Below are 72,089 nucleotides of genomic sequence, written 5' to 3' on the forward strand. Positions count from 1 at the left end.
AGGTCCATCCAAGACAATTCAAGATTGGAGATTGGGTACTGCGCAAAGTAATGGGAAACACCTCAAACCCAGAAGATGGCAAGTTAGGCCCAAACTGGGAAGGTCCTTATAAGGTGGTTGGGTTAGTAGGCAAAGGGGCATACCATCTAGAAGACAAGGATGGCAAAGTAATCCCTAGGCCATGGAACACGGCCAATCTCAAGTTATTTTACTTTTAGCTTTTCTTTCTTCAAACATATGTAATTTTTTCTTCCTTCAATAAAATGAGAAATTCTTTTTAGCACAAGTTGTTCCTTGTAAAAGTTAGCTTTAGTAAAGATTAGGGGCATTGCAAGCATTTTATTCTAAGTTAGCCGGAAAAACTAACTTAGAGGTTGGCTGGAATAAACCAACACCCTTCCTAAGCCCAGGATAAGGATCCAGACTGCAGGACACTTGGTCGGAATAACCAAATACTATAAGTTAGCTGAAAAAACTAACTTCAATGGTTGGCTGGAATAAACCAACATCCGTTACTCTTCAGCCGAAGTAAGTGCAAGGCTGAAGAATGGTTGGCTGGAATAAACCAACACTTGTTACTCTTCAGCCGAGGTAAGTGCAAGGCTGAAGAGTGGTTGGCTGGAATAAACCAACACCTGTTACTCTTCAGCCGAAGTAAGTGCAAGGCTGAAGAGTGGTTGGCTGGAATAAACTAACACTTGCTACTCTTCAGCCGAAGTAAGTGCAAGGCTGAAGAGTGGTTGGCTGGAATAAACCAACACTTGTTACTCTTCAGCCGAGGTAAGTGCAAGGCTGAAGAGTGGTTGGCTGGAATAAACCAACACTTGTCACTCTTCAGCCGAAGTAAGCGCAAGGCTGAAGAGTGGTTGGCTGGAATAAACCAACTCTTGTTACTCTTCAGCCGAAGTAAGTGCAAGGCTGAAGAGTGGTTGGCTGGAATAAACCAACTCTTGTTACTCTTCAGCCGAAGTAAGTGCAAGGCTAAAGAGTGGTTGGCTGGAACAAACCAACTCTTGTTACTCTTCAGCCGAAGTAAGTGCGAGGCTGAAGAGTGGTTGGCTGGAATAAACCGACACTTGTTACTCTTCAGCCATAATAAGGGTATGGCTGATATTGGATTGACCGGATCAAAAACTTTGTACTCCTCAGCCGAAATAATTATATCGGCTAAGGAGTGGTTGGCTGGTAAGCATAGTTTAACAAGCCAAAACCGAAATAGAAGTTGGAGTAATAAAAGGCATTACACATGCAAGCATATGAATCAGAAACCGGAATAAGAGTCAACAAAATTCCCATTTCGTTAAAGTTCAAAATAAGTACAAAGAAGGGGCCGCAGCCCGGTTACAAAGAAAAGGTAACAAAAAAGGAGAAAAAATCAGGAAAAAAGTTCTTCAATAGCAGCATCAAAAGCTGCATCACCATCAACTTGAAGACCGGTTTCTTGAGGGAGCTCATTCACAATAGGGAGAGTCACTTCGGCTGTAATCACGGTTTCACTGGGAAGACCAACTGTTAGGTCTTCGACAATGGGCTCCGACCGGATTGGCTGGTCCACATTATCGACCGGAGTATCATCAGAAGTGGAGTCATCGGATTCTGACTCTTCCAGAAACTCTTGTTGCAGAGTATTGGCGTAGTCCGCAAGAGAGCTCGGTATAAAATAGGCTGGAGGGTTGAAAACCTCGGTCTGTGGATCAAGACCGAGCTTCTCAACGGCCGCCCTCCAGCCGCACTTGAAGAACAACTCCTTGGCAGCATCGCACTGTTTCACATAAGCTTCCTCCGCCTTCTTGTAACCCTGCTTTTCGGCCGCCCTCACGCTCTTTTTTAGTTGGCTTATTTCGGTATCTTTTCTCTTTTCAAGTTTTACCAGCTCACGCAGGTATTTGTCCTTCATAACAATGGCCGCTTTCTGCCTTTCTGCCTCCGCCGAACTAACCAGATCGGCAAGACGGCCGTTCTCTGCTTGTAGCTCGGCCATTTTCTTTTCGGCTTCTTCTAGCTCGGCTGCTTTTGCTTCGGCTTCAGCCATTACCTGCCTTGTGGCTTTTCTGAGTTCTTGGACTTTCTTGTAAGTAATGTTGTTCTTCTGTAAGGCCTGACAAAACAAAGACTTCTCTTAACCCGAAGTAAAAGTTGGAAATTAGACAAAAGAAACGGACAGAGCTACTTACCAAGATCATGGACTTCGATGTGGACCGGATTGACTTCATTTCGGTGTTTAATTGCTTTAAGTGGTGCTCCATGTCCTTGGGGAGGCACACACTTTTGGCCAGGTTAAAGGCCAATTGGTGATCTTTTTCAGCCACAACCGAGTCAGTAGCTTTGATGTCTCGGTCGTTGAAGGTCAGCGGCGGAGCCCATTTCGGAGATTCAGCTCGGTCAGTTTGCTCCGGTTGGAGGGCAGGTCGAGGACTTTGGGGGATGGATTCAACCTCATCGACAAGTTGCTGTTCGATCGATGTAGATCGGGCACATTTGGAAGGACGAGATGAAGAAGGCTGCTGAGAAGGGAGGGCCACAACGGCAGGCTGCGTTTCCAAGGATGATTGCACTTCGGCCCTGGTTGTTGCGGTCAGAAGGGCCCTCACTCTGCTTTTCTTCGCCATCTCTTCTTCAGCTGTTAATAGGACAAGTCGTATTTCGGGCAAGTTTGGGTCCGGTTCAGGTGCTTCCTCTAGAAGGAAATCGGTCACTCGGGCCTTTCGACGACCGCTATATCGGTAGGTCGGTTCAAAGTTTAGAAGCTTGGCCCAACTCCTTTCTTTACACCGTAGTGCGGCTCGCAAAATCGCAAGGTTGAGATAGCTATATAGGGAACGGAGGTGGGCGAAATATGCAAAAAGAGAAGTGTTAGTTCGGTTAATAGACTAAGAAAATCGAAATAACATACAAGGAAGAAGACCGAAGTTAAATTACCGGGCTCTCCCTTTTTCCAATTTATAGGTCGGCCAGGAATTTGGGCTTGAAAATCCTCAAAGTTCCCAGAGACCCAAAAAAACATCGTCGTTAAGATCTTTGTCCGGTGTGTGTTTAACTATCTTCTCTCGGCGGCGGCGAATCCTAAGGTAATAGACCCACCCAGCATCTTTTGAGCCGATGGAGTATTGATGGAAAATTTCGGCCAGGCCGAGGTTTAGTCCGGTTTGGTGGTTCAGTGCGGCTATTCCCATTATAATGCGATATGTATTGGTGGGCAGTTGGGTGGGGCATAATCTAGTCTGCCTAAGAAATTCACAGATCAACGATTGGACAGGAAACCGTAGTCCGGTTTCTATTATGGATTGAAGGGTAAAAGGGACGTAGCCTTCTTTTTTCCCAAGGAATAACATCTTTTTTGGCCAACGTCAGATGGACATCATCAGGAATATGGTAATCTTTCCTAAATTCGGCCATACCACCAGGGGTCTCGACTAGATGCCTATACTTACCTATCTGATGTATAATTTACTTATAATTTATATCGGTGCAAAAATCGTGCTCAGTAGCTCGGTTGAGCGCACGCAGGAGTGCCTGGGTAACCTAAGTCTGCAAAGTAGAAAACAGAGGGGGTTAAAGCACTGATCATTGGACCGTGCTACAATTTAAAAGCAAGGTATAAGAACCCTATTTCGGTCTAAAAAACTAAGAAAGCTGGTTTAGCCCCAAGGCCTAAATCGGTTGTAGTATGAATAAAGTTACTTCGGTTAAGCCTCTAGGGGCAGCTTTCTGAGTTCGGTTTAGGAATTGAGAAAACTGGCTTGGCCCCAAAAGCTTAGTTCGGTTGAAAACCGAGGTTCCTAATTTAATATGTTCAAAACTGGGTGATCTTATTTCGGCTAAAGTGAGTAAGGCGCTGGTGACTCTTTGAAACTTTCAAGTTCTAGTTCGGTTATGGACTACAGTGATCTACCTATTTGGGGCAAACAGGATCCTAGTTCGGTTGCTACCTAGTTTTGGATCTAAGGCAAGTTTTTTACAGGAGTTCATGCATGTATAAGCTCTGCTATTATTTTTTCGTGAAAGTACAGAAGCGAAGCGTCAAAAATAAAAGAAAATGTTTGCAAAAAACATGCAAAACAAAACTATACAGATTCGAAAGCAAAATAAAGGAAGCAAAGTGAGTCTACTTACCAGGTGGAAGAAGAGGGATCTGATGAAGGGAAAGTGGCAGCAAAATCAGTTATCAAAAGTGAAGGAAGAACACGAACAGCAAGAACACAGAGAGAGAAGATGAAGAATGGAAGGTGAATGATTCAAGAGAAAGAAAGGTTATTTTGTGAAAGAGGAGAGAGGAAAAAGCGGCAAAAATGGGTGGGACTGTTCAAAAAGTTCGAAGTACGAAGGCGGCGTGATAACAGCTCACGGCCTATCAGAGCCCGCCACGTGGCAAGGGAAAGGGAAGCGTTACAGTCGTGATTGAAGAGACGTTTTGACCGGATAAAGCGGAGTTCGGAGTAAACTAGCTCGGCTGGATACACTGAAGGGTTTTTATCTCGGCTGGAAAGGCTTGTAGAACTTCAGCTCGGTTGAAGGATTTGTAATCTCAATCATGCTATGCAGATGAAATTAAAGGGCAATTGAGAGGGTAATTTTTGGGAAAGAATTGGGCCGAGCTGTGAGTTGGGCCCTGCGGCCCAAAGTGTGAAGGAATCGGTAAGAAGCCGTAAGGTTATTTCGGCCCAGTAGAGGTATAGATACTCCGGCCCAGGAGAAGTGAAGTTATTCCGGCACAGGAGAAGTGTGGTTACTCCGGTTCAAGAATGTGTAAAACAACTCCGGTCCGGTGGCAGTTTGAAGTGAGTCCGGCCTTGCATTTAGTCCGGTCGTGTCGTATTATGGTTAGGTCGGTCAGAACTTGCTACTTGGAAGTTTGAACTAAACACACCATGGTTGAACAGGGGAAAGCCGAGATAAGGAGTTGGAGGAGAGGACCGAGCTAAGGACAGTTCGGCCTTCTCTGTGGCTCTGCATAGCCAAGCTTATTTCGGTCATATGGTAGTTCGGCCAAAGTAAAAACCATCCCACTTGGTTTAAGCAGTGGGGAGGGTGTAAAAGGATAAGCATTATCCTTAGGAGTATGAATCCTAGGAGGACTCTGCATGGAGGAATAAAAGTCCTACTAGGATTGTGCCACAGGAAACTTATAAAAGCTCACAAACATCACCTTGGAGGAGGTAATTGAACACAATTCTTTCTGAGAACATAAAACTTTGTCTATTTGTCAAGCTTACTGACTTAGGCATCGGAGAGGTTTCCGGCACACACCCGCCGACTAGCTCACGTTTGTGTTTTCAGGTGGTAAAGCGACGTCGTACGGAGGAGCGTGGACTTGGTCAACAGGATTATACGAGGAGAATTATTTCCTCCCCGTACACTAACCTATTTAAATTAACATCTTTTCAAATCACATGGGATTTGCATCTAAAAGGAGAAAAGAAGAAAAAGAAAAAGGAAGCTCAAAGGAGATAATGGAAAGGTAAGACTGTATTTGGAAGAATCTAAACATATTTTGATTTAACAAATCTAATCGTATTTTAAAAACTGTGAAATGTTAGAGATAGATTTTAGAAGAGAATATAGGTGTTTGAGTTTAGGTTGTGTAACAGTTGGTGCATATCGACGTTTAGTTCACCCCTTGAGCATGTGTTAGGTTAGAGAACCTAGGTTTGGATAATTGTCTTTATTATCACTAGTTTGAAACATGAGTACCTTAAACAATGTATAACTATTTAAAAAATTGATTAATTAATATTTTTAAGATACTCATTAATAAAACTCTTGTTATACCTTAATTTGATTTAAATTTTTTCTATTACCCAAATCGAGTTGTCCGTATCAATTAGGAAATATAAATATTAGACATTTTTGTAGAAATTTTTTTTTTAACATGTTATCACCAATGTGTGGTGCAAGGGTGGACCCAGGATTCGTCGATGGGATGGACTAATATTAAAGTAAAATTATACAATATATTTTAAATATAACCATATAAGAAAAAAGAGAATTTAATAATATAATTTAGATTAATATCTAAATTTATTGATTAGAAACAATCTAACTAAGTTGTGCTCGACAATCTTTAAAGATTTGAATTCATCAATTACAGAATCTAGATCAATTTTCAAAAAGCATGAAAACAATATGCTTTATCCTTTGAAGGAGAATACTCCAGCCAAGAAAATTGTTTAAACCAAGTATTTTGAAATCGGCGATTCTGCTTTCCAAATGAAGACCTAAGATATTCAAGTTTAGATTGATAAGACCCCAAGTTCACATAAGCTCATCTAACCTCATCCCGTTGATTAACGGATATTCACAAATTTGCAAGCGTAAACCAGGATCCCATTCAAAAACAGTTGAATCAAATTTGCTTGGGTTATTTGCTTGAGGCATGGAAGGCGGTAGCATATTAGAAAATGAGGTTTGAACAACATTGGATGTTATACTACCAGACTTCTGTTTGATTGATAAAATGAGAAAATGGTTTTGCCTTTTTTGAGTGTGGAGGTTCCATTATTTATAACCTAAAAAAAATTACCCATATTTAATATTAAATCAGAATATATTCGCAATAATTTTAAATATTAGGGTTTTTATATATATCCTCAATAATTTTTATTTAAGTTTTCATTATTTTTATATATGTCTAAAAAAACCCCTTCAAAGTTCAAAACTAAGAGCAATATGGAACATTAAACAAGGCAGCATCATAAAAAAAATTAAGAGCAATATAATATTGGTTGCATAAAGACAAAATTTCAAAATCATTGTTAATCAAATCCATTCTCAACCAACGAAATAAAATAATTAATTAATTACACTTACCAAAAATGTTAGAAACGTGTAGCTGCTACAAGCTGCTGGAGACGACAGAGAGGGCTGCTGCTTATCTATTAGAAGATGTGAGGATTGTTTTGGAAGATTTGTTCTTTAAATAAATACAAACCTATTGGGTTGCCTATCTTCTTCTTTTTTTGCGTAAGTATTGGGCTGTTATTAGGCTGCCTATCTAAAAAACAAACAAAAAAACTATTGGCCCTTATTTGGGAAGTGGCTGTTTTGGGAGAGATTGGAAGGCTGGGCTGGGTTGGGAAAAATAATTTCGACAAATTTTTTAAATTTTGAGCTGGGCTGCAGCCACCTATGCCCAACCCTAGGTCCACCCTTGATGTGGTGTCACTATAAAAATAACAAATTATCATAAAAATAAAATAAAGTTCACGATCTATATGTGATAGTTACTAAATTATCTTAAAACAGATAATGATAATGAAATTAAATATTAAAATTTTATTATAAATCAGTGATATTAGATGCATACTAAAATTTTACATTGATAAAATTTACAACAATGATAAAAAGCTCTAATAATGTGGTAAGAGGAAAAAAAAATCATAAAAATACACATCACATCACATGTGAACTTCACTCCTTACCAAATCATTAAAACTCTGTTTAAAATTTCAAAATTAGAGTTCTCAATTTTTATTTTAAAATCTAAGTGCTACACAGCAATTCCTACTTTAGTTGGTGTTTGTTGCGTTCAGTGTTTTGTGAGTGCGTGATGCATAAAAATAATATAACTCATTAATTAAGGGAATTGATTAGGGTTTACACATCTCAATGTTGTCTCCTACTAGTGAAACTACCAGCCATTGTCCCAATAAACACCAAACTTTGTGAATAGTGACTTCCTACCTGTAAAAATGGTTTCATGACAAACAAGCTTTAAAAAAAATAACAATAAAATAAAAAATTAAAATAAATAAACGTGGTAGAAAAACTGTCTTATTATCACTAAGTGGTGAGTTTAAATTTCAGTGCTTTTTTTAGATAGTACCTTGTTAGCCACCTTCCATTCTCTTTCTATTCTTCTAAATTCCCACCTATTCCACTCAAACTTCGATGAAAGATTCCACACCCATGATTCCTATCTTATATTATCCCATTTTTATTTTTTCCCAATACTATATACTATATGGTATGCGAATGTTGTGGGACCCCTAATTCAAAAACAAAGAAAGGGAGAACATACTCTTCGTTAAAATGTCAAGAATGCCCTTCTTTTGTTATGTGAATTACTGAAAACTTCAAAAGAGTTGACCACCCTTAATTGTGGAGTTTGATTTTGCAACCTCATGATTAGCCAAAATGAAAATGGGAGAAGACTATCGTTTCAATAATTTAAGCGATTTTATGGGATTAAATTATTCATTGAAAAAAGATTAATTATACTAAGCCTTGTAAATTGTTATCGAGTATCACTTTGTGCCTGTTTGGTGCACCTTAAAAGCTACTTATTTTAACTTTCAGCTTAATTTAAGTTATTTTGATGTGTTTGGTTTAGCTTAACAATGCAGCTTATAGCTTTTTGTAAATCAAAAATCAGGTTATTCTTTGAGTGGGGCAGGAGATGATTAATTTATAAGTTAGAAATCAGGTTATGTTCATAGTTATAAGCTATAAGCTGTTTCAGCATAAGTTATAAACACTTTCCCACAACTCTACCAAACACCTTCTTCAATTATGAATCTATACACATTGATTTCTTAAGGGCGAATTGCACTAACGACCCCTATAGTTTAGGTCTTATGTCACTTTGATCTCTAACTTTTCAATCGTGACACATTTGACACTGAATTTGAAATCTTGTTCCAAATAAGAACAATTGAAGATATTATTACTCAATTTCAAGGACAAATGCATCAATTTGGTAAAATATAAACTAATTTGACAAAAATAAACGTCAAAAAAATATTTTTAAATTTTTAAAAATTATTTCTACATAGAAAAGATAAAATAATGTAAAACTGATAAATTTTTTATACATTTATTTGTTTATTTATTTTACCAAATTAATTTTTATTATGTGTTTGAATGATAATCACATAATCGGTGCTTGTTTTTATTTTCATTAAATTAATTTTTATTTTTTCAAAAGTCAAATATAGTAACAACTTTGATATCATTATTAAATCAATCCATTAAATCAAAAAAATTCTAAACTAAAAACATTTCATATATTAAATATATCGATTACACATTAAAAGCCTAACAACCATCCATTACATGATCATCATCTAAACATATAATAAAAAAAAAAAAAATTGGTAAAATAAATAAATAAATAAATGTCTAAAAGATTTATCAATTTTACATAATTTTATCTTTGGTAGGTAAATTATTTTTAAAAATTTTAAAATATTTTTTTGACATTTATTTTTGTCAAATTAGTTTATATTTTATCAAATTGACGACTTTGCTCTTTAAATTGAGCAATGGTATCTTCAATTGTCTTTATTTGAAATAAAATTCAAAGTCAAATGTGTCAAAATTGAAAAGTCAAGGACCAAACTGATACGAGCCCCAAACTATAGGGACTATTAGTGTAATTCGTTCATTTCTTAACTATGAAAATCGTACAAATACACCTCTTTTAAAGGTGGTTTAGAGGAAGTGAAAGTGATACGTTTTTATAATTGAGGAAGTCAAAATGTATGAGTTCAAATATGAGGGGGTTAAAGTGACACTCGCTAATAATTGGAGTCGTCTTGTTGTAAATTAACCTTACAAAAAAATTTATCTGAGAATCATTATTTTAAATCCAAATACATTTTAAGAAGGCCTATGGAACTTGAGGCATTAACACAGAGATAGTTGGCATCAAATGTGGGAGCAGTAGGATCAACCTCCATGTAAGCATATAACATTAATAATACGTCCAGGCTCCACATGCATAGCCAATCTATCTATAAGTGGCCAAAGGGTTTCTGTTGAATTGAAAACTTCAACATACCAAGAACACTGTAACCAGCAAAGCAAATGGTTGCTTTGTGTGTAAGGAACAACAAAAGCTCTTGGAGCTTAAAGAGTTAGTTGGAAGAACCAAACTTCCATCACCAAATGACTTGTCTTGATATTAAGTGTTTACCAACCCACATTTATAGAAACCTTAATGCAATTAAAGTCCTTTTCTCTGGTTAATTTAGGAGGTGGCAAAAAAAGAAGAAGAAGAAGAAACTGAATTGTATATATATTTAATTTGTTTTTATCTCATAAATTATGAGTAGAAACCGCAACAAACATACAAGTTTAAAAGCAGCCCCGACAAACTATACCAAATAGAAAATTTGTGAATGCTCATGATATTTTTATCAATTTTTTATCTTCCAAGTTGAGCAAGCTCTAACTTAAATTAGAACTTAATTATTTGAAATGTGCATCCAATGAGCTATTTTAGGGCATATGGGTGTTTTCTTTATTATGACACAACAATCTAATATGATATAAAAATTGATTCATGTAGAAGATTGCAATTAATATCTATTACATTTCACTAATTTGTAGTATTATATTACAAAAGAAAACCATTGACAAACTAGGATGGTTGATCCATGTCCATATCATACCCTACAAATTTTAAACACATGTTTAGTTGTACATTAGGCTAGCATAGGCAGCACCACAATCAATGTATTAGAAGGATTAATTTTGGGCTTTAAAATAATTAAGAGCTTAAAACTCATGTTTGACAAAGATCAATAAATCAAGTGGAGCATCTTAAAGTACTTAGATTTTTTTAAATAAAAGGTTTGAAATGCAATCTTTATATCCACCAAACACTTTCGAATGTGAAACTCATAACAAGGGGCACATGGTACAAATAATAATTACTATATAGAGCTTTCTTTCACTTATTTCGTCGTTGGTAAGATTTGAACCTCAAATTTGTCATACTTGAGGTTGAGAAAGTGTCAATAGGTTAAAAACTCTCAGCTATTTACCTACTTAATTACTTAATAATTTTAGAGTATTATGTGATACTCTCAACCAATAACATAATAAAAATATTACAGGTGAAATGATATAGAAATTGAAATACAATGGATAGCCAACTCAATATTTTTTAATTTTTCATTTATTCTAGTACCACATAAATTAATAATACAAGATATTTTGAAGCAACTTTTCTTTTTCTTTTTAATTTTAAGATAGCCCTAAATCTAATGAGCTTGAGTACCATCAACTCTTCGACTTATGATTTGTATTTTAGCTAGTTTCCTCTTAAAAACAAAAACTTTTCTTTTCACTTTTCCAGTTAAAAATGGACATCTCTAGTCAATTTCTGTGAAAGAGCAGTGGGTACCACAACAACGTCTGAAAATAAATAAATAAATAAATAAATTTAGAGAACGAAGTCATATCGTATAAACACATACATATATAAGAGAAGGAAAAAATTATACACATTTTTTTAAAACTAAACTTATGAAGTTATAAAATTTTTGTGTATGAAATGAAACCAGTAAATGTAAGAGATTAGTGATACACCATTTTTAAAATGGTAAATGAAAAATCTAGAAACCTCCTAAATGTTGATTTGTGATTATGTATCAATTTTAAGCAGAATATAACAGTCTCAATCAAACAATCAAGACATAGAAAAACAACGATTTTACGTGGAAAAACCACAATTGCACACATCTAACTGTGATCAAAAAATCACGGACAACAGCCACAAAACAATCTACTAAGAAGATTTAAAGGAATTACACAGGTATACTCTCAATTATCTAGTGAATCCACGCCTAATTGAACCAACTTCTATGTGCCTCTTCCAACCCGTCTTCACCTCGGAATTGTCTTTACGATGAGCCACTCCGGAATCCACTAAAGCTTCAGGCTCGAATTCTTCAGAATCTACCGAAGAACAACTCTCTCTCTTTTTTGTGTAGAATAAACAAACAAACCTTTGATGTATGCTTCTTAAACCATAAGTTGAATACTCAATAAAAAAAAATCAAAGAAAACTAGCAAAATATCCTCAGATATAAACCTTAGAATCCAAAAAGAAGATCTTGAGGATTTGTCCAAGTTTTGGGAGAAACCCAACTACTTATAGAAAACCAAAGTAATCTTAGTTTTGGAAGAAAACCAATTCCTTATAGAAATCCAAAGTAATCCTGAATTTGAAGAAAACCAATTCTTTATAGAAATCCAAGAATCTGTGTTCGCGCGGTCCGCTCGAGCGTGGGAATTCCCGCTCGAGCGGAGGCTTCAAAATTGTGTGATTCATATAGGCTTCACGCTCGAGCGGAAGTTTCCACGCTCGAGCGTCAAATCACACCATCCAGTACTTTTTCAGGCGAAGCAGAGATGCTGTGAGCTTGCAATCTCCGCTCGAGCGTCACTTGTCCCGCTCGAGCGGGACGACCAAAATTGGAAAATCTGGAAAACTAGATCCTGTTACAACCTCGGTTTTGATCCATGGAAATTGACAAAGGCACGATTCGGGTTGGATTCGCATCTAAACACTCATAGCCTCACTGAAATAAAAGGTGCGAAAACAAATACAACTGAAAGGTGTTTTGTCAAACGGGGTTGCCAAGAATAAAACCTAACAATCTCCCCCTTTAGTAATGCCGTGACAAAACACACCTAACAAATAAAATCCTAAACACCTCAACCCATAACAGCCAACAAAAGCCAACTTCTTTCTCAAGATCATGATCTGCAAAACAGTTATTAGTGCCACAATCTCCAAAACAACTATTAGTCTCACAAGAGTATATGAAAAAGCAATAGACATATGACACGATTATCTTGAAACATGAGACGGAAAACATGAATAGATGAAAACTAAGACTCATGAAAAACAACTCTCAAACAACAAAAACAAGATCATAAACCAACCCGAGTCAAGATAAACCAAACTCCCCCTCACTAAAAGCAACCACAAACACAGAAAATAGTAAACAAGAAGAAAACGACAAAAATAATATGGTGGATCAAGCAAGAAATTTCAGATTATTACCTTAAAACACACAAGATTATCCAAGAAGTACAATTACTAGTAAACACAATGTGCACAGTCTGTAGAAAATTCCTCATGAAAGAAAGTGATGCATTATGTGAAAAGTATAGATCCTATGATAAAAGTGTGTGTGTGACTCTTGGAGTTCGACAAACACTAGATTCAATCCTAGTGGTAATCTGAAAGTTGAACCTCCGACAAGAGAATCTAAGCACAACAAAGGAGAGTCAAACCACTAAGAATCAAGGGGTATTTGGTGAATAAAGGCGGAGGCTCCCCTTCAATCAATGAATCTTTTCTTTTCTTTTTTTTTTCTTTCTTTTGCACATTTTTTCTTTCTTTTGCATATTTTTTCTTTTTCTTTTTCTTTTTCTTTTTCTTTTGCACAATCATTGGCGGCTGACACGCTCAAGAGTATAGAAACCGAACCAGAGAAGCATGGATATAATAAGAATGGCCTGGTTGGTGACTCTGAGGTAGCCTTTTCCTCATGGCTGGACTACAAAGAATAGAGGGGAAAGCCGTAGAGATGCAAAAAGATGGAGGATGGTTAAGAGACTCAACATCACCCAAGATATGCTAGTATAGGTCAATTCCTCTAGAAAAGCAAAAGATACAATGCCAGAAGTCCATAAAAAAATAATCACTAAGGCGGAAGACTCCAAAATTTGCTAATCCAAGAATGTGTACAGAATGAGACATACTAATCAAAAAACACACTCCAAAATGAGTAATGACCACATAAAGCACACATATATTAACATGTAATGGATATTCTCATCAATTCCAATATGCACCAAGGACCACTCAAAAATTTCAAGCTTGCAAAATCATACTAAGAAAATCTTTTTGGGATTTTTTTTTTTTAATTTTTTTTCTAACTAAAGCAAGACAAAAAAAAAAAAGATGAACAAGCACACATGTAATGAAAAAAAAAAAACGCAGAAACCCAAAAACTAAAATGACAAAAAAAATTAACACAAGTCAAGTTTTCTCACCTAAACTACTTTAGTACGAACAAAATTGTGAGAATTGCGATTCTTGGGTAGTTTCTTGACGTTGTGGTTCATTTCCCCTGCAATGGGAACCCATCTCGACTTGGCTTCCAACTTCCAATTTTTAGGTCTAGGCAAATACACTCTCCCATGCAACTTATAATAATAAGGGCGAATATGACCATGCATACCACAATGATGACAAATAAAAATAGGGTGTCCAGGGTGTACCTTCTTTTCTTTTACCTTACCAACTCTAGGAAGTTTGAGAAGTCCATCCTTATGTTGAAATTTTTGTTCCCCCTTTCCTTGAGTTCTTGTATCATGAGATGTGGAAGCACTCTGTTTTTGCTCTTTCTTACCACCAAACCCAATGCCACTCTTGTCAGAACAAATCTGTTGAGACTCAATGATATTTTCCAAAGTCTTTGATCTTCTGTTCCAAAGACCAATGGTAGCCATAGCACACTTGAGTTCTTCCTCTTTCTTGATCATTAGTTCTTCCAAAGCAACTTGAGATAGGGGTGAGCATGGTCCGGATTGGACCGGATTGAAGTAAAACCAAGACCAATCCGTTATCTATGGATCCTGAAAAATTGGAACCAATCCAATCCGTTTAAATCGTGGAACCAATCCGAACCAATCCATTTAAACACGGATTGGATCGGTTTAGGACCACGGATTTACATAATTAAATAACAAAAAAATATATATAACACTTTAATTTCATAAAAATATAAATATAGCACCATACTAGTTTCACAATAGCAACATGTCTTTTCATAATAGTGACAAATTATTCTAGAATTTAAAGAACCATAAGAAAATTAGTTCCACCATAAGTATTTAGACCATTATAAATTAACACTAAAAACTAGCAAACAAAAGTAATAAAAGAAGATACTGTGTAAGTTTAGGTTTGGATTTAAATTTTATATGAAATCAAAGAAGTTACTATGCAAAAGGGTGTATAATAAAAATATAGACTATTTGTATACGGTTCGGATCGGTTCCAATCCGGAACCGTGGGGTTTAATCCGGAACCAATCTGTGAATTACGGATTTTTAATTTTTCAATCCGGAACCGAACCACGGATTCAAAAAATCAATCCAAACCTACTGGATTGGACTGGACTGGATCTGATTACGGATTTTACGGATTCCTTGCTCAGCCCTAACTTGAGACATCTTGAGAGTTTCAATTTTTTCTTCATATGTTGCATAGATTTGCTGAAGCTCATTCCTCTCTGTCTCACAAGTCAAGAGTTTTGTACAAAGAGCTTGTCGATCATTAGCTATCTTGATGGCATCAATCCTAGCCTCGTAAATCTCCTTCTTTAGTTTGACATTCTCACTTTCATATGCTGTGAGTTTCATAGTGAGTTTGTCATTCAATTTGGATAACTTAAGAGACTTCTTATACAACTTTTCATAAGCTTGCTTAAGCTCTTCATCATCACTTCCAGAGGATTCATCATCAGTGGCATTCTCAACTGGGCTCTTCGGATACTCTGTTCGTCCTTTAGTTTCAGAAGCCACCATGAAAGCAAGAAATTGTTTATGTCCCTCTTCACTTTGATCTTCATTGTCACTTTCATCTTCATCAAATTCTGATTCATCATCCCAAGTGATAGCGAGGGCTTTCTTCTTTCTCAAACGAGTAGGGCATTCTGAAGCAAAGTGGCCAAATCCTTGGCATTCATAGCATTGGAGTCTTTCAGAGTTCCCTTGTATCTTTCATTTCTCCTTCTTAGCTATAGAATTAATTTTGAGTTTATCTTTGCCTTTAGATTTATGAGTATGAGTAGATTCCAAAAGATTAGGATTCTTTTTCAAAAAAGATTTTTTAAATTGTTTAACAAAAGCAGCCGTAATCTTAGAATCTATCTCATAATCCTCATCAGAATCCTCTCCAACTTTATCAGCACTACTAAAAGTAATATCTTTTTGTTTCTTTTTGAAATTCTTATGTGCCTCATAAGTTTGGAGATTTTCAACCAACTGATCCAACTTGAGGTTATCAACATCTTGAGCCTTCTCAATAGCCGTAACTTTTGGTTGGAACCGATCGGGTAAGGATCTCAAAATTTTTTCCACAACTTTGGATTCTGATATTTTTTCACCTAAATTGAAGCTGGAATTTACAATGTCACTCAACTTCGCATAAAATTCATCAAATGTCTCACTATCTTTCATTGAAAGGTTTTCAAAACTAGACGTGAGCCTTTGAAGTTTTGAGCGTTTCACAGAAGGAGTGCCCTCATGAATAGTTTGTAAGATATCCCAAGCCTCTTTTGCGACTTCACAATTGCAAATTCGACTAAACTCTTTAGGTGTGACAGCGCAAAAGAGAGAATTGATAGCTTTACTATTCCAGCTACTATTTTGGTAATCAATTATGTCCCACTTTTTAATTAGTTTGGGGAAAGTTACTCCATCAACGGTAATTGTTGGTTCGATCCACCCATTCATGACAGATTGCCAAACTTTTTCATCTATAGATTTCAAAAACGATCTCATCCGAGCTTTCCAAAATGAATAATTGGATCCGTCAAGTAAGGGTGGTCGAACCATAGAATTTCCCTCACGAATTGAATCCATTATCACAAATCAAACAAGATCTCGTTCTAAAAGATATATTTTTTTAAAAAAATAGAACGACCTGCTCTAATACCAATTGAAAAATCTAGAAACCTCCTAGATGTTGATTTGTGATTATGTATCAATTTTAAGCAGAATATAACAGTCCCAATCAAACAATCAAGACACAGAGACACAACGATTTTACATGGAAAAATCACAATTGGACACCTCCAACTGTGATAAAAAAATCACGAGCAACAGCCACAAAACAATCCACTAAGAAGATTTAAAGGAATTACACAGGTATACTCTCAATTACCTAGCGAATTCACGCCTAATTGAACCAACCTCTATGTGCCTCTTCCAACCCGTCTTCACCTCAGAATTGTCTTTACGATGAGCCACTCTGGAATCCACCAAAGCTTCAGGCTCGAATTCTTCAGAATCTACCGAAGAACAACTCTCTCTCTTTTATGTAGAATAAACAAACAAACCTTTGATGTATGCTTCTTAAACCATGAGTTGAATACTCAATAAAAAAAAAATCAAAGAAAACTAGCAAAATATCCCCAGATATAAACCTTAGAATCCAAAAAGAAGATCTGGAGGACTTGTCCAAGTTTTGGGAGAAACCCAACTACTTATAGAAAACCAAAGTAATCCTAGTTTTGGAAGAAAACCAATTCCTTATAGAAATCCAAAGTAATCCTGAATTTGAAGAAAACCAATTCTTTATAGAAATCCAAGAATTTGTGTTCGTGCGGTCTGCTCGAGCGTGGGAATTCCCACTCGAGCGGAGGCTTCAAAATTGTGTGATTCATATAGGCTTCACGCTCGAGCGGAAGTTTCCACGCTCGAGCGTCGAATCACACCATCCAATACTTTTTCAGGCGAAGCAAAAATGCTGTGAGCTTGCAATCCCCACTCGAGCGTCACTTGTCCCGCTCGAGCGGGACGACCAAAATTGGAAAATCTGGAAAACTAAATCCTGTTACAACCTCAATTTTGATCCATGAAAATTGACAAAAGCACGATTCGGGTTGGATTCGCATCTAAACACTCATAGCCTCACTGAAATAAAAGGTGGGAAAACAAATACAACTGAAAGAAATTTTGTCAAACGGGGTTGCCAAGAATAAAACCTAACAGTAAATTATACTAAACTCTTTTGAAATTTAGAAAAAATATAATACATCTTCATAATTTTGACATAATTAATTATACCAATCTCCTTTTTAGTAAGATTAAATAGACCAAAATAAATGCAAATTTTGTAAGAACACAAAAATAAACATCGTAAAGTATTTATTTTTTTGTAAAAAAAATGACAAAATCATTTTATATCCATATAACTAACAAATTATTAATGAAAAATTATTAATACAAATTAAAAGTACAAGAAAACTAAACATAATTATGTCAAAATTATAAGACTTATTGTATTTTTTTTTTTTTTCAAATCTCAAAAGATGTTAGTGTAATTTGTCTTTTTGAAAAACAATCACAAGTATAATTCAAAATTTCATAATATTCTTCAAACCAATTTTTATAAAATATGTAAAGAGACACATCAAAATTCTCATATTATATTTCAAATATTACAAAAAATCACCAACTTCAAATAATATAAAATTTTTGTAAAAATATTACTAAAGAAAAACAATTTGGTTTCTTTCGTTCAAATGTCAAAAATGAAGATCTCAAATCCATCACCACCACCTGATTAAACTTTAATCAATGCGTAATTAAGAAAATTTATGAATCATCATCATGGTCAAACAAAACATAACTGTCCAGCAGAAGAAACAGGTGATCATGTTAAGGGTGTATATGAAAAATGGTAGGACCTCGAAGCATACTATCTAATCTCTCTCCCGAAACGCCATTGATGATTCCTTCCTTGTATGCTTTTAATAAATGAAATTTGGTTTTTTTCCATAAAATAAAAAAAACAGCTTCTTTCCAGTTTGATATGGGATTACAGGGTATTGTTAGACTATGTGGGTCCACTATAGAGTCCAAATCAATAATTCAAACAATTAAATATATCAATTCAAAAAAAAACCATTAAATATATAAATTTTGTTGAGTATTTTATATTTATAAAAAATTAAGTTAATCGGATATAGATAATCACTAGATCAGATCTAATTTATGTCAACATTATTTATGATTTTAAAAATAAATTGTTAATACAAATGTGATCTAATAAAATGGTTATTGATATCCGATCAACGTGATTTTTTACAAAAATAAAACAAAGGATAAATTACAAATACAACCCCTGAAATTTGTTTAAAATACGAATTGCCCATGTGATTTGAAAAATTACATATATTTCACTGTCATAAATTTTTATTTAACAGAATTAATTGAAAAAGTAAAATTTATAACTGTTCACCTATATAATAATAAAATTATCTAAATTATTAATTGAAATAAAATTTTAATATTATTAAAAACTGTTATTTAACTTAATAATTTATTAATAAAAGAACTTATTTATTATGAAATTAAAAGCCTTAAGGACATAATGTAATTTCTAAGACTACATAAGATAATTTATAAATTAAGTAAATCTTAAAAAATGTGTTTGTAATTTACTCTAAAATAAAATAATGGGTAAATTACATTGACACCCCTTGAGGTTTGGTTCAATTACTACCCACCTCTTGACTTTTTAAAAATTACATTCTCACTCATGTGGTTAATAGTCTCATTTCACAAATCCCCCTACTTATGTAAAATGGAGCAACTCTTAGTAAAAAAGTGAGGAAATTACATTAAAAAAAAAAAGGAAAGCAAAGGAGAAAAAAAGAGAAAGTAAGGAAAAGTAAAGCAAAAAAAGAGAGAGTGCATGAGTTTAATGTCTTCATTCCATCTAAATAATTACAATGACAGGGAGTTAGTGTAATTTCTCAAACGTCAAGGAGTGATATGTATTAAACTCAAATCTCAAAGCGTGTAAGTGTAAGTGTAATTTACCCTAAAATAATTGACAAACTTTAAATATTAACGGTTCAAAATATCGATATAAACTCACGAAAATATTAACAATTCAAAGTATCGATATAAACTCACGAAAACCCAACATCACGCTCCAATTGAGTTTCAAATCCAATTTTTTTTTTAGGTCTTTCACGGTATCTCTAAGTTTTTTGGTATCAGGGCTAATCCGCCGAGGAAGCTATCGGGTGTATATGCGAGGTCCTCTCTCAAAAGAATTTACTATATCCATAAAGACTCGAACTCGAAACTTTTACTTAAGCGATCTAAGTCCTTTCCCACTTGAATCAACCCCATTGGTGTTTCAAACCCAACTGTAGAGAAGCCGAAACCTAAAATAAAACGCCCCACAAAAATCGAGACCCAGAAAGAGTCACGTGCGTAATTCGTGCATAGTGAGAGGGGTAATTTCGTAATCTCAAATCAACACTCCCATTTTAACATCGCACCACGTCTCTTCCATTCCAGTCTTTTCCAGCTCAAAATTTCACAGCGATATACATATATACATATATATATATATAGAGAGAGAGAGAGAGAGATTTTAGAGAGACAGGAGAGAGAGCTTCATTGTCGTCGTTCATGGCGACTGGGTGGGTCAAATCGTTACAGTGCAAATCTAGAGCATCAGACGACGTCGTTCACCACAACTACCACCACTTAGTCGCCTCTTCGAGTTGCAGAAAAAGTGTCCAAAGCCTCAAAGATGTTATCGAAACCACCAAACAAAAGCCTCGGAAAAAGCCCAAACAACCGCCATCGCCGCCGCCGCCGCCGCATCACAGACAACCCAGTTCGAGAAAATCCGAACCCAGTTCGAATCACATGAATCGAGCTCGGCCCAGTTCATCGGCGCGACATTCGCTAGCGTCGGACCCATTCTTTCCGGCTCTCACGGAGCTCCCGGAGGGCCACTCGTCGCGAAACGTGGTGGAGATAATCTTTCATACAAGTTGGTCGCCCAAAGCTTTCTCGGGTCGGATCGAGATGGTTTTCAAGGTCCAGAACTTGCCCAGAACTGTGACCCGGTTTGAGGAATACAGAGAGGTATTGAAGTCCATGGCGGCCTTGAGTGGCGCCGCCTCCGTTGACGGTGGCTGCGAAGACCATGTTCGGTGTGTCGCCGATGGGAATGAGGTCATGAGGTTTCACTGCTTGGGTCAAACCGCCGGAGCTCCGGGTTACGAAGCCGGGTGCGGCGGAGCATGGGCGTTTCACTGCGGAAAGGGTGCGATATGTACTTTTTCCGGCAGCGGCGGAGCACACGAGAGCTCCGGCGGAGGGAGGGGGAGGAGGGCGATGCTGGTGTGCCGGGTCATTGCGGGTCGGGTGTGCAAACAAATCGGTTTGGAGACGTTGTTGGAGGGACGAGTCGGGTTTGACTCAGTGAGTGGGGAGAATGGCGAGTTACTGGTGTTTGATTCACGTGCGGTATTGCCTTGTTTCCTTATCATCTATAAATTGTAAAAACACATTGACATTATTTTCTTTTGTCTCCTTGCATTTATCACTACCAATTTTCTTCTTCTTTTTCTTTTTTTTTTTCTTCTTATTTTCATGGCTTTTTTTTAATCTTTTTTTAGTATGTGTGGTGATCATAGAAAATTGGGATGATAAATGTATTGGGCAAATTATGTCATCTAATTTAATTTTTTTATCAATCTAGTCATTATAATTTTAATTATATTAATTTAAAATTTAAAATTTTTGCAATATATTAATTTTAAATTTGATGTTAATTTTTCAATCATTCTAAAGAGAACGAATGAATATTTTTTGTTTTTAAAAGTAAATATTTTGATATTGTTTTTTTAACAAAAATGTATTGTCACAATTAATGTAGAACCACTGCTACTTTATCAATGTGGGATTGCTTAAGCCTCCTCAGGTGGATGATAGAACCACCGTTAGGTGGCAAATATTGTATGGGTCCATAACTGTCCTATACTTGAGATGTTGAATTTGCAACTAGCAAAACATAATTACGAGCCAAAGTTAGGTCAAGTACTAAATGGTTCGAATTGGGTTTATGGGCATATAATGAGTCTTGTTTTAATGATTTAATATTTTATTTTATTTTGGTGTTTATATGTAGATCTTTCTTAGAAAAATCATATTAATTTAATAAATATAGTTACATAAGTTCATTATATATCTTTAAAAAAAATGAATGTCATATTTTTAAAATCACATTTCTTATTTATTTTTTAAAAATAATTAATGAAAATTATGTGATTATGCTTAATAACTTAATATGTATTTTTTAAGAATAATTTGTACATATGCCAAAAAAATAAATAATTTGAGTCATAAAAATAAGACTTATGATTGCCCCAAATCCAAATATCACACTAGACGATCTAATCTTCCAAAAGAGGTTAAAAATAATTTTTTGATTTTTAACCTTTTTGACTACATCACTTTTTTACTCCTTTTTTTTTTTTTTTTTGGTTAAAAACAAAAAATTTAAAAATCAAAAAATTATTTTTTAAACTACCTTACTAAAGCAACCCAAAAAATGTTTAAACACACAATCGGGGATAATCAAGGTTATCTTGCATAAAATCAATTAATTGAACTTATACTCTCCTCGTTTTATAAAATAAATTAAACTTGAACTTTTTGGGAAAATGGGTCACTGTTGTGCTTTTGAGCACAACAGTGACTGAGGTGCCTTTGTTTGAAGTGTATTATGATCTTATTTTTATGATCATTTTGTAAGATTTGTTGAGTACTTCATACCTATCAAAAATCATATTAATCGGATATCAACAACTATATGATCGATAACCAAAAAAATAAATAATAAGTTTTTCTTTTGAGAAATAGCATAAACAATATGCTATTCGATCATATAGTTATTGATATCCGATTAATATGATTTTTGGTAAGCATGAAGTACTCAACAAATCCTACAATATGAATGGTTTAGATCATAAAAATAAGACTATAATACACCTCAATCGGAGGCACCACAGTCACTGCTGCCGTGACCCTATTCCAACATTTTGATAGTAAATTTTGAATTAGACTAGATTTAACTCGATAAGACTATTTGTATTCATTGGTGGTGTTTGGTCTGGCTTAATTTGGGCAGATTATAGCTTTTGACTTTTAAAAAGTTATTACAGACTGTTTGGTTGAGCTTAAGGTCAACCACTTAAGCTTTTACAAATTTTTTTCTTACATAAAAAAGTTGAAAATCAGAAGCGGCTTGGAGCAACTTCCGTAACTGGGATTATGCGGAGGGGTATGGAAATTACTAAAATGCCCTTCAATAATTTGAAGTATTACGAAATTGTCATTATATAAACCTCAAAATCACTGTTCATTCTCTCTGAGAGAGAGGAGAGTGGCGATTTTCGGCGAGATTGCCGGCGTTATGAACCGGATCCCCCCCTCTCTCTCTCTCTTCGACGTTGTTTTCTAGCTGTGCTATGAAACCCATCGCGATGAAACCCTTCTTCTCCTCTCCGGCGTCGCGATTTGAAACCCTTCTTCCCTTCCTCTCCGGCGTCGCGATCTGAAACCTTTCTCCTCTCCGGCGTCGCAATCGCGATCAACGCTGTCTCTCTCTCTTCACGATCACAATCAACAACAAGCTTCTCTCTCTCTCTCTCTCTCTCTCTCTTCGCGATCAACGATTGTAGAGGGCTGCTGGAGTGGGGGATGAGGAGGAGGAGAAGGGCGTGACTGGCGGTGACTAGGGCTGCCGGCGGTAGGGTTTGGCTAGGACTTCCAGATGCATAATTAATAATTTTTATATTTTAATTAATATTAATTCTAATGAATTAATAATAAATTAAAAAAATTAACAATTTTAATATTATTAATTAATATTAATTGTAATGGATTAATAATAAATTAAAAAAAATTTACAATTTTTATATTATTAGTTAATATTAATTGTAATGGATTAATAATAAATTAAAAAAATTAACAATTTTTATATTATTAAATAATATTAATTGTAATGGATTAATAATAAATTAAAAAAATTAACAATTTTTATAGCTTATTTCATAAGATTAATTTATTGAAGCTTTTTTTGATGCAGCTGTTATTTATCTTAATAGATTTATTTATTTATCTTAAGATTAATTTTTATATCTTATTTCATAAGATGATTTATCTTAAGATTAATTCAACAAACACCACCAATTAAATTTATAATAAAAAAAAGCTTCAATAAATTAATTTATTTCATAAGCTTTTTTATGTTAAAAAATCTGAAATCATTGTATTATTATTTATTTCATAATATTTATTTATTTCAAGTTATTATTATTTATTATTTAAAAAATCTTAAATCATTGTATAAAAATTTAGTTTTGTGTAATATTTATTTCATTGAATTATTATTTAAAAATAATATGGTTATGTTAATTTGGTGTTGGAATGATCTCTTCCTATGTAATTAATAGCAAAAAGTCCAGAAAAATTCAATTTACACTAGTGCCTGTTTGGTGCAGCTTAAAAGCTGCTTATTTCAGCTTTCAGCTTAATTTAAGCTATTTTGATGTGTTTGGTTTAGCTTAACAATGCAGCTTATAGTTTTTTGTAAGTCAAAAATCAGCTTATTCTTTGAGTGGGGCAGGAGATGCTCAATTTATAAGTCAGAAATCAACTTATGTTCATAGTTATAAGCTATAAGCTGTTAAGGCATAAGGTATAAGCACTTTCACAGCTCTACCAAACAGGCACTAGCAAGGGTAAAAAAGACATTTACACAGAAAAAAACTATTTCACAGCTTATTTAATAAATACTACTCAGCAACCTAAATCTATAATCCAATAGTTACACCAAACAAATTAATAGCTTCTGATTAAAGTCGTAATTTATAATCTGTTAAGTTATAAGCTATAATCTATTTTAACAGTTATACCAAACAGCCCCATTGAACAAGAACCCTCTTCAATACAAAACTTAAGTAACAATATTAGAAATTCACATTTTGCACTCACAAATATACCCACAAAATCCACAATGATGATATGACGAGAGTGATAAGTCCATTTGATTGAATGTTTTGTTAGATAATGTCTCAATGGGATCACATAATTAAATGTGGTGTTATCATTTATAAGAAGCCTACAATTTAAGTTATTCAATTTAGTTAATAGGCTTAAGGATATATGTGTTATGGACCTAATGTGTAAATACTAGTTGTATAATTTCTATTTCTATGAGAGGCAGAAATAGAAATAAAAACATATTGGTTAAAGTTGGTTTTCATTCCTTTTGAACTTCCACAACCTTTCAGTTTTGAAAACCAATAAATAGAAATTAAAATCAATAATGGTTAAAGTTGACTTTCATTCCTTTTGAGCTTCCACAACCTTTTTAAAAACCAATTACAACCTTTAAAAGGTTATGATCCCTATTCCTTCCCAAGTGGAAAAATAAGAACACTGTCATTTTTCTTTCTAAATCCTCTCAAGGAGAAACATAAGGCACCAAAAGGGAAAGGATTAGAATGCAATAACATAATCAATAACAAAGAGTTCATTGATAATCACGCTTCCGTTTAACCGTTCATCAATGGATTCAGGTATGTCATTTTGTCTTGATTTCTTGATAATACACATGGTAAATAATCCAAAATGTAAAATTTATGTTCTGAAATTTATGTTTACATGTTTAACTAATCAAAAATTGACGCTTTTCAAATTACATCATTATCATTACGAGTTAAATTATAAAAAAAATTATGAGTCACATTTTTCTAACTTAAATACCTCAAATTCTGACATGAAAGCTCCTCATCACCACCGTCGTATTGAATTTTTTTTTTTTTTTGTCAAAAGGCCAAGCATAAGAACTGACTACCCATATTGCACAAAGGCTACCTAGGAGGGTTCCCATTCAGAAACAAATTCAAATTAAAGTAAAACAAATTCATCCTTCGAAGAAAATGAGGAAGCCCCATTTGCATAAATTCTTAAAGAGTTTCTACACTAGAAAGAAAAATGGTCTCAGCCATGGAGGTTCATCAAAATTCACTACTCAAAGAAATAGGAGGAATACAATGAAATGAGATTTAAAGGCAACATAAGCCAACAATAGTCCTCTAATGTACAGTTTATCATGCTGCAGCACGGCGACAGAATGCTGGTAGTACTATCATCCGACAATACTAGTGAGACTCCACAAGTACATATAATGGCTTTCCATTCAATCGGTCACGGCCCTGCAACATCCAACGAATAATAATATAACAGTAACCATGTAAACAGAATATAAAGGATTGCAGTTCCTTCAGATTGTCAAATGCATAGTAACATGATACAACCATATAATTGTAGAATAATTCCTTCATTTACTAAAGGTAGCGCAACCAAGAAAACAAACATGATGAGGGATTCAGCCCCAGTTTATAACAAGCAATCGGTCATATCTTGTAGGACCACTTGAACATAGCATGCAGGCTTTCTTACATCTACATGAACTTCATGAATTTTCAAGCAGATTAAAATGCTAGGCAAAATTCATAATACAGACTAAACCACATTCAACTTTCAGTCAACTCGAGTTGATTAAATTTAGTCTTCCGTACTACCAACTAAAGTGAGAGGAACTAGTAAGACTATAATATTCGCCGAAGTCTTACCTGTTGCATCTATCTCATCTCACTATACATTTTAGTCAGTAAAACATACATAAGACCAAAATGTTGCTGTTACCAAAGTGATGACAATTGATCAATTCAGATAAATGTCAAGGAACTGAGATAGTGGCAGCATATAAGCAGCACAGTTTCAATTTCAAAAAAAAAACAAGTAATTATAGAAGCTCGAATCACAATCAATTGATGATATTTAAGAACTAAACCACAGAAGAACTAACTAATAGCTAAGGAAATGAAAGCGGCCAAGAGTGCATTACATACAAACCTTTAAATCTGGTAATTCAATTACACATGCACATTCAACAACTTCAGCCCCTGCACGTTCTGACCAAAAAAAATAAATCAGTCACAATATATTCTAGTTTGCACAATATATATATATATATATATATATATATATATATATATTTCCAGCAGCAAGGGCAGTCTCAGTCGCTACACATGCATACAGAATGCATACTATATGGTTTCGAAAATTTAATTGAAGAGGTATGCTCAATCAATAAAATACACAAGTATGCAACATCAAATTCCATATTAATTCAGTCCGGAGAAATAGGAGCAAAACATTCATTTTGCTAACTGGGCAAAATCCTTGATGAATTAAGAAGGAGAAAGTCTATAACAAACATATGGTAAATTTTGTTTTTTGGCTAACCAAATAACCAACATGATTGAAGCTGAACACCTTTGACTCAAGGTAAATTGGATAACAGCCTCTTCCATCCTTTTTTTTTTAAAGGTTGGCATAGTATTTGGCCTTCACCCAGATCCAAACCAAGTTGCAGCCCTTGTCAAGGTAGCACTTCATTGGGTCCCCGTGTTCAATGACTAATAAACAGGTGGTTCGTTTTCTCACTACATATGGAATTGTTTATATCCATGAGTCAAGCATTTTCCACATTAATTTTTTAAAATATAGGAAAAAGAAAAAGACAGTGCTTTTACTGGGACTCCTAAAGCTAATACAAATGATTTACAAGGGAGTACCCAATAAATTCATTGCTGCACAGAGGGTTCCACCAGTGGCAATCAAATCATCAACCACCAAAGCACGTTCATCAGGCTCAACTGCTCCAATATGCATCTCCAGACAATCCGTTCCATATTCCAAGATATATTTTTCTGAAATAACTTCACCTGTCCAAAACCACACACACACACAACTTACTTGTCATTATGGTAAACTTTGAATAGCCATAAGAATTTGAAATTGTGATCCCACAAGACACATAATATTTATACCCACCATCACACATCAAAGGGAACATCAACAATGCATGCATACACTTGCTAGTAGCGGTGGGCAGCTAAGTAATCATGATGAAGATGGTTTGATTGCAAAATATTTTGAAGCAAAGGGTTAAAGCAAGTTGGCAAATGGCAGACAGTGTGTAATGTATAGTACCATAAAGTGAAATATCTAGATAGACTTCAACTATATCGAAACAGACTAACTAAGCAGGCAAACAACATTCTGTTGCACAACAGATACCAATAGATCAAAAAACAAAAAATTAGGACACAGTTTGTTAGTTCATGTTTAGCCAAGTCCAACAAATCTAGTTGAGACACAGCTGATAGCTCTAACATTAAATGTCCAACATCATATGATTTGCCAGTCATATGTCATAATATAATTCTAGAATATGCTATTAATCAGATTAAACAGAGATCTACAAAATAATCTTTAACAAGGTAATTCCTAAAGTTATGTATGCAGTTGTATTATCTCATGGCTGACAGCCCATTGGGCTGCGCTAGCATGCTCCTTTGAATAAATTCTTTTTTATGTTTAACAAACCTTCATCAAAACCACCATCATCATAAGTCAATGGGTCCAGGTAACCATAATTACTATTTACTACACATGACTAGGAATGCCAAGGCATCAAGTTTTATCCTCACAAAATCCCAATATTTTGAATCATACAGCAAACATCTACACAGAGTAGAATCCAATAGGACACATCATGCAGTGATTTAACACAACTTAGGCAGACATACTTAAACTAAATGGAATTTCAGTAAGTAAAGGCTCAAGAGTGCAAACCAACGTGACCACAATGAATATTCAAGTCACTGCTCGATCATTTTAGTTATATATATGTTTATAAAATATATATTAAAAATAAATAAATAAATAAACATCAAACAGAATAACATAGACAGGAATACACTAGGAACCAAAGAGTTGCAAAAACCACTGCAAACTGCCATCCAAGTAAAATTCAACCCCCATCAACAATGATAAGTTAAACCTTGTGCTGCATTACTAACTTTCATTTCAGCTTCTAATTATTTTTGAAGCATGTATTTACATCACCAAAATCATTGTAAGAGAAATGGCTAAAAAATCTAACAAGCGAGATTTAAATACTGCAACAATACTGGGCAAAGTAGCACTCAAATATATCAGTATTCTAACAAACAACATTCCGCATGCACAAGAATGCCAAAGAATAGGAATATCCTAATCAAGTTAAACCTATATAGAGCCTAGAGGTCTCCAATTGCCACAAAAGACGAGCATTACAATGGATCGGTGTATAATTTGAGTATACGAGGCATATGATAATATGAGACCAATCAAACAATAGATATGTTTTTAAAAGAAACAAATTCAAAGCAATGTAATAGATCATGACAGCATCACAAGGGCCAACAGTATGTAAAAGAACTAGTCATTTTTATTCTATGAAAGTAACAAATATATTTTGAAATATATACATAGTAATACCACTAAAAATAGGGATCATACTGAAGGGTAGAAAAATACCAGGCAACTTCCTCGGTTTTCTCAAGGGAACAAACTTTGCTCCTATAGCCAATGCAATGGGAGGACCAAATATAAATCCCCGAGCTTCTATACCTGGCAACACAAAAGCAACCACAAATTGAGCAAAGAATTCATATGATAACTAATTCACGCATAGTTCGATCCAATAATAATTGTTTCCCTTAAATAGTTCAACCAAATAAACATATTGTACTCCGCTAACATGCCATAATTGGAAAAGCAACAAAAGAAAACTGATAACATTTTTAACTTAAATAAAACCAGCAGCAACACTGGAGACAAGTCACCTCAGTGTGTTAAAACCACCAATTTCAGTACTCATACAGAGCAAACACCAATTATTAACACAAAAAAAGAGTAGCTAGGCTAAGAAAAACAAAGGTTAAGATAAGCCAACACAAATATCAAGAAAAAAATATATCTACTCAAATAACCTTTCAAAAGAAGGGGCAAGAGAGTTATTGAGAAATGGCTAACATAGTCTTCTAAAAAATTGATATTTAGAACTAGAATTGAATTTTATGATCCACCAATAGAAAATAATAGAGACTTATTTATTCGACGCCCTAGTAAAAAATTTGGTATAGCCCTCAAAGTACATCATCTTATATAAAGACTAAATAAAGGTGTACACCTAGTAATTCTCTGAATGGTTTGATCTTGGGTTTGGACAGTGGTGGTTTCAGTGACAAAATGGAGAAGGATTTCCACTGTCTGATACATCGTAGTAGATCACTTCTCACGGGCAGCAATGTTCTGAACCAAATGTTAACTTGAATTTGGACAACAATAGTTGCAGATACCAACCATCAAAAGGAGATGGGAGAGAAGAAGATATTGCTTAAGGTACTTGATTATTACCCTTCTAAAAGCCTAGCAAACTTGATTACAATGGATCATTTTATGAATTAAAAATTGGAGACCTCGCTAATCTCACTCTATTGTAGATGACCTTGGTTATCCCCCAATGTATTACTAGATGCACATGTATGTGTGCATACTATACATGCAAAGTCTACAGACGCTCCATGTTTGACCATCAACACAGTAAAATCCAAGAGAGAAATTTCTCCAACATATAATACAACAACCTTTATCAAGTATGCTTTCTTGGTTGTACTCAGACCTCTGCCTCAATAAACCCAAAAGTGAAAGCTTTTCCACCAAAAAATTTGAAAATAAATTTTACTTTTTTATTTTTATACTTGTAGAGAAGAATGATGCACTGAAAAAGAACAAACCTTATTTTATAAAGTTTATATAACAAAAATTAAGTGTGAAATTGATATTAAAGGCTGTAAATATGCCTCAACCGCAATCATGGTAAAGGTAGAGTGCACTCAGGAAATTATATTTTATTAAGAAACAAGCAGCAGGAAATAATTTGCAAGCACACACCAGCAAATCAAATGCTTTTAATTTTAAAAAAATGAGTTCTTGCAAATGAGCTTGTAAATTTTCGCAATGTGAAACATGTACTTATTTGGAAAGACAGGCAAAGCAGCAATAACTCAACTTGACAAAACCCTAGAGTATTTAAAAATTGACAAATTGCATTTGAAGCAAGGACATTGAAACAAATGGAGGATGGCTAATTGAGAGAAAACGACCTCAACCAACAACTTGAATGTTATGGTTACCAGCTTAGAGGATCAAAATTTTAATCTAAACATGGAGAGTGTGATGTACTCCCATGTGGCAGCTAGTTAATCAGTCTCGTAATGAGCCAAAACCCATGTGCACACGCATCTATGTCATAAGAAAACATCAATTTAAATTGATATGGTTATACTAATCTCTAAATTGTTGGGGTTGGGCAGGCCATGGGGGACCATAGTTTTGCCACATCAAACTATTCTTGGTGAACGGAGATTCCGAATAAATATAAATGAGCTGTATACATAAGACAGAATGTCTACATAACCAAACAAATAGACAAATTATAATGGACAACCATGATGACAAAGTAAGAAATTAATATATCTTGAACCACAAGAACATGTTTTTAATCAAATTTAATTAAAATGGGAGCTGAGGGCCCTAGCAATGAAGAGTTCATGGAAAATTATTTGACTTCCCTTCCCATTAGGTTTTTTAGAGAGTCAATACTAATTTAGAGCACCGCAACGACCCAAAAAAATTATGTTTATCTCGTCAACATACAAATCAATCATGACAAGATGCCGTGTACGCTGGGATTTATAATAATTTCCTTAATGACCGACTTTCATTCAAAGAATCAAACTTGCAATAGCTTCCTGGGTCAGTTATGTAAAAACGGATCACAGAAAATACAAGACAAATGAGAGAAAAGACAATATGCACTAGCTCTCTATCACAAGAGGTCTATGTGGTTTCAAGAAATTGAACATTAGCAATATACAGTATTCAGCAAATGAAAGTGAGAAGAACAATAAAAACCCACTCATTAAAATGAACTCTGGAACTCAAGGAAAATAACCTTTTCCACAATAATTGAACATATAAAGATCAAACATGTAATTGCACAAATCAAAAGACAATGCATATGGGGAAAAGGGAATAAATCAAGCACGAATTCATCCAATGGTGAAGTGCTCAAAATACACACAATAGAATAGATCCAAAAACAAAATTGGCCAAATCCAAACGCGAGTGGGTCCTAGAGGTGATCATCCATTACCACCCACCATCCACCCAAATTGGATCGGAGCACATGCAACAGCAAATGCTCTGAGCCGCTCATACCCTTCACAGAAAAGCAATCAAGACACACCCCACTAAAACATCTATAGTCAAACTGAAAATCACTCCAATCCACAGTCACGTCCATAATGTCCCTCAAAAGCATTCAAAAAGCCACACAGGGTCATAAACTAGTGAAATCACAGAAGCATTTTCACCAATTTTCACCAATTTCAATACAGTATATATTTGTTTCCTAAACACTTTCCACCCGACCTCAATGCCATAATAATAGTAATACTAGAAATATACACATTTATACTCCTAAATTTACCGACAATGATCATTATGACATAGGAGTTGGGCCCACTACAAATTTACGAGATCACCATTATTAAGTGCGTAACAAATTGAAAGTTGACACATATCCTATCAAATTATTATGGTAGAATTATGGATAGTATTTATACTTAAAAATTTATCTACAATGATCATTGTGACATGGGAGTTGGGCCATCTACAAATTTACGGGCTCACTATTATTAAGTACGTAACCAATCAAAAGGTGACACATATCCTGCCAAATTATTCTGATAGAATTATGAGTAGTATTTATACTCACAAATAATAATCATTGTGACATGGGAGTTGGGCCCACTACAAATTTACGAGCTCACTATTATTATTAAGTGTATAACAAATCAAAAGGTCATATATATTCTGCCAAATTATTATGGTAAAATTATGGGTAGTGTTTTAGGGTTTCAAACATTTTCCAATATATATTGTATTGCTCGCACCTACTTTCCAAGAGGAAAGGCCGCACCATAGGTCCACAGCTCAATACTATTTTAAAACAGTTATTAAAAAAAATAAATTACAAATACACTCAGGTTTGTTCAAAATACGATTTGTCCCTCTAGTTGTAGAAATTACAAATACCCTTTGTCAAAAATATTTATTTAACTAAATTAACATTAAAAAAAAAATATTAACTAATCTAATATACAAGAATAAAATTAAATTTGAATTATTAATAAAATAAATTATTTGTTATGCGATTAAAACTTAGGGGACAAAATGTCATTTTCAGAATCACTCGGCCAATCTGTATTTTAAGTAAAACTCTATTTGTAATTGGAAAACTACATGCAAATGGGAGAAAGGGGAAAAAAACTATCAACATAGGGGTTGCATGTGTGTCGGGGTGGATTGTAAATGAAAAGCTGTTTTTCCCTTCTTCCATCGGCCTCTAGTTCCCCTTTGTAATTTACCACAAATAAATAAATACAAAAGGAAAAACAAAACAAAAAAAAGAAGAGTGTTCAAAGCATATGGACGATGAAATCTAGGTATATACATACCTGCAACCACTGATATGTTTTTGGCTTTGTAGCGCTCGACGAACATATCGATCGTGTCCTTGAAGGCTTTTGGATCGAGTAACAGTGTTGTGATATCTTGAAACATAATCCCTATATAAACCGACATTAATAAACAAAACAAAACTATATATATATATATATATAGAGAGAGAGAGAGAGAGAGAGAGAGAGAGAGAGAGAATGTACCTGGTTTGGGGAAGTTAGGGACGACGCGGATTTTGGATTTGATGCCATGGATGCGAGGATCGTCGCCTTTGCAAACCGACATTGTGGATGGAATATACAGAAAGAAATCAGGCTCCTTCTCTCTCTCTCTCTGACTATATGTATGTATGTATGTATGTGAGAGAATATGTATATCTATACTTGTCTGTGTTGAAGCAGATGTTAACAAGAGAAAGAGAGAAAGAGAGAGAGTGTGCGCGCGGAGTGAGGCAGAGGAATAGGAAGTTTGGAGGCATTTATAAAGGCAGGCAAGTCTAGAGAGAGAAAATTTAAGGCTTCGTTTGGTCATGGATTTTTTTTTGTTAAGCTATGTTTGGTTTTGACTTTTTGGTTAAAAAACATAAAAAATAAAACTGGCTATATAAATTAATAAAATGTCATATTTAAATCATAATCATTATATTTTTTTTACAAAAATCAAAAAAGTCAAAAATAAAAATTAAATGAGACTAAAAAAGTCAGGTTAAAATAATCAAAAAGTCAAGTTATTTTAACTCTTCCCAAAAGAATACTGGCTTGTTTGGGGTGTACTGATAAGCCATGGTTTGGCTAACATTTTGGAGCTAAATAATCATAAAAAAAAAAAACAAAATAAGCTATATAAGTCATAAAACAAAATATTATTTTTTATCTATAATCATTATACTTTCAAAAATGCTAAATATCCTAAAAATTCTACCAAATGTCTCACATAGGTGTGGGACCTACATAGGACCACATTGTGTAAGTCTCACACACATGTGAGACATTTGATAAAACTTTTGGTAGAATTTTTAGAGTCTCTAATATTACTCAAAAAGTTGGCTAAAAAAGTCAATGCCAAACGAACTGTAAGTGCACATTTTTTATTTTTTTTATCTTTTTTGGGTCATCATCACATCTCTACTTTTTACACATTTTTCATAAAAAGTCAAAAAATACACTTATTTAGATCATCTCAAACCATCCCAAATTAGTGACAAAAGGATAAAATAAATTAAAAAGTTAATAAATAAAATGTTATATTTAAATCATAATCCTTTTATTTTTTCTCTCATAAAATTAAAAAGGCCATCTCAAACAAATTTTTAGTCATAATTTAAAATAGTCAACTAAGGCATCATTTGGAAACAGACTATTTTAATAATTTTTTGACTTTTTATAAAAAAATGTGCAAAAAGGTAGTGGCTTTGGTCCAATCCAAGATCGTATTGGACCGTGTTGTTGGGCCCGTGGGGCCCACCACGGGTCCTATTTTGATAATCCGAACCGTTCAATGTGTAGAACTCGTCGAGTACAATATGACTGTAAAAAATCAACGGGTCCCGTTGATCGGATATCGATAGGTATGTGAACAAAATAGTTTTTTATCAACCGTTAATTGTTTCACCGTCCATTTTTTTTATACAAAACTGTTTTGATCACATAGCTATTGATATCCGATCAACGTGATTTTTTACAGGCATGTAATACTCGACGAGTTCTACACATTGAACGGTTCAGATTATCAAAACGGACCCAAAAAATGGGCCCCATGGGCCGAACTGGACGGGTCCAGTCTTGATCTCAACTTGAGACCAGTTGGACCCTGCAAAAAAAATAGATAGAGTGATGTGACAATTTATAATGACTTTTTAACTTTTTTTTTTTTTACTAAAACTAAAGATTGCCAAATGAGGCCTAAGTGAAGGTGGCATTTATATTAGTTTTTTTTTTTTTTTTAAAGATATTATTTGGTATCTCTTATAAAAAAATAAAAAAAAATTATCTTTTTGAGTCACATTATCTTTTTATTTTTTGCATATATTTTTATAAGATGTCAAAAAATATATTTATTTAGATCATCACAAACAACTTTCTAACTTTTATGATAGTATTGCTTGTTTGGAAAAAGGGTTTGATACTAAAATACTCAATAAAAATAAAATAACTTAAAATAATTAATAAGACAAAATGTCATATTTAAATTATAATTATTTTACTTTTTTTTCATAACCGTCAAATCAATTATAAAAAAAAATTTAATTATCTTTCCAAACATAACTTTTTTTACCAAGTTAAAATAGTCAGAAAGTCAACGAAAATAAACAAATCTCGGGACATGATCGATAATTATTAAATAATGTTATATACACCAATTGGTATACTAACAGATGTAACATAATTTTAGAGATTTTAGATATTTATAATTTGTATAATGAGTGAGGTCATAATTTTAAAATAATAATATCATAACATATGTTGGTACACTAATTGGTATATTAATTTGTACGTATAGTACTATCGATAATTATTACACTTTAAAATTAGGGGAGTTATGTGAAATTCTTAATAAGTGAACTTATTGTTCAAAAAAATCTATGATAATTAGTAATATTTTTCATCAAATACTATTTAAAAAAAATCACTAATTGTTAATTTTCAGAATTTGTCAAAAAGAAATCAGTAATTATAAATTTTAACAACAATTTAAAAAAAAATCACCAATTTTCAATTTTCAGCGACAATTTAAAATTTTCATCACAGAAAAATGTCACTAATTGTAAGTTTTAGCAACAATTTATAAAAATCGTGATAAAAAAAATTCACTAACTGTCAATTTTTAACAACATATACACAAAATCATCAAAAATTAGTGGTCTCTATCATTGTTGAGATGACTTATTTTCAATAAGTCTTTATGAGAATTAAATCTTACTATCATATCATATTGGTAGTTTACCTTTAAAATAATTAACTTTTCAAAATTAGTCTTTGATTTTTTTTCACAACATCAATTGTCATAATTATATTTTGTGTACGAATTTAAAAAGATGGCAAAATAAGAAATTTATATTATTTTAGTCATTGAATTTTGAAAATAGACTAATATTTTAAGACAACGAAAAATAAAATAAAAGACATATTTTAGGATGGAATGAGTATAATTTTATAATGGAAAATGTTTGAGACCCTAAAAAAGTATCCACAATTCTATCCACAATGATGTGGTAAGATATGTGTTAATTTTTTTTTTTTTTGTTACAAACTTAATAATTATGGGTATAAATGTATGGATCTCTAACATTGCTCTTTTATAAATTACACTTTTGACTTTTATTTTATTTTTATTTTTTTAACTTTGGCTAGTAATGTTTCAATTTTTTTTTAATTTACTTTTAAAGTGAATTTTTATTCAAAAATTAGATAAAAAATATTACGTTTAACTTACACATAATATAAAAAATATATTATTATATTAGAACTTAAATTTGTGTTAGATGTGTAAGTTATATATAATAAAATATTTTTAAGCTACATGGCAATAAACGTGGTATTTTCTATTTAATTTTGAACAAAAAATAATTTCATCAGTAACTTGGAAAAAATTGAAAAATAAAATTTTAGAATTAAAGAAAAAAAAGGTCAAACATAAAGTGAGTAAAGTGTAATTTATTCTTAATTTTTTAAAATTGTTTAATGATTAAAGGGAAATCTATGGTACATACCCCTCAAAGGATATATACCATATGCACCAACCACAAATAGCGTAACTTTATGACAAAATTTCGTAACATCAATCACGAAATATGTAATTTAGACATAACTTAGCGTAATAAAATATTCAAAAATTTGTGGTTCATGTAACAAAATTTTGTAGTTTCATTACAATATTTTTTTGTTACGCTAATTTATGGTGAGATTACACATTTTGTGATTGATGTTATGAATTTTTTATAAAATTTTGCTAATTTGTGATAAGATACATATGTACCGTAGAATTTCCCATGATTAAATGACTGTTTGATTAGTGAAAAAATTATATTTGATTATTAGGAACAATTTAATTAATAATAAAAAGGGAGAGTTACCAATAAATCCTATGTGTTCAAAATATATTCCAATTAGTCCCATATTATTTTATGTGTTCCATTTAGTCCCATTTGATGAGTAAAGACGAGACTGCCACTGGTTTAGATGCATTTGTTTGGGTGTAATGTTTAGGAGAAGTTTACTAATACGTTTTTGGGGGTTTGTTTGGGTGTGACGCTAGCAAGAAGTTTAGTAATACTTTTTGGTGGGGCATGTAATGTGCGCTGTTTGGATGACACGTGTTTGGGATTTGTGTCAGCATGTGTGTGTTTGTGTTTATGTGACGATTTGTTTAACCAGCACATTATTCATTTTGTTTGGCATGTGGTGGGGTGCGTGACAGATATGAATGCAAAAGTGTGACGTCATGGCACATGTGTGAGACCATTAGGCTGTGTTCTAGAAACTAGTAATTTGAAACTTTGATAAGCGTGATTTTTGGGATGCGATGAAGTCATGTGATTTGGGGAAAATCTTGTTGCCTAATTTGAAAGCCTATGGTAGTATTTTCAGATTCATGTTGGTGTGGTTGTGTGGCGTCATATACAACATTGAAACCCTAATAAATACTTTGTGACATTTGGGTCGACGGCGAAGTTATTGACGTGGTCGCGTGGGTGTCCGGCGTTGAAGGTGTTGTAGGTGCTGTTATTCAATTGTGTAACTGCTACATCAATGGGGCCCAAACGTAAGTAACAACAACACAATTCTGTTATTTCATTTGTGTAATGGGTTGTTAGGGTTTATGGGTCATTATCGAACTGGGATTTTTGCTTTGCCGATGTGTCGTATACATGTTTTTGTGTTTGTGAAAATGTTAGAATGTGCGTGATTGTGTGTCAGACTGGACTAATTTGTGAGACGATGTATTTCTTGCCGATGTAATATGAATAGAACAGTTTGGACTCCTCCCGACATCATCAGTATGGTAATGTGGGTGTACGAATCGGGTGTTTGTGTGTTGTTGGGAGGGTTTGTGTGACATGTAGCCATAGGTTTGGGACATCGGATCTGGGGGGATATGGGTTTGCATAATGTGGTGATTGTTGTTTGTTCATGAGAGTTTGTTGGTTGTGTCGTGTAATGTTGTCATTTTGGTGATATTTTGTTTTCTTTGTTGATTATAGCGATTGGCAGGAGCGTCATCCTGTGGACGAGATCAAGTGAGCGAAAAATGGGTGAAGAGGCATTTGGTTCTTCACGGAAAAAACTTTGGGTAAGGCCCGTTGGGCGTGTATTGTTTAAACAAGTGACGAATAGAGGGCGTGTGGGTGAAACAACGAAAAATGTTAAACAAATATTGAACTTTCGGTCTGACATGGCTGGAGTAATGAATATGGTGTCCACTATTGGGCTGCGTGACGTTCATTACCCACATTTACGAGGAACACCATTCTGGCTTATGTTTGAAGTGATACTAATGAACAAGCCAGAACACAATGAGTTCAGAAAGTGTGATGAGCTTGTGATGAAAATCATTCGATCGTATAATCACAGGGACGATACCTTTATCATTGGGGGTGTCCCTGTTAAGGTAAGAACATGAGACTTAAGGTTGATTTTCAGCATGCAATATGGAGGCCAGTTCCTTGACTTGACTCCCAGACCGAAGCCGGCCTCTGATTTCATCCAGCGCCGATGCCACAACCCCGGACGTGTGACTGTGAAGCTGGTTAAGATGTTGCTCCAGGATACTGTGCAAAGAAATACAGAATGGGATGTAGAGGACACAACTAAACTGCTGAGTTTGTATGTTTATGGAAAAATTATTTTTCTCTACTTTGGGGGAGACAATTAGTTGGGCGTTTGTTTAGTTTCTTGATAATTTGGAAACTATGCAAACATATAATTGAACAGGAGCAGTATTGAACACACTTATAGGGTCGATTAGGGAATTTTATGGAACGCCGCAAAAAGTGACAGGATGCGTGGTGGCATTGTTGGTATGTATTTGTTTTTGTTTGATATATATGTGTTAGTCGCTTTATTAGTTGTTATGTTTTATGATTTGAGTGTGTTGTTGGTTTGCTGATGTAGGACGGTACGTTTGGGTGTGTCTAGTGTCGGAGTGTATTAATTTGGTATGTTATTGTGTTGTAGTACTGGTTGTGCGAGCATTTGACTATTATGGAACCTGAAACCGTGACAACGTTTCCTAGATTCCTCAAGTGGAATGTTAGCGAGCTGCATGCGAAGACGCGATCAGTTGTGTTTACGAATAATGTCAAGTTCCAGGTATATGAAGATGGGTTGTATGTGGTGTTGTTCTGTAATTTACACGTAATGTAATGTGCGTTGCGTGTGCAAAATATTTGTTAATTTTGGACCTTTGTTGTATGACAAGTTGTGGCTGAGCATTTACGCGTAAAGCCATACAAACGATTGATTCTGAAGAGGGAAGATGAGGGTGAAAGGAAGGTGGCAGAAGGGTTACATATTGAGAAAACTGTGACACATGTATCGGGTAACGGGCCTGGAAATGAATTTGTTGGGGATGTCGTTAGTGGTTCTGCGCGTATGGGTCATAATATGGTAAAGGGTTCTGGTAAGGGTGGTTTTGGTGTGACGCAATATTGTGATAATGCAAATCCTGATGTGACAGTGAATAGGGCAAGTAGAGATGTCCAAACTGTGGTTGTTAACCAAGTGGCATATATTAGAGCTATTGTAAAGGACGTTCGAAGGGTGGGAGTCACGTGAATATTGCGGAAATGTTAGCTACTTTAGCAGTGCTTGAGGCAGAGAACAAAGATAAGGACAAAATAATCATGACAATGCAGGAGGAGATTGACACACTAAAGAATGCAAATGAAAGACAAGCTGTGCAGATTGTTGGTGGATTCACGTTAGTCGTGAAAGCAAATGATGATGAGATTAGCAAGCTGGAGAAGCAAAATTTGGAGTTGTTGATAAAGATGTCTGAACTTGAAGATCAACTTGCTAATCGGGAAGTACATGTTGTAACGCAGGTTTATGATTGTGTAACGGGAAAAGGAAGATTAGATGGCGCACGAGAAGGTGGTATGGAATAGAGCATGACCGACGCGACGGGTGCAGTCGAGACAGATATAAACTGTGCTGGTTTGGAACGGGATTCGATTGGCGGGGGCACGCTGGTCGCACGGCCCGAAATGTTGGACGTTTAGTACAGTACCTACGCTGTGGGGCGCGACGACATGGATATTATTAGAACAAGCAATTTGGAGGGACTATTGCCTACATACGGTCAAAATTCACTCGTTAGAAATATTAAGAACAAAGTACGAAAGGAATTGAAACTGCTAGAGTTTGAGTATGGGGTGGGGCGAAGGTTTGGGGGTAGCGTGAACAATGTCCAAACTTTCAAGCTCGTGGAGGACACTGGGTTTGTGAAGGGGTGTGGTGTTGTAAAAAATGTTATTGACGTAGACGCGACAGTCCCTTCAGAGGGTAAGTGGTCTGGTTTTGATATTAACCACCGACTTGGTGTTTGGAAAATGATGTCGGAAAAAGAAAAGGGAAAGATCAATAAAGCGTAAACCCAACACGGTGACAAGTACGTTTTGGTTTGTGTTTTTTAGCTTGTGTAGTTTTGTTGGTTGCATGCATTATGTGCTATGATTATATTTTCACTTTGCAAGGTTGTCATGTGGGTAGATGGGAAAACCGATGTACGGGTGTATTTCACTGACGTGAAGGCACCCATAATGAAAACTGTTGTGTGTAGAAATGTAAGTTGGGTCAGTTAGTGTGCATAAGTTTTTGGGTGTGACACAGTGAGGGGTTTAACTGATTAGGTTTTTTTTCATGTACATTGTGGTGTGTGTTAGGTGATCGATGCTTACGCGGAGGTATTACTTACGGAACAAATGGCTGTTGTTGTAAACATTGAGACACCAGAGACAGCTTATTTTTTTAGCAATATGTCTTGTAAGTGTTGCCCTGTTCTGTTTGTTTTCTTTATGTGTTTTGAGTAATTTTACAAGTGGTAGTGAGGCTTGTTGCGCATTACAGGGGATGTTAGGCCAAAACAACGAGAGTTCGTGGGTAAGGCATGTGTTGGACAACATGACTGCTACACAATGCAGCAGGTACATACATTCCCCTATATGCCACAAAGCGCATTGGACTCTCATTGTGTACGATACTGAAGTTGGGGCGCAGAAACATTACAATCTGTTAAGGCCGTGTAATGGGGCAGAGGATGCACACTTCAAAAAGGCATAGTTTGTGGTAATTTGGCAGACTATATGGTTTAATATTGGTGACTGGTTGTTTGCATAATTTATAATTTGTGGCCCGATATTTCATATCTGTCGTGTGTGTTCTGGTTGTCGAAAAATTGTGTGCTTGCAGCAGTTAGGCAGCGTATTAATGCGCACGGGGTTGATGACGTAACATCAATGGAGGATTTTGAGCAAGAACTGGAAGAAAGCCTGGATTGCCCCCGGCAGAAAGCGAGATCGTAAGTATTATGTGATCGATTATTTTAATTAGTTGAAAAATGTTTAATATACATTCACTTATTTGAACATGTATGTTGTGACGTTGGGTTTATCGAATGTTTGGGCATGCAGGTTGGACTGTGCTGTTATTGTATGTGCTATAATGCGATAGTACGTGCATCACATAGAGGTGAAACGTTCGTTGCAATGGGAAAATTGCATTGTTCTACGTGCCAACATGGTTAAGGCCTTCGTGAATGACCCTGTGAGGGGATTGCCGGACAAGGTGTAGCTGATGAATGATTGACAGGCATTTGATCAACAGTTGAACTATGAATTTTTTCTTTTCTTTTCTTTTTTTTCCTTTTCTTTTCTTTTCTTGGGGTCAATTTGAATTTTTGGTCTACATTTGACATATGGTTTTTGTCTTGCTTCGTGACACTTGAAATGGATGTTTACATCGTTATGTTTAGGAGGTAGATAGCATGCGTAGTTTGGTTGACCATATGTGGTGTTTTTGGTGTCATATCAAACATGGCAGTATCATGTTATTTAAATAAAAAAATGTGGCCGTTTTAGTTTTGTAATGTGCATTAAGCTAATGATTGTGTGTTGTGTACTGGGTTTGCATTTGTAGTATAAGAATTGTTTGTGTATCAGTGGTATGATCTACCAATGTATGTGTGATTGGTTGTTAGGGCGCGTGGTGTGACAGAGTACGCAGTTGCATCTTTGATAGTAATGTACGACACTTTAAGTGGTAATGTGGCTGTTGATATGGACGTGTGCACGTTATGCCGCGAATTAGTGATTTATAAGGCCTTCATAAGTGGGTGTGCATACATGTTACATTGAACCCCAATTTGCCGTCGTCTTTTTGAAAGACTTAATATGATATTGTTAACAAACGTTGGAGTGCTGAGAACTATGTAAGCATTGTATGTTTGCAAATTGTAGTTAGACATGTGTAAGACAAATAATCATTCGTGCATATGAACTTTTATATAGGTAGAATTATGCTGAAAATGTGTTTTGTTTGTGAGGGTGTTAGTTGATGTCCCGATGGGTAAAAATGCAAACAGATTCGCAAAACTAGTTTGGATGGGTACAGTTTCAGCATACCAAACTGTGTATTAACATATTAGGAATGGCCACATTAGCATGAAAGAAAACCAAATCAAACTTGAAAGGAAAAATAATGGATCTTATGAATCCCACAACATGAAGCATAATAAGTAGTGCAGAACAATGGGCTATACAAATTGCAGTAGTTTTTGTTTTATTTCAAATGATGGAAACTAATAAAGTTTATAGTCTGAATGGTTGGTTGTGTGGCGGAGTTATAGGCGTTGTGTGGACCTAAATCGGTTCTTTACACATCTTGCAGTTGTGATTCCCCATCTGGCCACACCTGTTGCAACGTATTCGTTGCTCTTCTTCACCGCGCGATGGGATCCTTTTTTTCTTGGGTCGCCCTGGTGGTCGTTTCACAGCGGGGGGTCGTATGATATAGTCCTCTATGGTAAATGGTGGTTGCGCGATTGTTTGGATTGGGAAAATGTTGGTGGCGTAAGACTGCTGGAATCCAGAAACATGGAAGAATGGTTCTACGAGGTCTAAAAGATCGCGACCACTTTTATGGATTACAGTAACCGCGTGTGGGCATGGAAACCCATTGATTTTCCATTAGAAGCATGAATATGTCCGCCTGCCGATGTCAACAACGACTGATGGATGTGAATGGACCTCATAAACGTCGACATTTGACTGGCTTACTACCCATGATCTCCCTTTATGATATGCCTTCTCCTAGCGAGACTCCATTTTCGAACATATCTCCCCAGCCCATTTGGGTGATTTGGCAAGCCGGTTAGATCTTTTTCACATTATCTGGGTTTGTATATTGTTAACCAAATGCGCGATCGGTAGGTGTCGCACCATATTAATCTAATTATTGAACGACTCTGCAGCGTTGGAGCACATCTCACCATACTAGTTACCTCTGCATTGGGGAAAACAATGAACATCAGATTGTGAAAAAAAATTATTCGGAGTGTTGACATTTTTCGATGTCGTCCTATGAACCAGTTGTGCAGGAAACAAATAGACTCACCTGAAATACGCATTAGCCCAATGCCTCGGATCTAAGTCTTGTAGGAATGCCACAGCCACCGTTTTCCTAGAATTAATAAAAATTTCAACATTGTCGTTAAAAGTAGCTATGGTGGGCGCATATACACATTCGCGTAATTTGCATACTAACCCGACCCGATGAAGGTTATGCACATACTTTAGTCTGTCACGCAGATTACGTTGAAGATGTTGTAGACAAAAGGCATGGTGTGCCATGGGGAAGATATTAGGCTTGGATTTAGTAAGTCTGACATAGCGATCGGACACGAATGTAAGCATGCGGTCGTTGCCGACAACGTTCCGTAAGTGTTGCAAAAACCATGACTAGTTTGCCTCGTTTTTAGAGTCGACAATATCAATGGCTAGCAGGAACAAGCCTACATAACAATAAGTTATTATTAAACTTCTTGTTGCATATTCGGATAACCACAAATGTGAAGTATCTGTAATAAAACGATGCACAGCTTTTGGTAATTACAATGAATGCAATGCATGGTAAAGTCATTATAAGTTTGTGAGCCATGTACCTTGGTTTCCATCCTTAGTAGTGGCAGCTAGCAAATTTCCTTTGAGCCCCCCCTTCAAGAATGTACCATCCAAAAATAGTAATGGACGACAGTGTTTAAAACCGTCAATGCATGCCTTGAATGATATGAAATATCTTCGGAAGCGGTGGGTGTGTTCGTCGTAATCAACATTGATATAACTCCCGGGGTTGTGTTCCACGACGGCATTCCTATACCAACGTAGTTGGTTGAACGAAATGGAATGTGCACCAAATAGGTCGCCTCGCGCCTTCTTAACACCCAACCACGCAATGCGGTAACTAATTTCCAATCCATAATCTTTCTTTAAGTCAAAAACAACATCAGCTGGCCAGGCGAGTGGCTTGTCACGGATACGGTCCAAGAATACAGAGGAAACCAAGTCTGACCCAAGCCTTGGGTTATTCGCTGTTCGAACTGCCACCCCACATGTGTGTTTCCTCACCCACTTGTGTAGGTAGAAACACCCATTGACGTTTAAGGCCCGCACATGCAATGACCATTGATAGCCAGTCGTGTTTCACATCTTGCACACTGCGGTAATCCGAACCGTGTCATTCTTTAAATAGTTAAACTTGAACCCACACTCTACTACATGCTTACAAAGAACAAATCGAAACTCAGATGCACCGCCTACAAAACTTTGCCCCACATGCGTTATACCATGAGCCTAAGGGGCTAATAGAAACACCTTGTCAATGTAGGGGCAGAAGTTGGGTAACAAATCATCATCATCGTGTACATCAGTACCATTGAATGGCCGCTTTAGTACTTCCGAATCGGCGTCACCCCTGTGTTCGTTGACACAACTCGTACAGACTAGGCCCTCACCACTTCGTAGTTCGACAATAACATCGACAACCTACAACCGGAAAGAGCGAGCAAGACACACCATATTTTGCATATTGGTATCATTCTGTAATGCGACATTGTCATATCCTAGGAGCTTGAAACACAAACAAACCTTCTCCGGGGTCATCCCTTCAAACTTGCCACACAAATAACTAACCAAACATCCAAAAGAAAACGGAGATTGCAGACTATACGCAACATTCGTTGCACGATAACAACACAATAGCATCAAATCGGCCTCCATTCTTGAAATACAATTCATATTACATTATGGAAAACGACAATGTGTGACACTTAACTGAATGTCAGTGCCTACCTTTGGAAATGTCATTCAACCCTACTAAAAGCAACCTAGAAACCAAATATGTGAGTGGATTAGTCAACGACACACATTTGGGCTTTGGGTGTTCCAATCAAAACCTATAATCAAAATAAATAACTTTTTCGATGAGTCGACCAGACACACAGTGGATATAAACTAACCAAAAAACATAGACACACACATATACGTACAATAACATGGAAGAACACAAGATATGTGGAAAACGCCCTGACCTGTTCGAGATGGAATAACGACGTCACCAGAATCCAATTGTGAACAAATAAAGTTTTGTGACCTAACAATCCTGTCACACCACAAACCAACTCCCCCCTTTTACGTCCATCTGCACCAATATTGAGATTCACCTTCCAAAAACAATCACTCTGAAACGGAATGCGATATTATGTGATCTTGATTATGTCAACTACAATTTCGGAAAGGGCATATCCATCAAGGAAAACATACCAACCAATGAAAACAGGAACCCCCCCCCCCGGTGGTAATATTGTTCAGCCGAATAGGACTTGCATGTGTATTAGAAAACATCTAGGACCAAATAGAGTAACAAACCCTGGAATAGGATTTTTTGATCATTTTTCCTAATAAAAAATGAATTTGACTCTTACTGGGGCCAAGTTTGGTAATAGACTATGGTAGATACAAAGTCAATTATTTTTTATTTTTTTTACATGTTGTCGTAAAAATTAAAAAACAAACTACAATAATTAGTTCTCAAAACAACCCTAAAAAATTGTTTTTTAAAAATATCATGATATTCTTACCAAATAAGTTGTACGTTTTATATAATAAAATAGGTTGTATTCAATATTTATGTACAGACAAAAAATTAATTATAAATATTTAGTTAGAGATCCAAAAAAAAATTAAAATCAATTATATAATATATATAACATCTCTTGTACATTAAGAAAACGTATCATGAGGGCTTTGCTTATAAATTTTATATTCTACAAAAGATTTTACAACGCAGTTTGAGTGCTCGTTAAGAAGTAAATAAATAATTTGTACAAAGTAATTGCTCTCACATTTAAACTCACAATCTCAAGATTTAGTGTAACAATGACACTAAGTTATGCAATAATATTGATCAATAAAAAAGTAGAAATATAATTAAGTTACCAATTATCTACTACCATTTCATCAATGTAGTTTGTATTAATTTATTATTGATTAATGATAGTGTAACCTAGTATCACAAACATATCTAATATATATACTCTTTTAAATGTTTTTGTTCTTAGGATTTCGCGCATATATTTTGGTTTTCTCCAAAGACATTCTTTGTTGACTTCTCGTTATTGTTTTCCGAAAATCTACCAAATGGGTTAAGTGAAAGAATTATTATTCACACCATTTTTACTTCTCAATATAGGTACATTCTAAAATTTGTTTTTAGTGTGTACTCTCCATAAATTTTAAAATGTATTTGCAAAAAGCATAGAGTAAGAAAAAATATTAATGGTTTGTTTAGAAACACTACAACAAAAACACATTTTAGTGACACCATATTAGTGACATGTTCTTAAAAAATGTCACAAAAAAAATATCTTGTGACATTTTTTAGAAAAATGTCATAGAGCCACAAACATACAAGGCTGTAGTGGCATTTCAATTAAAAAAAATGTCACTTCACTACAACAAAAATGTCACTATAACAAATTTACACTTTAGTGACACTACACTAGTGGCATGTTTTTAGAAAATACCACAAAAATAAAAATTGGCATTAAATGTTTTAGAAAAATGTCACAGAACCACAAACATATAAGGCTCTAGTGGCATTTCAATAAACAAATGTCACATCAATTTTATGGCATTTTATAAAATAATGACACAAAAAATTGAATCAACTTATGACATTTTACATAAATTATGTTCAATAAAATAATTATGTTTATACATATACTTTTATATTAATATGCATGCATGTACTATATAAATAATATATATTGCATATATAATCATGTGGTGCTATAGAGGTGTAGTGGGAAGAGTGTGGTATATAAGGTTTATGGTGCGGGAGGTTGACGGTTCGAGTCTCCGCAAGAGCGGATCAAATTGTTCTACAACGAATTATCGTCACGAATGACACATGATAGCGTCACAAATAGTGCCTACCGTGACATTAAAGTGTCACTGAAAGGTTTTAGTCTTGATGGTGTAATGACACTTATAAGCGTCACTAACTCTTTTTTTAATGACGCTTGATAGTGGCAGAAATAATATCTACCATGACATCAAAATGTCATTGAAAGTTTTTAGCCATGATGGTGTAGTGACACTTGCAAGTATCTACCGTGGCACGGATACAAATGACACTTATTCAAAATACCACAAGACTAAAAAATGTCATTAAACTAATAGTTTTGTGGCACTTTCAAATATCACTAAATTAAGAAAATGTTGTAGTGAAATTGATTTTTTTGATAATTATTTTACTTTTAACCAAAAGACGTAAAAAAAATAAAAAAAAATAAGTTAATATTTTTGACTTTGTCAGTAATTTAATCACTTTCCAAAACAAGACTACGTTTTAAAAAACAATTTGATTCTGACTACACTCTGTTTGGTTTTAAATTTTAAAATTTTAATATTTTTTTTGTGAATTTTTTTCATATTTTAATAAAAAACAAAAGTTATTAGCAGAAACCAAGGACAAATTAGATGTTGATGCCATGTATAGCCAACATGATCAGCAGAATTTACAAAAGTAGTTCCAAATTAAAATGATTTGCCTTGTCCTTTCTCTTCGTTTTACATGAGAAGTGGCCTGATTCTAAATCACAGTATTAAGATACATATCAATATGATCTTTCTTTTTATTTTTTTCTTTTTATTTTTTATTTTTAGAAAGGTTAAATATATCAATATCGATCTTCATGTATTGATATAAGCAGTATCAGCCACTACGAATTAGGCATCAAGTGTCATGGTTGTGAATCTTTAAAAATATTAACAACACTCCAAAAATTAATTTTTAACTCAAATTTTAAATTGAGTTCATAAACCAGATCGATACAAGTAAAAATCGGTTGCATAACAATTTTTGTGATCAATTCAGATCATTCCGTAATACGAATAGACCAATTTAGAATCATTCAATCGTGCTAATAAGTTATCTGGTAAAGAAGCTAATTTTTCAAAAGGCTATTGGTGCTATTTGGTGCAGCTTATTATAAGTTAAAAGTGGATAATCAGAAAGTAGAAATCAAAAGCACCCATTTCCTCAGATTTTAAATAATCAGCTTTTCTCAACTTATTTAAGCTATTTATGCCTAAAAAACTGTAAGCAGATTTCCAAATTAAAATAAGTTATGATCACCCCTTTATAATTCACACCAAACACTCCTATTGCGTGCCATTGTGCCACATGATACAATAGGCCTGTTTGGTAGAGCTTACAAGTTGCTTATTTCAGTTTTTAACTTAATTTAAACTAAAATATTGTGTTTGATATAACTTAAGTTAACCACCTTATACTTAAATCAAGCTATTTTTCAGCTTATCTCAAAAGCTGGTAATATGAAAGGCCGTTTTTTTTCTAGTCTCCTCAAATATACTTTGTTTTAAACAAATAAAGTTTATAATCGCACAATTGTTCACCCATGCAGCAAATTTTGTAATGATTTATATTCCTATTTATAACTATCTGGTGTTCCATAAAAAAAAGATAAATTATCAATAAATCATAATAATTTGACTTAATTTTCATCAAGTCCTATTGAAAAGGTGTTAGTAAAATCGTCTTTAAAAAAAAAAAAATTGTGACGATTTCTTACACATATCAGTAAAAATTGACAATTAGTGACTTTTTTGTCAAGATTTTTATCAATTGTTGTTAAAATTTACAATTAGTGATATTTTTTTGTGATGAATTTTTAAATTGTCATTGAAATTTGAAAATTAGTAATGTTTTTTTTTATTTTTTTAAATTGTTACTAAAATTTATAATTAGTGATATTTTTTGTAACAATATTTTTAAACTGTCACTAAAAATTAATAATTAGTGACGTTTTTTAATAATATTTGATAAAAAATATTATTAATTATCATAAAACCTACTAGATAATAATTCACTCATTAAGACCAGATAATAAATTCACTCATTAAAACGTAATTTCTAACCCAAAAAAAAAAAAAACTGTTTGACTGGAGAGCATCCTATGCCATCTCTCAGTCCACATCCAACAAATGCAGTTATTATGGTTATTTTGACCTTTTTCCTTTGACCAAAAACATTTGATATTGAAAAGTTAAACTTCAATAAGAATATTTTTTTAGCACAAAAATAGTGAACCCTCGTGATAGTATTTTAAAGTCCCACAAAGAGATATTCCAGATCAAATGTCAAAATAATCATGGAGAGGACGTCTGGATGTCAGAGTGTGTAAAATTTTAGATTCGAATATATGACAGACATTGATTCATATTGTAATTTAATTTTTAATATATTAATTTTTTTAAAAAAATTAAAACTTTAAAAAATCTAAATAATTTCATTAAAAACATTTTTATGAAACCAATTTATTTGATAACTTTTCCACCAAATGTGCTTTTATTTGTTATAGTTTCTATAATAAGTGGTTTTAGAAAATGATGGTGCCATGATTCTAAATTTTCATGTAAAATTGTTTGGAATTTCAATATGTAGATGTCAATGGCATTGATTAAGACAATAATCTATTTGAGATCTAATTATTACCACCAGACCAAATGCAGACCATTCATCTCCATATGCTTGATTAAAAAGATAAGATAACATGATTAAATCAAGATTTGATTTTTGTGAACCATATGTACCAACAAATATCTGTTCCTTCTTTGTGGAACAAGTTCGTATAAGCCGATGTGATAATTTTAGACATATCATGTTAACAAATTTTGTTCGATCTTAGTGATTTGAAATCGGCTAATTTTGAACAAATTCAAAAGTGACGTGATAAAATAATACCAGAGAAATTTGAACAAGTCAAGTTATTATCTTACATGTGCAACACAAATTTGACATAAGTAACTCATTATTTTAATTACTATATAAATATCAACTCGCTCTATCCAGTAATAATATTTCTTCTTAGTAGATGCATTTATTGTACATTTATTTATATTTTTAATCTAATTTAATTACTGTACCTATTTTAATCCAAAAATTTGATTGAAATTTTTATTATCCACAAGATAGGACTAATATTTGTTAATTTTGTCATCTGTATATTCAGGTTAACACATTTATAAATAAGTCAATATTAAAATACTTGACACAATAAGATTTTCTTAAGTCACATTTAAACCACAATTGTAAGTTTATTGCACCAAAAATTATTGCAGCGATTCCTAGTTCTCAACCAAAAAAATAAAATAAAAAAGGCAAATTTATAAAACTCAAAAAAAAAAAAATGACAATAGATTTGGTTTAAGATGCTTTAAGACTCAAAATTAAAATACTGCTGATGACAACATACGCCATATTAACAACGAGCCTGTCTCTATCTTTTTTTTGTTTTTTTTTTTCCTTTTGCATTATGAGTTGCTTTCAAATCTTTATATTATGATCTACCCTCTTTCTCCCTCATCCACCAAAAATGTCTTTTGTTTTTGTTTTTGCTCTTTTAATTTTATAGTTCATGTAAACATTAAATTTGTGGTATGAAACAAGGGACCTCCCTGTAGTAAGGTAACGACAAATCTATCTATCTATCTATATATATATATATATATATAAAAGATTATTTGACTTTAATAATGGGATAAACTACCATGAGGTCTTAATACTTTAGGCTTAATTATCATCAAGTCCTATTGAAAATAAGTCATAATAAAATTATCTCTAAAAATAATTTTTTGTGACAATTTTTTACACATGTCACTAAAAATTGACAATTATTGACTTTTTGTCACGATTTTTATAAATTGTCGCTAAAATTTATAATTAATGACTTTTTTGTGACGAAATTTTCAAACTATCACTGAAAGTTAAAAATTAGTGGGTTTTTTTTTAAACTGTCGCTAGAATTTATAATTAGTAACTTTTTTGTGATAAGATTTTCAAACTATCTCTGAAAATTAATAATTAATGACATTTTTTAATAGTATTTGATAAAAAAATATTATTAATTATCATATAACCTATTAAATAATAAATTCTCGTATTAAAGCCTACACATAAATCCCTTAGATTTTAGTACAGATATTTGGGGTCTTCTCGCTATCTCAATTTATGAATATGGCAACATATGGTGAAAAGGGCATTGTTTCATGGTTTTCCTGCTCAGGAGAACATGAAGAGGAATATCAAAGTTGACTTTGTTTGAGAAAATATGGTGATTTGTTTGGCGCAGTTTATAAAAATTATTCGTGGCTTTTTTTAATATCTATTTTAGAATGGTTTGTACAATTTTTATTTATAATTTTAGACACAAAATTGGTTTAAATAAGTTAAAAAAATGATTTTTGAGAAGTTAATAGATTGACGCTATTACCTTCAACTTTCATTTTGTAGGAAGTTATATTAAACATAATAAAATTTGATTTGAGACAAGAAAATAAATTTTTTTTAAAAAAAAGAAGACAAGATTAATCCATATAATGATTCTTTATCAGATGTGATGTTTGGATTTGAATTTCATTGTAGTGTAATATAATTTTTCTTTCATTTATTTTTCTATAACAATAGATTCTGAAATAATAATAATAATAATAAAAGAGACGATATAACAAGTGGTTTACTTAAAATTATAATAAATATAATTTCTATATCTATAACTAGGGTTGATAATTTTAATTTCAAGAATAAATTATACTGATCATTCTTGAAGTTTAGAAAAAATATAATAAATTTCATAAGTTTTGTATAATTAAATTAAACTCTGTATATGTATAACACTTAGTTCTTTTTCATGAATAAATCTTCACTTTAATCATACCAAAAAAAAAAAAAGAATTATGTAATTATGTTAAATTTAAAGAATTTATTGTATATTCTGTAAAATTTCAACAGTGTAATTAATATAATTTAACCTTTATTTTTCTTGGCTCCCGATATACTTCAATCAAAATCATCTCAGGCTAGGTTTGGGAAGCAAGTTTGGGCTAAAATAGGTATATCGGATCAAATTAGTTATTTTAGACAAATAGGATAAAATGGCACATCTAACCCATAATCATTTTATTTTTTCTTTCACAAAAGGCGAAAAAGTCAAAAACCTATTCCAAACGAAACTTTTTAACCCCAAGTTAAAATAGTCAAAGCCAAAAAATCAACTCACATACCAAACAAAGCCTCAAAAAGTTGTTGCCCTATTTTAAGCAAAGTAACTTGAGCATAGGCTTCAGTGGGTTGATTTTTTAGCTATTTTAGAGCATCCACAATTGGATAGCTAAAAAAGTGTGTTAAAGTGTATTATATGACAAATAGTGGTAAAAGTGGGACCTAAAAATGTGTGTTAAGGTGTGTTAAGAGTTTGTTAATTTTAAGTAGTGGGTAATGACACAATAAATGTGTTACGATATGTGTTAAGATTATATATATATATATATAATAAATAAAATATAAAAGTGCAATGCCCCCCACCCCACTCCACTCATCAGCGTCTTTTTTTTTTTATCTTTTATTTTTTTTCTCTCTTCACAAATGTATTCGGAGGCAAGGTCCGGACAACCAATTGGACATCCGACCGAACGACCTTACCCTCTCTTTCCAGTGTCCGCCTCTCTTTCTCTCTCCCTCTTTCGTTGGCTAAAAAGATAGTCATAGTTAACACACAAGTTAACACACAAAACTAATGACTGACGCTAACATACAAGTTAGCAGCTCTATTGCAGCACAAAACTTTGTCCTGGCCAAAAATTGGCAATTGATACTAACAGATACACTAACACACCCATTGTGAATGCTCTTAGTCCGGGACTAAAAATCTCATTTAGGTTAGGATTTTTGTTTTTTTTTTATTTTATTTTTGTGAAAGAAATAGTGAAATGATTATGGTTTATATGTGGCATTTTGTCTTATTGACATTTTAACATATTTTATCTTTTATGATTATTTTAACCCCAATCTCATTTTAGTCTCATGCTAAACAAAGGCTATCTTAACCCAAAGAGAAATGTTATGGATCCCAAATGTTTTATCAATATTTTTATCAAATGTCTCATATGGATGTGGAACTCATATCCTATGGGTCTCATGTAGTTCCTATATCTATGTGAAATATTTGATAAAAATATTAATAAAATATTTAATATTCCTACTATTACTAATATTTTTATCAAATATCTCATATAAGTATAAGGCTCGTACCAAATAAACCTCATATAGATCCCATAAATATTTAATAAAAATATTAATAAAATATTTAAAATATCTAACATTTCTCCGACCCAAATTATTTCGCCCACTTATCTTAACAGGAGTGCACATCAAAATGGTTAAGCGCAATTAAATGCATCGTGACGTTGAGTCTTTTACTTGACGATAGCGTGTCTAAATCTGAAAACACTGGCTCCATTTGATAGAGTTGCGAGAAAGTGATTATAACTTATATCTTAATAGTTTATATTTTATAATTATGAACATAAATTAATTTTTAACTTATAAATTAAATTTTTCCTCTCTCATTCAAAGAATAAGTTGATTTTTAACTTATAAAAAAACTCTAAACTGTATTATTAAGTTAAATCAAATATATCGAAATAACTTAAATTAAACTAAAAATTAAAATAAACCCTACCAAACATGATCACTCTGCCATTGTTGTTTTTTTAAAGGACTATGCCATTGTTGTTAACGGTGACGTACTCATGAATTTAGTGATGATGGGACATAAAATAATGATAATATTAATTTTTTTATAATAAATAATAATGATATATTATTAAACTTAAATGTTAAAAGTTTATTTAGATAAATGTGAATTTTACATTAAAAGATTTGAGATTAAATTTTATACATATATTGAGGAGTAACTATTTTATAGGGGGATTGGAAAATTAAAAAATAAAGAGATAAATTGAGATAAAAATTATATATTTTAGTAGAGAAATTCTACAAAACATACTACAAAAAAAATGTCTATCATATGTTGCAATTATGATCTTTATAGTCTTTAGTTATAATTTATTATAGTGTTAGATATAATTTAGTTATAACTTCTTGTGATTGTTATTTTGGTTATGACTATATATTAAGTAATAGTTATGAAATATTCTAATATTAGTTATGACCTATTGTAATTTATTTTTTTATTTTTTATAATTGAAAATGTGTTGCTTGATTATAATTTATATAGTGGTCATTTTAGTTATGAATGGAAAGAAACACATAGAAAATAAACTCCACATGTCAAATGTAACTAACAATCTAATAAATTTCATATCTTCATTGAAATTAATTATGTTTGCATGCCAATAATGATAAATATTACCATTATATTGAAATTTTTATAGATAATAATATAACTTATTATAATCTTTTTATTTTTAATCAAAATAACCAATATTATTCTCATAATTCTAAAAATGTAATTGATATGTCACTTTAAATAATATTTTTATAAATTTTTTTATTTAAAATATTTTCTTTATATTTTAAAAAAAAAATCTCAAAATCAAGGGACACGTAATACCGTTGGACCCTATGTGCCTCCGCCGCTGATGGTTGACCCGTAATAGTTGTAAATAACAATAAATTTACATATAAATAGTGAACTCTACTCTTCAGATATTAATTTTTTTTTAATAATAATTTATTCACACCATTGCATTTAATTTTTTTTCCCTAGGCAATGGTTTTATAGATGATGGACCTGTGGCCGTGGTCCATACGCCAAAGGAAACATTATTTTCACTAAATCGTTAGCTTTATTTTATTTCATATTTAAGCAATTGTGGTCTATGTTTTACCTAATTGACCATCATTTTCTTGAAACTGCCCTACTTTCTTCAACATGAGGCCTCTCTTAGAAAATTGGCTAAAAGTTATTTATTAACTTTTAATTTGTTTTATGTTATATAATCTCTCACATTTTTATACGTTTTTTTAAAGAAAGTAAAAAAAAAATAAAAAAATTAATTTTTAACTATGTTTTTAAAACACTTTTAGTTGGATCCAATCCTTTATTATAGTTAATCAATCACAACGTGGTTAAAGGGATGTGAGATAAAATATATAAATAAATAAATAGAAGTTATATCATGTACAAGAATATAAAAATAATTAATGAGTATAAGTAGACAAAAAAAAAATTGATTGTTTTTTAGTAGTTTAAAAGGAAAAAACTGACACAATTAAAAAAAAATCATTGTTATTAAAATTTAAAAATAAAAAAATAAAAAACAAAAGATTTTGTTAGCTAGATTCCAAACTCAGCAAAGTCATGCTGTTGGGTCTTGAGCAACTCCAGCCATAAATTGACAAAATTTGAGGACTTAAGATTTTATCATTCTAATTTGAGAGATTTGATTTGGCCAATTATCTTGATTATAGCCACTGAGTGGGTTCAAAGAAAAAAAAGATAGCTCAGGTATACTTAGGCCTAGTTTGGGAAGACTAAATAAGTGTATTTTTTGACTTTTTATGAAATATGGGTTGGGTTTGGGTTGGGTTTGAAGTGATGTATTAGAGAGGTGATGTGACTTAAATAAGATGATGTGACTTAAATAGGATAATGACTTTTTGACTTTTTATCTTTTTTCAATCATGCCAAACTTGGCCTAAAGAGCTGATTTGCTGATCAACGCTTAAGTACTGATTGAATCATTGTAATCCTATCTTCTGAATGTTATAACGAAATTTTAAAATATGCAGAAGTGTTTTACATGTAAAGATGATTAGAAAATATTCCGATAAACCCTACCTTACACATGGGAAGTACCCTATATATATATATATATAAAGGTAAGATGGAGAGGGTTGGAGAGGCTGTTGCGAATGTTGTTGCATTTTGGTTACATTTTGACGATTTAAATTATTCACTTTTTAAAAGAGATTGAATAGAATATATTTGTAAAAATTTAAGTTAATCAAATATCAGTATTCCGGTCATCATGACATATTTGTATTTAAAAATTGAATGGTAAATTTAATTTTAAATATAAATCATAATACAAACATAAGTTAATAAAAAGAATACCGATATCCTATTAATTTAAATTTTTATAAAAATATTTTACTCAATATCTTTTAAAAAATAAATAATTTAGATCATCAATTAAAAAAAAAAAAAAAAACCCATTAACCGTTGCAGCAGCCGCCCCAAGCTCAAAATGAAGATACAAGGCACGTAATTTTATAACCTAAAATTCTTAAAACAATGTCAGTGAATCTTTGACCGAATTATACCGATACTTGCCTAGATTCACTTTGTTCTTTGATTGCAGGCTTGTTGAACTAAGTGAAAGCGAACCAAATCTTATCGTCATTAGAAAACTAGAAATATGTATAAACAATAGTTGTTAATAAAAACAGACCAAATTATTGAGCATTGAGTTTTTAAACTGTTGCTTTTTATTCATTATTTGTTCCTTTGTGACCATTATTGACTGCAATTAGGATTTTTGGCATGTGCTGTAGGCACACCTTTTAACTTCTACAATATCTATTTTGTATCTCCAAATCTTCAGCTATTAACCCTAGTTATCTTTGTCTGGTCACTATTCAAAAACTTTCAAAACAACAAAAACATTTACTTTACTAGACTTATACTATTTGAGGGTCCGTTTGGGAAGAATTACTTGGGCTATTTTAGCCACAAAAGATTAAACAGGCTATTTTAGACATAACAAATAAAATATCACATTTAACTCATAATTATTATACTCTTCTCTCACAAAAAAAGTTAAAAAAGTCAAAAAATTAAAAAGTCCTTCCCAAATCAAACTTTTTAACCCAGGCTAAAATAGCCAAAAAAGTTAAAAATTAAAAAAACCAACCCACTACCCAAACGAAAGCTGAGTAAGTGTATGTAGACAAAAATTAAACATAAAATGGGATATAATCTTTTTATGGAACTCATATATGTGGAATCCATACGGTGCCGTTTGGTAACACTTACGTTTTCAATTTTCTGTTTATATTTACAAAAATTTTAAAAACTCAAATAAAAACTTGTTTGGTAAAATTTTTAATTTATAAATCAGTGGTCTCAGTTTATAAATTTGTCCAAAAAATGAAAACAATAAAACTGTGTTTCCGTTTTGAGTTTTTAGTTTTTTTTTTTTTACCACCCAACACTAGCCACCACCCGCCATCATTTTCCACCATCGTCTTCCACCACCACCACCTACCACCCACCCCCCACCACCACTTGCCACCACCACTCACCACCCACCTGCCACTACCACCTACCACTGGCCACCACCACCCACTAGCCACCTACTCGCCACCACCACCCACCCCTCGCCATCGCCGCCACCACCACCAACCACCCACCTGCCATCCACCCGCACCACCCACCACCTGCCACCACCATCTACCGCCCGCCACCACCACTCACCAGCCACCCACCACCAACAGTCACCTGCTACCCACCCGCCACCACTACCCACCACCCACCACCCGCCACCACCACCATTACCCACCACCCACCTACCACCACCACCCACCAACCATTACCACCACCACCCACTCGCTACCACCTACTACCCACCACCGTCACCGTTACCGTCACCCACCACCACCACTACCCGTCACCACCCGTCATCTGCTACCCACCTGCCACCACCACCTACCACCTGCCACCACTACCACCACCACCCACTCGCTACCACCCACCACCGTCACCCACCCACCTACCATTACCACCCACCCGCAACCACCACCTACTCGCTACCACCCACCACCCGCAACCCGCAACCACCACCTACTCGCTACCACCCACCACCCGCAACCACCACCTACTCACTACCACCCACCACCCGCCACTGTCACCCACCCACCCACCCACCATCACCACCCACCACCTACCACCACCGGCCATCCGCCACCCACCTACCACCACCACCCACTCGCTACCACCCACCACCTGCCACCGTCGCCCACCCACCCACCACCACTAGCTACCCACCACCCACCGTCACCACTTTCTACCACCGTCTTCTGCCGCCACTTGCCACCACTTGCCATTTCTCACTCTTTTTTATATTTTTAAATTTTTTTTAACATTTTGTCAATTACCAAACGCGTTTGTAGTTTATGTTTTTCTAAAAATAATAAAAAAATAAACAAAAATCAATTTATAAAATTTTTGTAAATATAAACTGAAAACGTAAACATTACCAAACACACATACGTAAGACTAATCTCTTATGAAAGAGTTGTGTCATATTCTATATTTATTTATATGGGACTCATATGTATTCCTAACATCCCTAAGCCTCAGTTTGGTATTTATTTTAGGATTAAATAATTATAAAAAGATAAAATTGACTATAAAAGTTAATAAGATAAAATATTACTTTTTACTCATAATCATTACACTTTTTTTTTCACAAAAGTCAAAAAAGTCCCAAAACAAAAACCAAACGAGACTAAAAAAGTCCCAACACAAAAAGTTAACTATATTAGCCAATGCCAAACAACCTTTAATAATGTTATCTCATGTACACTTTTAAATTAAATAAACGATTAGGCCTCGTTTGGGAACAAGTTATTTTAGTAACTTTTTAATTTTTTGCGAAAGATGTATAAGAAATATAGAGAGTGATGTGACAACTTATAGTGTCTTTTTAACTTTTGATTAAAATAATTACTCCCGAAACAAGGCGTTAGAGTGAGTAATGTCCCACACCGAATTTTAAAGTAAGGGTTGTTTTAAAAAGTGTCAAAAAAAAAAAGGATTTTGTTTATTTATTACGAAAAAACGTATAAAAAATAGAGAGATAATATGGTTCAAATAATCTAATAAGCCAATAAATTAGTTTTTTTAACACTTTTCAGAAGAGGCCTAAATATAGGGTTGGGCATAGGGTTATCCGAATGGCACAACCCGCCCAACCCTAGCCGATCTGCATATAAATGGGTAATTTTACAGACACAATACTAGCGGATGTGGTTTGGAATATGGCATAATTGCGGGTTATAAGTGAGTTGCAGGTTTAACCTACACTAGTAAGAACTCGCCCGCACTTAGATTTATTTATTTATTATTTTTATAAAAAAAATTGGACCGTTGATTTTATTCATCCTATCCTAAATATTTTTGGCCAACACACCAAACCCTAATTTCATGATACAAAAAGAAATGTTGTAAAGAATATTATTTGAGAATATTATTTTTGAATGTTTTTGTTTTTGTTTGCTCTGTGAACATTATAGAAAATTGAATCAACTTCTTTATGAAGGAGAAATTGAATCTATTAATTACTTTTGAAATTCAAGTCAATCTTATATTATATTGAATCCGAAAATTGAAATTGAATCTGAAAATTGAAAAAAGTCCAATCTGCAAATCACCTGCAACCGCCCACACATCCGTGAACCCTATCTGCACAAATTACAACTCGCACTACAAGCAATTGCAGACTAAATTTTTCCCAAACCATATATATACAGATGGGTCCAAACCAATCCACAAACCGCCTAAAACCAAACCACAAACACCCTTACCTAAATATAACCCATTTGATCTATTATTATTGGTCTTTTTATAGGACCTACAAACTTAAGACAACCACAACTCATGTGGTTGGTTTCAATGTAAATATTTAGCGTTTGTATGGGTCACATTTGATTTGTATTTGTGAAATAATTTTAAAAGTTAATTTTTTAGAAAGAGTTTATAAATTTTAAAATTTTGTTTAGTTGTATATTTTGAAAATAGTTTTAGAATTATTATAAAAAATTAAGATTTTAGAGACAAAAATTTAAGGACAAAATATTTTGTCACCAAAAGTGTTATTATTTTATTTTAAGAGATAAAATTGGACATTTAGTGATAAATTACTAACTTTTTTTTGCCAGAAGTGTAGACTCAAAAAATAAACATTTTTTAGATCAAGTTATTTTGTCTTTAAAAATGTATTTATTAACGATATTTTCAACAAAAATAAATTCCTAAAAGCTCAATCTTTTATTTACTTTTTTAGACGATTTTTTAACGACTGTCCTTATGACAACTGAAATTCGTCCCTAAGTATTTTTACAATAAAATTTGTACTTTAGAAACTAAAAAAAAACATGGTCTCTAAAACTCTCACTATATTTTAGTGAGTTTTTGTCACGACCCAAACTCGCCCCTATGGGTTTAGCACCGTAACCGGCCAGTAATCCAAGATTACCGAAGGCCTGCTTAACAGTAATACAGTAAAACAGAGTACAAGGGCATGGCGGAAGCCAAAACAGTAAAAAAATAATGTCCAATGAGCTGTGACAGTCTGTATGCCAAAAAAACTTTTCATACACATATACATAAACAGTACAGAACAGTATGTACATATATATACAATCATTCAGTTCAAGGACCTAATCCCTATTAAACAGTCCAGTAACAGTCTATACAGTTATACGAACAGATACAGAGACAGACGGGAAAATTAAAACACCCCTAAGCCATAACTCGACAGGCTCGGAACCTCGCAGTGAGGCACAGTGGTTGGCTTGACAAAACTGGAGCTTACCCCGACGCTTCTAACCACGGTCTGATGCCTGTTCACCTACATATATATATGAGCAGTGAGCTAAAGCCTAGTGAATAATGTAATGCGTAAAGAGGTTAAGAATGAATGTCCTTACAGTAATGAAAACAGTTCGTTAATTCAGTATATCAGTCATTCAGTCATATGTGGTACATCTATTAGCATAACAGTACAGTAAACAATAGGTCTTAAAAGATCGAACAGTAAATGATGGCCATCAATCAGTAACAGTAGTGGTTCCAACAAGGGAACCGACAGAGATCTCTGTAACAGTAACAGTAAACAGTAGTTGCTAAGGATCCCACAATACAGTTCAGAATATAGGACATACATTCATTCAATTAACAATATCAGTTTAGAAAACAGTATAGTTCAATTGTTCAGAAGATAATCATTTTGAACATATCTTTACACAGTTGTTACTCACAGAGTTCTGGGCTACAGTAAAGCTAGAGCGCGTCCCCAGTCGCCAACCCTACACAGTTACAGATTGAACACACACTAAGCTACACAGTTGGGAAAGATAATAACTTAATCCCTAATTTGCCTCGGTGTGTTCTACATCTATATCCTCATTAAGATGTCTTAAATCAGGCCTAAGAATGCCTAGGATGGGATGAGGATGCAAAGATGCATTCAGAAAACATTTTCAGAATTTTCAGAAAACAGAGGTCCCGCTCGAGCGTAGGTTTACCCGCTCGAGCGGACATGCAGACAAAGGTATCCACTCAAGCGTAGACTTACCCGCTCGAGTGTTATGCAAAACAGTTAAAAGTGCTGGATAAGTGAAAATCACGCTCGATTGGGTGCTCGACACCCACTCGAGCATGAGACACAATGTCCCGCTCAAGCGTCAATTATTCCGCTCGAGCGGACTTCAAAACAGTGCAAAGTACTGGGAGCACGAATTTCACGCTCGAGCGCCAGTCACCCCGCTCGAGCGTGAGTTCAAAATCTGGAATTCCCAGATTTGAACCTCAAGCTCAAATTCAACTTTTAAAACATAAATTTCGATCCTCTTGGGCTAGTTTTCTAGAAAACATCCCAAAACTCATAGTTTAACATGATTCAAAAGCTCAATTGTAAAATCAAAGCCCAAGGGTGTTTCAAATAACTCAATTTCAAACCAATTTTCAAAAATATAATTCAAACATAACATGCATGAATTTAAAGCATTTCAAAGCTTCAATTTCATGCTCCAATGAGCCAATTCTTCCAAGGACAAGATGAAATCATGGATTGAAACACAATATGAACATGCATGTACCAAATTCCATGTATTCAACCTCAAAATGCTAGGATATAAGCATGCATGCATGGAATGAACTTCAATTCAACAATTTAAAGTTAATTCATGCCCTTAATCCTAAACTTCCATAAACCATGCAACATATGACTTGATTACATGAACAAGAAGGTACAATCTCTACCTTAAGTCTTGAACCAAAGGCAAGGAGGCTCAATTATGCAATCTCTCTTTACTTTCTTCAAATCTCCAAACTAAAATTGATGAATTCAAGTTGAAAACACTCTTTTCCTCTCACTCTCTCACTGTAGTCGACTATGCTCTCAAAATGGCTGAGGAAGAGTTGTGTAATGCAAGACTAAGCCTTGGACAAAGTTTGGTATAGTGGCCCACTCAAATGGTAAAGTTGTAATTAAAGCCAATATATGTAATTTATCAATATTGATCCAATTTAATCATACCAAATCAGTTTTCAAATAAACACACCATAAATTCGCATAAATTCTATTGATCATAAAACACTAATCGATTTCGGGTTCGGCCGCCGGTAAGGCCTTCAATTTACAATTTAACCGCAAAGGCATGAACAGATAATCAAACAGTCAACAAATAGACATACAATTAAACAGGTATACTTAATCAATTCAGTTCCAGATTTCAGTCAGTCAGTTCAGTACTTCAATCAATTCAGTTACCAATCATAATCAGTCTCAGTTTAGCAGTAATCGGTAATTAATCGGTAAACAGTGACGAAGGTTATTACAGTTTTGGAGTTTGGAATGATACTATTTATTTTAATATATATATATATATATATTTTTATTATAATTGAATAGATGGGTGTGCGTGTGTATAAGAGGAAAAAAAAAACGTTTGATTGATATGTAAGAACATATACAACGGTTGTTGTTATAATGTCATTGTTATTGCTATAATTTGGTAAATTTGGCAATAAATAGTGCTATTTTTGTCAAATTATAGCAATGGTGCTCCAATGGTCATTTGCTATTTTGGCAAATTTCAACCAACTTTCCCTCCAAGTTTGTAATTGTTGTTTAGATATAGGTTTTTTTGGTGATTTTATTTTTGTGACCTTTTTTTAACTGCTTGTAAAAAAAAAATTATATATTTATATTATTCCCGACTAAAAAAATAAAAAAAATAAAAAATTGGAAAAAAAATTAAATATAATTCACCCCACCCAAAAACATATCACTACATATTTAATAAATTATACATTGCAAAAATAATAAAACATTTTGTTGTAGAAAATACTGAAGAATAAAAAAAATGAAATTTCATTACAAATTAAAAAAAAAAAGACATTGCAAATAAAAACTAATAATTACATTAAAAAATAAATGACATTGCACAATTTAAAAATACATTATCCCGTAATTATTCATTAGGAGGTTGGAGGAAATAGTAATTTGGGCTGCTGACATTTGAGGACTACTCGGCGAAAATATCATTTTTTCGCATTGTGTACTACGTTTTCATTCAAGGGTCCAAATGAGAAATGTCTGTAGTCATTTTCATATGTTATTCATTTTTCATCTCATGTTCTTGTCTTCTGATCTCAAAGTCATGCTTTTTCATCTCAAGTTCTTTCAGCTCTTGCAGTGCTTGAATCATTTTTTCTTCTCTTTAATCTTTTTTCTTTTCCTTCTCAGCAAAATATTGGTTAAATGTCTCCAATTGTATTCTCATTTTTTGAACTTTAGCTTAAACGACTCGATTTCTCTGAAATAATTCTTTTGCAGCTTTCCAACCCATAGGCCTTTTACCCTGTGTAGAGACACTGCCCTCATCAACAGTTGGATTATTACTAACACTTGAATTGGTGTCATCTTCAAGAGAAATGCAGTTATCCATAGGGGAATCATGGGCTAAATTAGGGAAAAACGGTGTATATATCCTTGACTTCCCCATGTTTGTAGGAGTTACATCTTGCCATCTAATATTGTTTTGCAAGATTGGCCAACAATATTTAAAAGCAAAATGTTTGTTTTCATCTTGATGGTATAACCATTTTGCTTGAAGCATTTATATCAAAAAAATATTAAATTAATTAATTAGTTAAGTTTTATATAAGACAAAATAAAAAAAAAACTAACATAATAAATAGAAATGAAATCTTACTATATCAACTTGTGACGCCCCACTTGGATGTAGATTTTCGACTTGCGCTAAACGCCTACGAAATTTGTTACAACATTTCATGATTACACCCCATTGAGATTGGATAGATACTTGTATTCTTGAGTGATCATTCTACAATAAACAATAATTTTCAAAAATTCTTTCCAAAAAATGAGTATGAGATTACGAATTCCCAACAATTGGGTCTTCAGTAATGTGACACCAAGCTCTACAAATTGGCACATCTTCTTGAGTGGTGAATGATTTTTCTCTATTTATTTTTAATGAACCTTCCATACTGATTGTGTGAAAAATAGAAAAGAAAAATATAATTTAAAAAAACAATTGTTGCTGTGAACTCAAATTGGTGAAACAAGGTATATGTATTTATACTCAAATTGAAAGAAAAATAGCCGTTTAATTATAGTTGTTGTTGTCTTGTCTGTTTAGAAAAATAGCTGTTTTTTTACTTTTAGATTCAAATAGAGCCGTTGGGCTCCTATTACACATTCCAAGACACTATCTCGTATTTTCAATGGTGAGGTCTTTATTGTCCAGAATCATCTTCAACTCTCTCTCTATTTTCTACATACTCTCTGTCTCTCTTTTCTCTCTCTATATCTCTATTCTCTATAATATCTCGATCATCCATGTCTTCAAATGTCACAAACCTACCTCCAAATCTATACCTCTCATTCTCCCTCTCCCTTCCCCTCTTTCTCCCTCTCATTGTTGTCTATCCCTAAATCTATCCATCTTCCTCTCCCTCTCACTACCGTCTCCATTTCCCTCTCATTGTCGTCTGCCAGATCTGCCTCCAAACGCCAACTTACCCTTTGAATTGATCATCCATATCTCTAAATCTCACAAACCCACCTCCAAATCCATCTATCCCTCTCTCCCTCTCACTGCCGTCTCCCTCTCTCTCACTGTCGTCTGCCAGATCTGTCTCTAAATGCCAACTTATCCTCTGAATCGATCATCCATGTCTCCAACTCTCACAAACCCACCTCCAAATCTATCCCTCTCCCTCTCACTGTCGTCTACTAGATCTGCCTCCAAACACCAACTTACCATCTGAATCGATCATTCATGTCTCCAAATCTTACAAACCCACCTCCAAATCTATCCCTATCCCTCTCCCTCTCTCTCTCCCTCTCCCTTTCTCTCTTACTGCCATCTACCCCTACCCCTCTGTTTCTCTCATTGTCTCATCTGTATCAAAGAACACAAAGAAGATCTGGTATCTATATCTGTATCATCTGTATCAAAGAACACAAAGAAGATCATCTGTCTCTCTTCTCCCTCTCACTGTCAGGTATTTTTTTTTTTTTTGACTTCACTGTGTTGACTTTCTAATTTTTTTAAAATTTTGTTTGCTTCAAAGGTGAAACTGAAATTTGGAAATTTGCTGATTCTGTGTTTGGAAATTTGAGACTTGATGATTCTGTACTTTAAAATTTTAAATTGTTGATTTTCTAGCTTGCTTCTGTCTTTGGAAATTGATTCTATACTACTCAATTTGATATGTTGAAATTTGTGTATTTTTGGGTGAATATTGAAACTGTGTTTGGAAAGGATGATAAAAAAGGGAAATAGGGAAGGAGGGAGGAAATGGTTGGTTGAAGCTGACTTGGCAGCTTTGGCAGCTGCCAAAGCTTATGCCATATCTGACACAAGATTTGGCATTTGTCAAAAATAGCAGCTGCTAAAACTTGCTATTGGACGTGCCTTTCTATCAACTGCTGTCAAAATTTGGCAATAGCAACTCCAATGGCACACCATTGGAGATACTCTAAGATGTGAGAGAAAAAGAGAGGAGAAAGAAAATACAATTGATTGATGTGTAATAGAGAGAAAAATAATTTTAATTTTTTTTTTAAAATTTCAGCCAAACAAATTTTTAAATTTTTTTCTCAAGACAAGAAAGATCTTAAAACAAGAAAATGCTGCAAGTATTACATTATTTTTTAAGTTTTATTAGTATATATAGTGGTCTCACATTTCTCTCCTTCTAATCTTTACCCCCCCTATAATTATAGGCTCAATTTGTTTATGATGAAGTAGGTAGAAAATAAAAGAAAGAGAAAAATTTAACTTCTATGAAGTTGTTTAACTTGAAAGTGGTGGAAAGTATAAGAAAATTAATTAACATTGTAACTAATTTTTATTTCTTGCAAAAAAAATAAGAAAACAAAAAAAAAAATTGAATATATGAATTATCTATAACTAAATTTTTCTATATTTTTCTTACAAAATTTTCATCTTAATCAAATATTTACAAGAAAATATACTTTCTTTTCTATGTTTTTTTCTTTCGCATCATTTTCTTTTATTCTACTTTCTACCAAATTTTCTTTCTAACCAAAGCCTCAAGAGACGAACCAACAAGAATTTTCTTTTACGAAATTGAGTTTTACAAAATAACCCTTCGGACCATATATGGGGGAACAACAATTTTAGTATAAAAAATAAGAAAAAAAATTTGCAGCATGAAAGATTCCAACCCTTTTGTAAAATGTATCCCAAAATCTAAAATGTTCTTTTAGGGAAATTTTAATATAACCACAACACACACACACACACACACACACACACACACACACACACACACACACACACACACACACACCCCATCCTTCTTAAAAATGATATACATACACACACCTTTAATTACATCATTTTTCTTTAATTATAATCAATTTTTTTCTATAGTTAAGGTAAGCTATCAATAGATCATAATAATTAGATTTAATTTCTATCAAATTTTATTAAAAATAAGTTCTAGTAAAATTGTATTTAAAAATAATTTTTTATGACTATTTTTTACATATGTACTAAAAATTGACAATTAATAATTTTTTTTGACACAATTTTATAAATTGTCACTAAAATTTATAATTAGTGACTTTTTTATGACAAATTTTTCAACTGTCACTCAAAGTTAAAAATGAATAACTTTTTTTGTAACAATTTTTTTAATCTGTCGTTAAAACTTGTAATTAATGATATTTTTTGTAACAAAAATTTTAAACTATCTTTAAAAATTAACAATTAGTAACGTTTTTTAATAGTGTTTAATGAAAAATACCATTAATTATCATAGGACCTATTGAATAATAAGCGATTAACGTGATTTTTTGGTTATGATGAAGTACTCTACGGGTTCTACATATTAAACGATTTAGATTATCAAAACATAATCTAACCTGTTGGATTGTTTCAGCCGCTTCTAATACCAGAATGAAAATGGGAACATATTACGATAGATTTTATTATTGGATTACCTTGCTTCTCTTGAGGGGAACGTGAGTTGGCACAGTTCCAACAAGAAAGGATAGAGACATAAAAAGAAAGATAGTTCTGGAGCAAGGAAAAGGAAAGGGTACTTGTAACGCCCTCAAAATAAACCCATTATATGTATATCATCAACATGCATTATTTAAAGAAAACAATTTATTAATTCATTCATCAGAGTATTACTAAATAAAAACATTACATGTAACATCAAATTAAATGCCCTATGGGCTTACATCTTTCCAAGCCAACACTTGGACACAAAACATGAGTTCTAACTCAAATACAAATAAAGCCCTAGGCTTGATTATTTATCAAATAAAACAAACAATTAAAGATAGTCTTCAAAATCCAAATCCTTCCAAGCTAAGTCCTGGGAGGTAGCTTATCACCTAGACCTGAAAATGATGTTCCCATAAAGGGTGAGCCACAGCCCAGTAGAAATATACTAAACAAAATATAAGCATTGAATAAAGCATTAGTATTTAATAGATGGTTAACCAAGATAATCAATTACATCATTATACAGTCTCATGACACTAATGTCTAAAACACGTTTTACTTTCCAACATTATCAATATGGCTCAGAACCTGGCCAAACTTACAACAGTGAACTATATATATATCATATTCACATTCTTCCAATGTCAACAAACAATTGAGACTCAGGCTCAAATCAAAACACTTCATACTTCCAGTTTGATACACATTTTAGTGCTGTATCAATAAAACACTTCAATATAAATAAGCACACATAAAAGTGATGCTAATGGAGTCCATCCCCTATCTCCTCCCAAACAAAATCCGGTTTAGAGGTCCATCCCCTATCTTCCCCTAAACCGTGGAGTACATCCCCTATCTCCTCCCACACAAAACAATGTATGCAAACACATAACATATACAACGCACAATCAACACACGTATTGTCTGTATTAATTCAGCAGTCAAAATTGATGACTTAATCAATGATTAGTTTCAGTTATCCCTAATCCACATGCAGTGTCTACAACAAGCACGACTATCCTCCACCGATAGCCCAAAACAGTTATTTCTAGACTTGGAAATAAATATACCAACAATTCAATAGGCGAGTGATTTACATTATCCAACTACACCATTTAATCAATAAATTTTCCAATTTCATGAATTTAACCAAATTCCCCAATTCCCTTAAATTAATTATACAAATTAATTAATTAAAACAACTAGGGTTTTTCCCAAAATTATCAAAGTAACCCCAACATATCAATATACCAAAACTTAGAACAAAACTTATAAAATGGAGTAGGAAATCCCTACCTCGAAGAAAATAACCCGAATGGAGAAGACAGAGATAAATACCCAAATTCCAATGTGTTCCAAATCACCAAATGTTCAGATTAAATGGAAGCCTTCGACTCACTCTATCTTTTTAATAAAGGATCTAAGGTAGAAACTCACTCTAAGTAGATCAATCCTAAGAGAGAAGGTGTGTAGAGGGAGAGAGAACTCGTAACTAGGGTTTTGGAATCTGAAAGTGTATGAAAAACTGATCAGAAACACGCTGCTGCCTATTTAAACCTGACAGGCTCGCTCGAGCGAAGACTTGGTCGCTCGAGCGACAAGACACACGAAAACCTCGCTCGAGCGAAGAAAAGCTCGCTCGAGCCAAGAATGCAATGCTTCAGGTCTGCAACGCTGGAGCACGCTCGAGCGACAGAATGCTCGCTCGAGCAAGGAACTCGAAAACATACACCTCGCTCGCTCGAGCGAAGAAAATCTCGCTTGAGCAAATAAGCACTGCCCTCAGGTCTATACCAGACGCAGTCGCTCGCTCGAGCGAAGGAAATCTGGATCGAGCCAGAGGACACAAAAACAAACCTCGCTCGAGCGACCAAATCCTGGCTCGAGCGACCAACCCAAAAACTGGACAGCAACACTTGGTTTACGAACCCAACCAACCTGAAACAAACCTGCCCAACACATCCTATAACTCCAAATGAGAAAATAAAGGACGACAACAACAAATATATAATGACTGAATAAACGGAACCCAAGTCCGGATACAATAATCAAAAGGGAAAAGACCAGGGTCGCTATAGTACTTGTTAAGATCTATACATAAATCTCTTTTTTAGTTATGATATTATTTTAGTTACGACTCCTAAATTCTTTAGTTATATCTTATGTTATATTTAGTTATGATATTATTTTTTTAATTATAATTCAAAAAATTAAAATTATATTTTTAATTATAAAATACATATAATATACAATATTTTCCGTTCTTTTACCCTACGTCACATTTCCATCACATAATTAGAGGTTGTTTGGGATGTCCTAAATAAGTGTACTTTTTGTATTTTTAGACTAAAAAATTGAGGTTGAAAATATGAATGTTTGGGTTAATTTTTTGACTTTTTATAAAAAAATGTGTATTAAAAAATTGTATAAATTAATGTGTAGGGAAATATTAGTATTGAGAGTTGTGCAGTCGTAATTGTTGACTTTTAATAAATAGTGATAACTTTTTGACTTTTTATATAACTTTTTAACTTTTTAATTTTTTTGAGACTTCCCAAACTTGACCTTATTATTGTGCTTATTGGGTTGAAACAAGGGACAGGTCTGGGAAAAACATCCCCACCCAATTTGACAAAAGAAAGTGAAAGGGCTTGACAAAGAATTACATGGTCGCACTGGTAGGAGAAGAGCATTAATGTCATGCAATCACCAAGAATATAGGGAATTAATGCAACTAATGCTATATATATATATATATCAATTAATACAGGTTGAAGTTGAAAAAAAAATTATAAATACGTAAATGTATAAATATATTTGTGGTGAGATATTAGGATTGTTTTGAGAAGTTGGTAAAAAGTTGATTTTTGACTTTTTATCAAGTTTTTTGACTTTTTTAGATGTGATTTGGGAAGTTGGTAAAAAGTTGATTTTTTGATTTTTAGTTTAATATTTATTTATGGTGTCAAATCAAATTAAAATGATCAAAATATCCTTACCTAACATAAGAGATTTATTTTTTTATTTTTTTTCATAGACCCTAATTTGTAATTTTACGACTGCGTTTTTGATACTTGCCAAATGACTTTTTTGGCATTTTTAGCAACTACATTTTTAGATATTTTATCAAAAAACGTGACTTTTTATCATGTTCCGAAAATGACTCATAAATAAAAGATTGTGGGTTACAAAGGGAGGGTGGGTGGGTACTGGGGAAAATTATGAAAAATGTTAAGAGTTTTAAATATTTTATCAAATATCTCAAATTAGTGTAACCCACACAAATTTTCCAAGAATATAAGGGGATCTTTCTAGGAGTTCAAACAGGGAGAGGAAGGGAGGTGCATCAAGGGAGGGTGGGTACTGGGGAAAATTATGAAAAATGGCTATGCTTGGTTTTATTTTTTTAAAAATAGTTTTTAAAAAATTCTACTTTTTTATGTTCTGTGTTTTTTTATTTTTATTGAATTTTTTTAATATTTTATGTAAATTTTTTGCTTTTTAGACACACTTAACATAAATACACCTAAAAAGTAAAAAAATTGTAAAAATAATCTTTTAAAAATTCACTAAGTACCAAATATATAAAAAAAATACAAGAATTCAGTACATTTTTTTTATATTTTTATGTATTTCTTAATTTTTTAAAATATTTTTTTACATTTCTAAGTAAGGTACATCTAAAAAAGTAAAAAAAATGTTTAAAATTTTACAAATATTCACTAAAAACAAAAAAATATGAAAATCAAAAAACTCAATTTTCAAAAAACTTAATTCAGAAAACTCAAACCAAACACACTTTAAACTCTAAATGTTTTACCTTAAATATTTTATCAAATATTTTATATGAGTATAGAATTCACACTATGTGAGTCTCATAGAGTTTCGCACATATATGAGATATTTAATAAAATATTTAATAAAATATTTAAAATCTATAATATTATTTGAAAATTATTGCCTTTTCCTAGACATATTGACGTGGCTTCAACGTAGTTTTTATAGGTTATAATAGTGAGATTTATTACCTTTTTGTCTCATTTTAAAAAGAATAATGATACATTTTTTTAATTTTGTAACTCTAATTAAACTCTAATAATGTTATAGAACATAAAAAAAATAAATAAAACAAAGATCAAAACATCACAATACGATCTATTTCAATTAAAACTTATTAAAATTTCTTTATTTGAGCATCTAATATTTTTCTTTTAAGAGATAACTGCACAAATATTTTTGGATGAATAATGTGGAGCAATAGGTCAAGATCATCTAATAACATCTCGGGTACTGGGTATTGGGGATGCTAGTGGGTAGGACGGTGTTGTGTAGAAGTAGGGTGGTAGAGTACCCTAACGGGGCACAGACAATAGGGTTCTGTTTGGATGTGTGTGTACTTGAAAAAAATTAGGGTGGTAGAGTACCCTATAGATTTTTCTTTGAGATTTAAGAAATTACATCCTACCCCTAAGGTTTATATTTTTATAACAAATTATCCCCTGAGTTTTTTATTTTCATACAGATTTTTTTCCTAATTTTTCTTAATTTGTTATGAAAATTTGA

At 33.4% G+C, this 72,089-nt stretch overlaps 2 protein-coding genes across 2 annotated transcripts; one reads left to right on the forward strand and one right to left on the reverse strand.

Annotated features, from left to right (window-relative positions):
- Positions 1-19,840: 19,840 nt before the first annotated feature.
- On the forward strand, positions 19,841-20,863 carry LOC114259114 (uncharacterized). Its single transcript, XM_028199114.2, has one exon. It carries the CDS (start codon positions 19,963-19,965, stop codon positions 20,845-20,847), a length of 885 nt encoding a protein of 294 aa, XP_028054915.2. The 5' UTR covers positions 19,841-19,962; the 3' UTR covers positions 20,848-20,863.
- A 4,422-nt stretch (positions 20,864-25,285) lies between these two features.
- Positions 25,286-33,289, reverse strand: LOC114259080 (adenine phosphoribosyltransferase 3). The gene is made up of 6 exons (XM_028199080.2): positions 33,045-33,289; positions 32,838-32,948; positions 28,789-28,881; positions 27,000-27,149; positions 26,275-26,333; positions 25,286-25,571 (listed from the first exon to the last, which is right to left on the reverse strand). The coding sequence occupies exons 1-6, from the start codon at positions 33,124-33,126 to the stop codon at positions 25,518-25,520; spliced, it is 549 nt and encodes a 182-aa protein (XP_028054881.2). The 5' UTR covers positions 33,127-33,289; the 3' UTR covers positions 25,286-25,517.
- Positions 33,290-72,089: the final 38,800 nt, after the last annotated feature.

Source organism: Camellia sinensis, chromosome 11 (genome assembly GCF_055761805.1).
Source record: "Camellia sinensis isolate YWXY chromosome 11, ASM5576180v1, whole genome shotgun sequence".
NCBI classification, from domain to species: domain Eukaryota; kingdom Viridiplantae; phylum Streptophyta; class Magnoliopsida; order Ericales; family Theaceae; genus Camellia; species Camellia sinensis.

Excerpts from the sequence above, each read along its gene's own strand:
- LOC114259114 (XM_028199114.2), top strand. The coding sequence starts at position 19,963 with ATGGCGACTGGGTGGGTCAAATCGTTACAGTGCAAATCTAGAGCATCA.
- LOC114259080 (XM_028199080.2), bottom strand. The coding sequence starts at position 33,126 with ATGTCGGTTTGCAAAGGCGACGATCCTCGCATCCATGGCATCAAATCC. Across the intron at positions 28,882-32,837 it reads AAACATATCAGTGGTTGCAG|GTATAGAAGCTCGGGGATTT; the intron begins GTATGTATATAC and ends TTGTGTTGCCAG. Across the intron at positions 27,150-28,788 it reads AAAACCGAGGAAGTTGCCTG|GTGAAGTTATTTCAGAAAAA; the intron begins GTATTTTTCTAC and ends GGTTTTGGACAG.